Source organism: Hypanus sabinus, chromosome 4, assembly GCF_030144855.1.
Source record: "Hypanus sabinus isolate sHypSab1 chromosome 4, sHypSab1.hap1, whole genome shotgun sequence".
In the NCBI taxonomy this organism is placed as follows: domain Eukaryota; kingdom Metazoa; phylum Chordata; class Chondrichthyes; order Myliobatiformes; family Dasyatidae; genus Hypanus; species Hypanus sabinus.
In genome coordinates this window covers 158,873,813-158,945,901 of record NC_082709.1, presented here as the reverse complement: position 1 = coordinate 158,945,901, position 72,089 = coordinate 158,873,813, and the positions used below count along the sequence as shown (strand labels likewise).

The 72,089-nt window shown below is 41.2% G+C and overlaps 1 protein-coding gene across 2 annotated transcripts; it reads left to right on the top strand.

The window, feature by feature from the left end:
• Positions 1-35,420: 35,420 nt before the first annotated feature.
• On the top strand, positions 35,421-56,469 carry LOC132392382 (NXPE family member 3-like). 2 transcript variants are annotated; one of them, XM_059966203.1, is made up of 6 exons: positions 35,421-35,484; positions 43,146-43,599; positions 46,704-47,491; positions 49,514-49,587; positions 51,304-51,513; positions 54,395-56,469. In XM_059966203.1, the coding sequence occupies exons 2-6, from the start codon at positions 43,465-43,467 to the stop codon at positions 54,946-54,948; spliced, it is 1,761 nt and encodes a 586-aa protein (XP_059822186.1). In that variant the 5' UTR covers positions 35,421-35,484; positions 43,146-43,464; the 3' UTR covers positions 54,949-56,469. The 2 variants fall into 2 exon arrangements, with proteins under 2 accessions (XP_059822186.1, XP_059822187.1); XM_059966204.1 differs by lacking the exon at positions 35,421-35,484 and having other exon boundaries at positions 42,956-43,599; positions 46,727-47,491.
• Positions 56,470-72,089: the final 15,620 nt, after the last annotated feature.

Genomic DNA, 72,089 nt, shown 5'->3' with positions numbered 1-72,089 from the left:
GAAAAAGGGAGGGGGGTGGGACGTCAGAAGGAGATATTAAGCAGATGAGGGGAGACAAAATGAGGATGGAAAAAGGATGAAAGGGCATAGGGTATATCTTACTGTAAGTTAGAGAAATCAGTGTTCATAGCTCAGGTTGGAGGCTACCCAGGTGAACTGAGACATTGCTCCTCCTACCTAGGAGTGACCTCATCATTTCAATAGAGGAGGACAGGGACCAACATTTTGAAATGGGAGTGTGCAGTGCAGTTAAAATAGTTGGCCACCATGAAATCCTGTTTGTTGCAGATGGAGTGAAGGTGTTACAATATTCCAAGTGTGGTCTAACCAGGGTTTTATAGAGCTGCATCATTCCCTTGCAGTCTTTCCCTTTACCCAGTGGAAAAATAACTATGGTGTAATATACATTGGACTAGTAATGCAACCATAATTGGTTAGTCACAGTTTCAATGGCAGTGACATCTTCCAAGAAGATCTCAATAAACTGATGCAAAGTTTATTCATTTACTGGAGATGATCATTACTAAGGATGCTTAGTAAAATCAGCACTTCCACAGTTAAAACAAAAACTGGAAGAAATGGTAAAGGTGGTAACTGACAGAGAACAGTGTCTGTACTTCTGTTCACTTTATTCTTAGCTGCAGTTCCTGGTAAATGTGTCCGGGGAAAACCAATGATATCACCATCTGGCTTTTATTACAAGAACCAGTGGATGTCATCAAGCTGCAAAATCCGTCTTTTTGACACTGCTGTAAACACTACGGACTGTCTCCGAGGGAAGAAGATGTATCTGATTGGAGATTCCACAATGCACCAGTGGTTTACGTACTTGACTTGATTTCTTCCAGGTTAATCAGTCTGGTGGATAATACATTAAATTCATATGTTATATTTGAGATTGGTCTCTGATATGGCAGATTATATAGGAAATGCTAGAGATACAGGCCATTCAGCCCAACAGTCCACTGTGGTGATAATACTCATACTTGCGTCCTCTCACAAAAATCCATCAACAGAAACTTCTGCACCCTTCACCCTCATTTGTTTGTTCAGTCTCTTGTTAAACACATCTTCTACCTTCTTGAGCCATTCCCTGTTCTATTTTCTCACAACTCTAATGGCAAAGAAGTTCCTTTTGAATTCCCTTTGGTATACCAGGTGACTACATTGGATTGAGGCTGTCTTTCTCCAAAGGGAAAAGTTCCCTCTGTACTCTATCAAATAAATTCCATCATAATTTTAAAACCTTTTGTAAGCTCACTCTATAGCCTTTTATTCCCAGGGGAAACATAACTCATCCTGTTCATCCTTTCCTGGTACATAATCCTTATATTTCAACTGTAATCCATCATCGCATCTCCTTCTTTTAATGATCAGAATACTAAGTGTGATCTAGGCAAGGTTTAATACAGATTTAGCACTATTTCCCAACACCTCTCTTCTGCTTTTCTAACCCTGGCTTGCTTCATCAATGTCAATCATGGTATAATAGTGTTATTGGTCTGTGGGATCCCTCTGCTCTTATAAACACACTCTCCATCACTGTGTATGAATGGTGGGGACATGATCATGACATAAACTAAAATTTTTTTTAACTTCTTATACTGTATTCTACATTGTATCTTACAATACTAACAGCAGTATATGTTCTTTTACTAACATAGACTAATAAACCTTTTATTTCATACCTTGGAATTTATAACATGTGTGACTTTGCCTCAAACTGTGCGAGACTGTAGGTAGATCTAGTCTCTGTATCTAGCTGGAAATTTGACTTGTCTCCCAGACCGTGTGTGATACAATTGTGACTGTGCTTGTCCTTCATCAGTGTCAGTCTCTCGAGTGACCTCTGTGTCTTTGCGGTCTGCATTTCCACCTCGGTCTGTCTGCGCCGAACCTTCACCTTCATTGTGTCGTGGGGTTTCGTCGGGCCCCTCACTTTTGGTGTCGTTTGTTTCCATGTCTGTATCTGTGGAAATGTCCTGTGCATCTGTACGTGGAAACTCCCTCTCGCCTGTCTTCAGCAGATGCTTCCTGTTCCTCCTGTTGACTCTTCCGTCCGGGATGTGAACTATGAAGGATCTTGGTTGCTGATGCCTGTTCACAACCACAGCTGGCTGCCAAGTGTCTCCTCTCTGTATTCTGACATTTTCACCTGTATGCAGATCTGGCAACTGTCTTGTATGTCTGTCATAGTAGCTCTTTTGCTTTATTTGCTTGTACTTTTGCTTGTCATGTACTTGAGCATAACTTTCAGGAGTCAGTAGAGTTGTGGATGTTGGCAGTTTGGATTTCAGATGACGTCCCATCAACAGCTGCGCAGGAGAGAACCCCACACCCTCAATCAGTGTGTTGCGGTATTCAAGCAGAGCAATGTATGGGTCACCATTGCTGCTTTGTGCCTTCTTGAGCATGTTCTTCACAGTTTGTACAGTTCTCTCTGCTTGTCCATTAGACTGAGCATGCTGTGGACTGGAAGTATCATGTTGAAATTCCCAGCTTTCTGAGAACCCTCTATACTCACCACTGGCATATTGTGGACCATTGTCACTAACAACAATATCTGGAATACCGTGTCTTGCAAATGTCGACTTCATTGTGGTAATGACACCTTGACTGGACGTGTCACTTAACTTGGTGATTTCTGGATATTTTGAATAGTAGTCCAAACAAAGCAGATAATCTGCACCATTATAGCAAAAGAGATCTGTGCCAAGCTTCTCCCATGGTCTTCCTGGTAGTGGATGGGGAAGCAAAGGCTCTCTTGGATTGCTGTTTTTATTTTCATTACAGACAGTGCACTGAGACACAATGTCCTCTATCTGAGTTGACATACCTGGCCAATAGGGAATGTCCCTTGCTCTTTCTTTACATTTCACTATCCCCAGGTGTGACTCATGAATTCTGTTGAGCATTTCCTGTCTCATTTGGTTTGGTACGATGAGCTTTGCTGCTTTGAACATTAGTCCTGATGCATATCTAATTTCCTCTTTAAATGTCCAGTATTTCTGCTTTTCCTTTGGAACATCTTTTCTTTCTGTTGGCCATCCATTCATTGTAATGTTTCTGAGCATTTGCATTTCAGGATTACCTGCAGTCACTTTCCTGAACATGTTCAACTTCTCCTCAGAGATGGGTAGCTGAGGTGTAACCCAATTGACCTCCAGCTCTCTTCCTAACAATTCTTCCTTTTGCTCTTTGAGGTAAGCACGGCTCAAAGCATCAGCGATGTCTTATAGGTGACTGTGAGAGTGTACCTCTGTAGCCTGAGAAGCATCCTTTGCAGCCTCATAGGAGCTTGATGAAGTGGCTTTTTGAAGATGCTCTCAAGTGGTTTGTGATCACTCTCAACCTGGATTTCTTTGCCATATACATATTGGTGGAACTTCTCACACCCATAAACGAGTAACCCATAAGCGAGTAATTCCTTTTCAATTTAAGCATATTGGCATTGACAGTCTGTAAGTGCTCATGATCCATACGTCAAAGGCCTCCCATCCTGAAGTATAACAGCTCCTACTCCCTCTGAACTGGCATCCACAGTCATCGTCACCGGTTTATTGACATCATAGAACTTGAGTGCTGGTGCATTGGTAACCAACTGCTTCAATGTGTTAAGACTTTTCTTTTGTTCGTCTTCCCAATGCCATTCAGTGTTGCTCTCTAGTAGCTTTCAAAGTGGAGTGTTGACCTCTGATAAGTTGGGAATGAACTTGGCAAGATACTGTATCATGCCCATGAACCTCAATAGTTCTTGCTTGTCTTCAGGTGGTGGTAGCTGTACCACAGCCCTGACCTTTTCATTATCTGGTTTTAGCCCATCAGTGCTAAGTACGTGACCTATGTATTTGACCTCTATAGTTCTGATCTTACATTAGGTTGTACTCACGTGCTCTCTCCTGGAGCTTCCTCAGTCTCTGATCATGCTCCTCAATTGTGTCACCCCATATCAGCAAGTTATCAATAATGTTGACCACTCCGTCCAGGCCTTCAATCATTTGTGCCACTGACCTGTGGAATACCTCTGATGCAGAAGAAATCCCAAAGGGTAGTCGCAGGAAATGATATCTCCCTATGGGCATGTTGAAAGTGCATAATTTGGAACCTTCCTCATCCAGCTAGGTCTGCCAGAAACCTTGATTTGCATTTAACACTGAAAAGTATTTTGCATTAGGCATGTAGGAGACAACCTCTTCAACCGTGAGCAGCGGATAGTGCTCTCTTTTGATGGCTCGGTTGAGATCTTGTGGATCCATGCAAATCCTCATCTTTTTTTCTGTGACCACTGTCACCATACTATTCATCTAGTCTGTCAGTTCTATTTGTTTCATTATAACTCCCATTCTGTGTAGCTCCTCCACTACTTGATCCCTGCGAGCTACTGGAATCTTTCTCAGGGCATGCAGGACTGGTGCAATTGTTGGATCAATCTGGATATGGTGTTTCTCTGGTATGCATCCTAATTCAGAAAACAAGTCAGCAAAGTCTTTGAGAATGTCATTTTCTTTTTCCACACTATAGATTCGCTTCATCAGGCCTAGCTTTGTGCATGTTGGTTTGCCCAATATTGCTGGAACATGTTGCTGTACTATCTCAAACTCTATCTTGTGTTTTTGTCCTTTGTACACACATTTGAGTGTTTTCTTGCCCAATGGTGCTGTCTTGTGACCAAAATATGCAACAAGCTTGCAGGTGGATTTTGTCAGTCTTCCTCTGATGTTTCTGCTGACATTACATTGCACTTTGCCCAGTGTCAAGATTAAATGTCACGTTCCTCCTGTTTATTATCAGAGCTTGAGTCCAATCATCTTCATCCTCCATCTCTGCATTGTCAATATTCTTGATGCATACCTCCTGTTCCACTTCAACTGTTTCAATGAACATGTCACTGTGGCACTCACTCTGTTCCACAGCATGCATTTTCCTTGCTTGCTCCTGCAATTTGCACATCTTTGCAAAGTGATTATTTTTCTGCATAATTTGCATGTTTTACCAAAGGCTGGACATTTTCTATATCCATGTTTATAACCACATCTGTTGCAGTTACCTTCCTTTTGATCATCCTGTGGAGCTGGCTTTGTCCTATTGTCAGCTTTCACAGTTTTTATTTTGTGCACATCAATCTCTTCATTAAGCACTTTAACCTGACTTGACGTGATCTCGCTGGCACAGCAAACATCTAATATAAGCTCCACCTCTCTCAATAGCCTGCCTCTCACTTAACCCTCTCGTATGCCGCATACAATCCTGTCGTGTATTAAAGAATCATGCAATTGTCCAAGCTCACAGTTCTTCAAATCTGTTACGTAGGTGTCTATGGTCTCTGTCGGTCCTTGAGCCCTCGTGAAAAATATGTGTCAGATATACGGTAGGTTATTTTCTTGGTTTGCAGTAACCTTGAAACTTTTTTTTCAACACTCCAATTTTATCTTGCTCATCATCTTGGAAGACAAACGTGTGGCAAACCTTTATTGCCTCCGCCCCTGCCTCATGCAGAAATGTAGCACATTGCACTTTCTCTGTCTTTTCAGCTATGCTGCTAGCAGTGCAAAACAGCTCAAACCGCTGGATCCATATTTTCCAGTTCTCAGCAAGATTACCTCGTAGGCTTAAACTTGACAGTAGCTGTAACTGTGATATCTTTCACTCCTTTTTTATCTTGCAATTACTTCTGACACCATGTAGACTTGATGTGACTCGGACACCGCTGTAGATTGAACAACCACGTTTATTCAACAGACCTTCATTTTCTTTAACCCCCGTTCTGACGTCATATGCACTCTGAGCTACGAATACTCACACAGTATATTACACCCTTCACTTGGGCTCACTTATTACCTGCCAGCTGGTACTCTTCCTCCTCCTTCCCTCCCCCCATTTTGTTTTTCTGACTTATGTCCCCTAACTTTCCAGTCCTGTTGAAGGGTCTCAGCCCAAAATGTTTCCCCCAAAAAATGCTGCCTGTCTGGTTGAGTTTCTCCAGCATTTTGTGTGTTTCGCTCAAGATTTGCTGCACCTGCAGAATCTATTCCTAGATTAGTTCCTGGTTAAACCCCAAAGTCATTTTGTTCCTTTCAACTGTATTCAATACGATGGAATGCAGAGTGCTTGATTTGTAGTAGTGATCAGGTAGAGTCAATAGTAGTGACACTCAAGCCTGGTGTTTAATACAGAGATGGTCTGTTTCCATCCATTTCTCATCCTCTTCATAGCTGCAGCAAAGGTTGGCAAAATCTGACTCTAAATACACAGAGGGTAATGTTACATTCTGGACTCCAATGAGAAATCAAATCATAAATACTACTTTTCAAGCCACTAGTTAAAATTCTTAAAATACAATCCTAACAACCATGTCTTTAGTATTATTCATGTTGTTGAATGGTTTGTATGGAATTCAAATTACACATCAGTATAAATCCTATGTGAATTCATGAATATATTTGGCTGGATAATTTTTAAATGCCTTAATATGCTTAACAGAAAATGCTAATCTAATGTAATTCATGGACCACTATATTTTGTTTGAATGAGTTCTTGAAGGACAAACTAGCTGAAAAGTAAATTTATAGATTACCTGTTCAATTCCACTTCTCCTCCCTCTACTTCTAAATCTCCTTTTCCATCTACTTCTCTTCCTTATCCATCGTGTTCAAGACCTTGCCTTTGTCAATTACTTGTTTTTTTTTTATTTAGAAAGGGAGAGACAAAAAGCAAAACATTGCAGGATTGTTAATTTAACAATAGTAAGAGGGAAATTGTTTGAAATAATAATTAATAATGTCATAGCTCAAAGGTCAAGAGTAAACATATTGGCATGGATAGAAAACAGAGTGAAGATAAATGGGTTTTTCTCTCATTGGCAAGATGTACCGAAGCATCAACTTTGCAACACTCTGGATAACTGAGTGTGAAGAGTGTGAAGGAATGGTTGCTATATTTGGTAGGAATGTAACCTGTGAAGAGAACACTGGAGATTGCAAAGATATGGATAGGCTAGTTGAGCAAAGATGTGGGGTATAATTGAGAACTTATGAATTTATCCATTTTGGAAGAAAAATAAACTAGAACATTAACAAAATGCTGAGAGATTACAGGACTCTGAGACACAGAGGAACCTGGGCGTCTTTGTACAAGTATAGGGAGTGGACGGGAATTTGGCATTGAGGTTACAATTACATCCATGATATGCAAGACCGAGTGGCTAATTCCTGCTATGAACTGAATGTTTGTCTGTTTTAATATAGGCTGTACAGCTGACAAGAAACAACTGGAAATATTTTGGAAAAACCAAAACTGGAAAAACCTGTTTTTCAGAGTTCTGTAGTCCTAAACCAGTACAATTTTGTCATGCAATCTGTAGGAGTCTGTTCTCTAGCTACACTGTAATCTGTACTGCATGTTTATTATGCTTATTATGGTAACTAATCACATGAGTGGGTATGTGGTAAAAGTGAAGGGAATAGATTATATATTCTTGCTTATTTCATTGCAGTTTTTAGGTCAAAAACCTTTGCTGCAAGAAGGTAACAGTAGGTTTGTTTTGGTTTGGTTTGACTGTTATACCAAATGAACATAAGCATTCAAATGTGTCCATGCAGTTAGGAGCAGCTTGTGGCAAGTAACAACCTTTTGATGATACATGCTGTGTGTTTAGGTTTGAAACATAGCTTTGAATGGTCATCATTGCTGTGTCCACTGAAAAGCTGTAAAGTGGTGTTTGCCTGAAGTGTTCGGGCCAGGTGGTTCTGTTGAAAAGCTGGAGAATAGAGTTGCTTCCATTGTTGACAAGCTGAGTTGGATTTGTTGTTGTTTTATCTGGTTTGTGTGCTTGGAAAGCAACATGAGCCCAGCTGGAAGCAGTGACCTTGAGGTTAAGCGTAAAAGTGAAATTAAACAAGTACATGATCAAGGTCAGTTTTTTGGAGGACGTGAAAATATTTACAAAGACAAAAAACATGATGATATATGTCTAACATACATGCAGCATGTTCTATTGCTTGCAGAACAACTTGTGCATTTGATATCTTGGCTGATTTAGCTGAGTTATATGCATGACAACAAATATTGAGGAACAAGCACACATTGGAAGAAAAGGAGGAGTAGCTTTGAGAAAAACAGGAAGAAAAGATGAAACAACTTTGGAGAAACCAGAATGAACTTTGGAGAGAGAAGAACCAAGTTAAAATTGCAAGAAGAAATTGCAGCCAAGATAGCCAAAGTTAACGTGCTAAGGGCTTCAAGTGCCATGGATGCTAAATATGATCCAGCAGAGCAGTTCTCTGGTGAGAGTTCCTATGATGACATGCAACAGAGAAAATCCAGTATACTTGATGTCATTGTGGATACATTTGAGGAATAAATGTCCATAAGCCATGAGTTTGAACCCCAAAGGGCAGTTCAGGGTCTTTGCACTCAGCCTGCACCAAGAGGCACTCTGAACCAATGCCATATCCAATAGCACAAGATGCTTCTGAGGACATTGAGTTAAAATATGAAGGTTCTAGTGTTTCAGATGATAAAGATCTAAGTGCCTTGTTGGAAGCCATAGGGACATGAAAGGAAATTACAAGGATAGTGATGCAACAGCAACACATTGCATCTCTGCTTAAAAGAGAGATTGAATCTTAAATGGAATGCATTAGACACATTCACCCCTTTCAGCAGCTCAATTTCCAGCAAATGAGTATGCTTCAGGTGAGACCATTCCTGAAGATCTCTCTGATGAGGAATGTTGTCTTCGTAGACAGGCATACATTTCTGTGTATTGATGATTTTCCAATGGCTGGTGGACTCTGAAGCACTAAATTTTCTGTGGCATAGCCTTAGAAAGCATGTGCGTAATTAGACTGCAGTCTGTGTGGAGTGCCAGCAAGCCAAAATTAACCGTCATGTCCAGACACCATTGGCACCTTTTGAGGTCTCTGAGCAACAGTTTTACCATGTCAATGTTGACCTTTTTGGTCCTCTTTCCCCCGCGATTTCATGCACCTCCTTACCATGGTGGACCATACCACCAGGTGGCTGGAAGTCAGTCCTCTAGCATCGACAATGGCCACAGACGTTGATTGAATTGGCACCCCAGTTGACACTTCCTCTGACCATGGTCCCCAATTCATATCAGACCTCTGGGTTGTGATGGCTCAGAACCTCAGTGTTAGGCTACATCACACCACAGCGTATCACCCGCATCTCCAAAAGAGGACCTGCAGTCATCTGCGGCTGAACTGGTATACAGGCAGCTGTTACGGGTGCCAGGTGATTTTATTCCTGATGCCACGACTGCCTGGCCAGCCACTCAACGGTGTTCCACCCTCCTTGGTAAATTCAATTCCTTTTCACCTATTCCTTCCTCCCATCATGGTGCAGACCACTCTTCGGTTCCTGTTGACCTACATTGTGCCTCATTTGTTTTCGTCCACCGTGATGCACACCAACATCCCCTTAGACCCCCTTACGATGGCCTGTTCTGCATTTTGGAATGAACGGAAAAGCCTTTTATCATAGATGAGAGGAGTAAACCTGAATGTGATTTGGTAGATCGCCTTAAGCCAACCCAAGAAAATTCAGAGTATTCCGCTGCCATGCCTCTGCCATCACATTACATGAGCATGCCGACACACCTCTGGTTGAGCCAAAGGCATCTGCTGTTCCTCCACTCATGGAACATATGACCCAAGCTAGGCGTATCGTCTGATCTCCAAGCAGGCGCACAGTGCCAGTTTTAGTGAATTCAGGGGGCGCTCTGTAGTGTAATGTAATTGGTGGAAATGTACAGAATTCACAACCACTGACATTGGATTGGGAATCGTTGTAAGGGACTGGTCTGATGTGATGAGGTAATAATTTAAAGGACTTTCACTACGCTTTGTGTTCAGTTTTTGGTGTTCAATAAATGAGTTGTTATGGTTTATCTTAAACATAAAATGCCTGCGCTGCTCTATTTGTGAAAACCTACAGTAAGTAGTCACATTAGTTGGGAATAAGTTCTGTATTCTTGCAGTTTTGGGTGGTTTGTAGCTTGGGAGCAGTGCTGATCATATCCTTTGCTGACTGCTGAGATAATGCTGAATAATGTTTAGCTTACATATGAGGATGCTTAAGTTTCTTTGCTTCAAGTTTGTATGTTTGCAAATTGCTAATAAAAGATCAATTATAGGATTCAACTTTTGGAGCATTTATTGGAGCTGGGTTAAGTTAAGTTAAGGTTAAGTTTAACAGTCTGTAGCAGTCACAGTCTAGTGGCAAATGTTTTGATTTGGTATTGCTGCTGTACAGTTGTTATCAGTATTCTGCTCTGTCACATTTGATGTGGCAGCACTGTTTTAGTTTTGTACGCGATGGCCCATCAGGAGCAGGAACGTGTGCGGCTGCAGTAGTTGGGGAAGGAATGAAACTCAGGCATGTTGCCAGCTGGCATTTTTGAATGTCCTGACCTGAGACATTAAATAATGGTCTTTATAGTCAGAGCATACAAAATGTATTACCCTGTACTTTCTCAATATATTTCAGAATTCTAGTATATCCTAGTTACTGTCATGAAAGTTTAATTGCATGTGGCAACTGAAAGTGTATCACTCAGCATCCTAGGAATGTGATCATGTTACATTTTAGGTGCTATTGGAATCAGTTGTACTTTATGTTTTTAATAAGGTATTAATTGAATTAATGAGTATTTAGTCTTGCTTTACTAACATATAACTTGTATAAAAGGATCTAGTGCTTTCCTGGTGAATAATCTCTTCTTGGGCTTCCAGCTGGGTACAATGTGGATTTTAACCAATATTTGTCCATCCCTTGGTTAGTGCACATCAATCAAGTTGTTGCAGCCTCACATTGTTCACAATCAAATTCCAGTTCTTACTTAGAGTGAGACCTTCATCTTTGATAAAATTCTTTTTCCTCTAGTTTTATTTCAATGGCTTCCTTTACCAGGTGGTCCCAAAAGCCATTGGTGCAGCACAGTAGCTTTGTGCCATCAAAGACTATAAAGACCACTATTTAATGTCGCAGTTCAGGACATTCAAAAATGCCAGCTGGCAACATGCCATCAAAGTTAATCCTATGGCTATTGTGAATGCAATGTTCTGCTACCACCGATTTCTCCGGATAACCCAAGTGGATACACCTCCTGTGCTCCTTGATGGAGCCTCCCACCGTGCATCCCGTCTGTCCGTATACACTGCTCTGCGTTCACAGGGAATGGCTACAAGGTGAAGGAAATCAACTGGGCCCATAAAAGGGCCAACGGAAAAACCAAGAAATCTAACAATGAGGCAGAAACCCGTTGCTACCACCTGTCTTCCCTTTATTTCCATGGTATTTGGAAGGATCGCCAGGATTGTGAAGAAATATTGGATTAATACCATCCATAAACCCTTAAGAAAGCTCAAATTGATTTTGTGTAACATCTGAGCAGCCCCAAACAAGAAAAGAAAACTGGGTTCATTTAAAGTGGTAAGAAGGCGAACTATCTCACTGCCGGGAGCCTTTGATCTCAGAGGCTGGTGTACACACACCATGGCAGATAGTTTAGTGATTATTGCGTGAAATGAACCCAAGCTGTTCGGTCTACTTCTCAGCAGGTTTTTGCTGCTTGGTGTCATCTATTGGGAGGAGGACACACCTTGATTCCTGGTGAGTGGGTCCTAGAAACCACATAAGGAGCCATTGGGAGCTCGGTGAGAAGATCCTTACCTAGTACTGTTAATTACTAGTTCAGCAGTCAAGGTAGAAGGTAGGTGGATACACGCCAGCCATTGCAAGTGAGCTAAAATGACACCAGATTTAGACAAGTACTGTGAAAAGACTTCAAGCAAGTTGATAATTATTGGATATTATGGATTTTATTTGGATGTTTGTTGTTATATGTTACCTACTTCCCCTTCCCATTATATGCCAGTTGAAATGACTTATAATGTATATTTATGGGTATCGCATGAATATGCAGATACTGTACATGATTCAAATTGTTGGCCATGTCAGTGTATACCACACACTTTTGACCATTGCTGGGCATTCCTGCAGATCCATAGCAAGTATGTATCCTTTCCATTAAACACTTCAGTGACGGCCATGTAGCTACTTTGCCTGTGGTTCACCATTCTGACAAGGGACACGAATACACAAAGGTCTTTAACCCCCCACATATTGTCTCAAATGGAGTCGTTTATGTGACAATGATCAGCATGATTTGAGAAACAACACATCTGAGACCTATCCATATCATAGCTGCACTCATAACCATCTCTGGTAATGCAAAGCAATCCAATAGTGTGGAATGTTGCGGATAGAGTAGTGGAGCGATATTCATGTATTTACCATAAAGGATGCTTTTTGCCCGAGTTCAGAAGCTACCATTCCAGCAGGACACAGCTCATGTAATTGTACTTTCTTTAATTGAAGTAATTTCAGTCTTTGAAGCTGGGTTACCCAATATTAAAGGTCAATACTCACCTTAGTAAGCATGAACTTAATCTACAGTTTTTGTGTTTAAAAGCAATCATCACCAGAGTAATCCAAACTTGTTTAAGTATGCTTGAAGTGTCCAATGCTATAAATGCTTTGAAGAACATCTATATGTTCTGTGATATTATACAACGGAAGTTTTTTTGATTACTCTGTAACACAGATACTTTAAGTTTTTCTATCTCTGAAGTTTCAGACTTAATGACCCAATGTGTGATTTAGAATCAAAGGGATTGGATGGAATTGGTTGTTATTTATGTTTTAATAAGGTATTAATTGAAATATGAATTTTTAGCAAGATTTAGTTTGTAGTTTCACTAACATAAAACTTGTATTTTTCACAATATGTGGTGTTAGACTCTACCTACTAGTGGCAAAATTATATAATAGTTATGTAATGGTTTATCACCTTTCATGTTTTATTGGCTAAGTGTTAAACATGCTATACCTGTGTGACTTCCAGTAGGTTCCCCCTTATCATAGGAATTTGCCTCACCTAGGTATAAAGGTTCAAAGGTTCAATTTAATGTCAAAGAAATGTATACAATATACATCCTGAAATGCTTTTTCTTCACAAACATCCATGAAAACAGAGAAGTGCCCCAAAGAATGAATGATAGTTAAATGTGAGAACCCCAAAGTACCCCCACCTGCACGTAAGTGGTGGTGAGCAACCATCCGCCCTCACCCCACTGGCAAAGCAAAAAGCGTACCTGTGACCAAGCCCAAGTGTGAGCTAAGCAATAGCAAAGACACAGACCAAAGTTACCCCAAAGGCTTCGCACTTCATCCAACATTCGACAAACCACAGGTTCTCTCTCTCCCTAATAAGGGAGAGGGAGGAGTCCTTCATTTTCACAGTGAGTGGGAGACATAACAACAACCTGCTGGTTTATGATGTTAAAGTCTGCTTCATCATTTTTTTCAAGCTCTGTATCCAAGGATAGCAAGGACCTCATGTCTTCGGGCCCACAGCAAGAGATTTTCCTCCGAGGACACGAGTTTCCTGCCGTGACACTGACCCTCGATCCGCCCATCTCCGGAGCCCTGAGATCCTGGGCTTCTGAACACAATCGAGACTTCCAGGCCAAACGCTTGGCATGTCAAATAATGGCCAGACATGGAACCCCAAGGACTGGCCCCATTCCCACAAAGAACCAAAGCCTGCGTGTAACTCCAGGTCAGGGTCTTCAAAAGAACTCTGAAAGGGAAAAATGAAGATATTAAAGATGGAAACAGAGCTGTTTCCAAAGATGCAAGCAAAGGGGTTGCCGTTAGGCGTCATTATCCCTCCTAAGCTCCTAAAGGTGTCTTTTCTGCATAGATCGCCATATTAGTTCTTTGTTCTAGTTTCTGCTCATCTCCCTAGTAGTAAAACTATTGCCCTGTGCTCTGTGCCTATTTCTTTGTTCTACCCTTTCAATAAGTAATTATGAAGCAACAAATTTTCGACTCATTCTTGGACTCCCATAAGAACCTGATGATCGGAAATCACCAAATCCAACAGTGCATAATGTGCAGAATTGCATTTGACCCAGGTAGACTAAAAAACAATTCTGGGTGAAACTCTTCTAGCCAACTCTTTGTCCACTCCAGGTTTATGTGCCCTGCTTTTTCCTGACCAGACATTTTCAAAATTCACAGGCCAAACACTTTATAAAGGTTAATGAGTGTGTTACAACCATTTGCCTGCTGAGATTCCTTTCCAATCGGTGCATCCATAGTGACATCACTTGAGGCTTTATCACAGCAATGGCTGACCACTCAAATGGGTCAGGCCCTTTGCGGCAGAAGGCAAAGACGTGCTCATTGAGAAAGAGCTCATCTCAGAATCTTCAAAGACATTGCATCTATCTGCGCCTCAGATGAACAATGTTTTTATGAGGCTTAATTTTTCCAAGACACTTATCACTGAGGCGTGAAATCCTGTGGAAAAACCTTCAGCTATGGTCCTGTACCTGGGCTACTCTATCAGTAGCGGTCAATGTCATAATAGTTCTCAATTTCCTCATCTCTGGAACAATTTCAAGCCGACCTTTGCCCATATTTCCAAATTTTCTGCTCATGGCTGCTTGAGAGATGTTTCCCAGACTCTCTATTTACAAAGAAATAACTTCAACTACTTTAATTTCACTGAGGAGCAGCAGGGTTCTCCTGCACTGGGATGTGCCAGGCTGTCCTCAAACTTGTACCACCAACTTCTACATCAATGGGAAATAGTTCCACTTCTTTAAGATGCAGGTTGTTGTAAATCATGAGATTCTCCTATGGTCAATGTCAAATGGCCATTAGTATATCCTCAGAGAAACTGCACTGGTGAACATTTTCAGTGTCTGGAGAGACTTGAGGGCACAAGATCTACTTTCTACTTTCTTTCAGCTCACACAGTGCACTCTCCAACCACAAAACTGAGTTACACTTGAACCTGGATCACACACAAATAAAGATAAAGCAACCTTACCTATATAATGTTTGATAGGCTACTTTGGTCGAGGGGCACATAGCAGCAGATGTCTTGCAAATGTAGAAACTTTATCACCATAGCCTCTGTACTGAGCAATTTTGCAGAGTGCAGGGTCTTGAAGTACAGCCTGACACAAGGAAGGAGCAGGAAGAGGGTTGTCGGGGTGCTGCTCTGGCCAGTATAAACAGCCTTATTTTCCATTGAAGAAGATGAGTTGACCATTGTTGGTACAGGTTGCAAGGGACTTTCTTGTAGGGAGATATTTTTTCAAATTAGTTGCAGGATCATAAACCCAGTGAAAGCCAAGTAACCTTCTCCTGTCTCCATTGGTTAATACCAGCATTTGGACACCATTTGCGCCTCCCACTTTATCTCAGGAACTGGTTGTAGACTTCAGGAGAGAGAAACCAGAGGTCCATTAACCAATTTACATAGAAGGATCAAAGGTGGAGACCTCCAGTTCCTGGGGGTTATTATTTCAGAGGATTTTTTTCTGCACTCTGCACGTAAGTGCAATTACAAAGAAAGCACAAGCAGGGCCTCTACTTCCTTAGGAGTCTGCGGAGATTTGGCATGACATCTAAAACTTTGACAAACTTCTATAGATGTTCAATGGAGAGTGTATTGACTAGCTGCAACACAGCCAGGTATGGAAACATTAAAGGTACTGGATTCGGCCCAATACATTACAGGTAAAGCCTTTCCAATCATTGAGCACATTTACATGAAATGCCATTGTAGGAAAGCAGTATCCATCATCAAAGATCCCTGCCATCCAGGGAATGCCCTTTTCTCACTGCTGCCACTGGGTAGAAGGTATAGGAGCCTCAGGACTCACACCACCAGGTTTAAGAACATTTAGGACCATCAGGCTCTTGAACAAAGGGAATAACTACACTCATTTGTTTATCCATTGAGTTATTCCCACAACCAATGATCTCACCCTAAGTACTCCTTACCTTGTTGCCTCATGTTCTCATTATTTATTACTATGTATTTCAATTTGTATTTGTAGTTTGTTGTCTTCTGCACACTAGTTGATCTTCCATTGATTCTGTTATAATTACGATTCTATATATTAGCTGATGATGCCCACAGTATATGAATCTCAGTATTGAATATGAAGACATGCTGTATTTGTTCTTTGGTAATAAAATTTACTTTGAAATTTGAACTTCATCTATGAATGTAACATTTCCCTTTGAATGCATCTTTGAGAGAAAGCGGTAGCTGACTTCAGCTGTTCCGCAATGTCTTCTCCAACTGGTCATCTGCTGCTAACTGTCCACTATGGTGAGAGTGCTTTTAAACTCTAAAGCTCTTCTTTAGCCCTAACATCAATGATGTTCAGAGAAGTGCAAAATTGCTTATTTGAGCAATTGAGCAACACCTGTGAGAATAGAACAATCTTTCCGTGTGTTCTGTTTAGATCAGTGACACTAATGGGTGGATACAGATTATTTGTCCTAAAGGGCAGACAAACATCAGATGGACTTTAATCAGGGCAAGCTGCACTTTGGCAGGGTAAATGCAGGGGGAAAGTATACAATTATTGGCAGGATCCTTAATGGCATTGATGTACAGGGGATCTTGGCGTCTCTGAATGTAGCAATTCAAGCAGATTGAGGTCTGCATTGGTTGGGGTACTAAGAATAAGGGTCAGGAATCGTGAGTCTTTGATCTGTAGGTACAGATACAGGGGTTTACCGTAGACTGGGGAGGGATGTCATAGATTATGAGATATTTAATCAAAGACACATGAACCTGCACTTGCACAATTAAAGCGTGTTCTGCAGGCTCTTTTACTGCAAGTGGGACAGCCCATGAGGGCTTGAAAAGCTGGAAGGACTAAGGTAAATCGATGAGGGAAAAGCAAAGTCAAATAGAGGTCCAGGAGGCAGTGAAATGACACAGATAACCCTTTGGCTAACACACTGAGAGATGTCTATGGGTCTGTAGTCGGCGGGAGTGGAAATAGCACAGACTGATAATATCACCACAGGAACCATGTACACATTGTGGAAACATCCCCATGATATAAAGAAAGTTGAACCTAGTGCCTGTCCCATGATCCAGGCTGGGGTAGGAAGAATCATGGGAAGAATACAGGTGTTCCCTGCTTTACGAATGTTTGCTTTACGCTACTTCGCTTTTACAAAAGACCTATATTAGTAACCTGTTTTCGCATTACAAAGAGGATTTTCGCTTTTAAGAAAAATTTTCACATATAAATTAATGGTTCTTCACTTTACGCCATTTCGGCTTAAGAAAGGTTTCCTAGGAATGCTCTACCTTTGTAAAGTGGGGGGGGGGCACCTGTAATTGACAAAAGGGGTATGGAGATTGGGTTTCCTCGCACAGTCCAAAGACGCAGTGGGTAGTTTAATTGCTCATTTTAGGTTGTCCTGTTATTCACCTAGGATTAATTGGGTTTGTTGAGGGATTGCTGGTGTGGTGTGATTCGAAGAGCTGGAATGGCATGTGGTTAAAGTAAAATAAGTAAAAACAGATTGATCCAGAATGACAGAGCCTGTTGCCTAAGGCTTCGGTCAGGGTCCCCAGAGAGTCAGAATGATGAAGTCTCCCCACCGGGGGAGTAAAACCTTGTGTAGTTATGATGGAAGGATGAGAACAAGCAAAGGGTCGATGTTCTGTCCGATCAGCCTTTCTCAAACTTTTTGCCCAGGAGGAACCTTTGAAATAATTTTCAGATCTCAGTGAATCCCTGCATAAAAATTCTTATATCTACAGCTTATGGAATATTAGCGAGATCAGTAAATTGTAGATATGATAATCCAAAAATAATTGCCAATGCTCCTTTGAGTAGAGAGTGAATTTTTAGCCAATCTTTCTTGAAAAGGAAACAGATAGTTAAGCTTAGCTTACCTTTCATGAAATTAATCTTTTTCTTTCTTTTTCATAAATTTTAATAACTCATAAGGCAAACATGATAAATTTCTGTTGATACTCTTCTTTCACAGAAATCCAGGACTTGTCTAGGGGCAGGTCAGTAAATCTCATTTTGAGTGCACAATCAGACTGCAGCTCACAATGTCCTTCCTCTTCTCTCAAAGTCAAGTTCTCAGGCTGAGCAGAAGGTTCAGAGGAAGGATTGATCCCTCAGCCAGTTATACTCTTGAGCTGAAAGGGAGGAAAAATACTGTTTAATCTTGTTCCGCAGTTCTTCCAGGTGGTTTTCAATAAGACTCGAGACTTTCTGATCTCCTTCCTCACTCTCAAGCCCAAGCAGCAGTGGAAACATTTCAAGATTTCATTTTGCAACATGAGTTTTCCAAAGATTTAATTTTCTTTTAAATCCAAGAAACCTGAGCAGCAGCTAATGGAGGAGTCTTAAGTCCCACACCGACAGTTCCAGAAACAGTTATTGCCCTTGGTCATCAGGCTCCTGAACCAGTGTGGAGAAATTCACTCACCTCAACTCTGAACTGATTCCACAACCCATGGACTGACCCCCCCCCCCAACTCTTGTTCTCAGTATTACTTATTTATTTAGTGTTGTGTTTGTTCAGTTTGTATTCTGTTGCACATTGGTTGCTTGTCAGTCTTTGCTCAAGTATAATTTCTTCATTGATAGTGTAATTCATTGCTCTGTTGTTAATACCTGCAAGTAAATAAACCTTAAGGCAGTTTTTAGTGATGCATACCTACCTTCATAATAAATTCATTTGAATGTTTAACTTTGGAAACTGACTGATTAACTGCAGATTAACCAAAATAAAGCGTGGGTTTGGAGATCAAACATTCAAATTCTCCCCTCATTTATGATTTTTTCACATATTGCCATAATAGTACCTTAATGCTTAGTGGATAGTCCAGTTTATAAAACAATAAGACATAGGAGCAGAATTAGGCCATTCAGCTCATTGAGTCTGCTCCACCATTTCATCAAGGCTGATCCTGGATCCCACTCAACCACATACACCTGTCTCTCACCATATCCCTTGATGCCCCAAACAATCAAGAACCTATTAACTTCTGCTTTGAATATACCCATGAACTTGGCCTCCACTGCAGTCTGTAGTAGAGTATTCCACAGATTTACCACTCTTTGGCTAAAAAAAAATCCTCCTTACTTCTGTTATAAAAGGTCGCCCCTCAATTTTGAGGCTGTGCCCTCCAGTCCCAGCTACCTCCACCAGAGGAAACATCCTCTTCACGTCTACCTTATCCAGTCCTTTCAACAGATGCCCACTCATGTTTCTAAATTCCAGTGAGTACAGGCCCAAAGCTGCCAAACACATATGGAAACCCCTTCATTCCCAGAATCATCCTTGTGAACCTCATCTGGACTCTCTTCAATGAGAACACATACTTTCTGAGTGAGGGGCCCAAAACTGTCAATAATGCTCCAAGTGCAGCCTCACTAGTGTCTTCTAAAGCTTCAGCATTATCTGCTTATTTTTATATTATATTCCCCTTGAAAAAAATGCCGACATTGCATTTGCCTCCTTTACCATAGGTTCAACCTGTGAATTAACCTTCTGGGAGTTTTGCATGAGGACTCCTGTCCCTCTGCACCTCTGATGTTTGAATTTCCTCCCCATTCAGATAATAGTCCGCACTATTGTTCCTTTTACCAAAATGTGTTGTCATACATTGCCCAACACTGTATTCCATCTGCCACACTTTTGCCCATTCTTCCAATTTATCTAAGTCCTGCTGCAATCACATTGGTTCTCAGCACTACATACCCCTCCACCTATCTTCATTCATCCTCAAACTTTGCCACAAAGCCATCAATTCCATTATCTAAATCATCGACAAGCAATGTCAAAAGTAGCAGTCCCAATAGTGAACCTTGAGGAACATCACTAATCACTGGCAGTCAACTAGAAAAGGTCCCCTTTACTCCCACTTGTTGCCTCAGCCTGTCAACCATTCCCCTATCCATGCCAGTGTCTTTCTTGTAAAGCCATAAGATTTTATCTTGTTAAGCAGCCTCATGTGAGGCTCCTTTTCAAATGCCTTCTGGAAATCCAAGCAAATGACACTCACTGCCTCTCCTTTTTCCACCCTGCTTGTTACTTCCTTGAAGAATTCTAAGAGATTTGCCAGGCAAGATTTCCCTTCACAGAAACCATGCTGACTTTGACTTATTTTATCATTAGTCTCCAAGTACCCCAAAACATCATCCTTAATAATGGACTTCAACACTTACCCAACCACTGAGGTTAGGCTAACTGGCCTATAATTTCCTCTCTTTTGTCTTCCTCCCTTCTTAAAGAGTGGAGTAACATTTGCAATTTTCCAGTCCTCTGGGACAATGCCAGAATAATGTGATTCTTGAACGATCATGACCAATGCATTCATTATCTCTTCAGTAACCTCTTTAAGAACTCTGGAATCTCATCCATCTGGTCCAGGTGGCTTATCCACCTTAAGCCCTTTTGGTTTGCCTAACACTGTTATAGCAATGGCACTCACTCCTGCTCCCTGACACTCATGGACCTTCAACACACTGTTGGAGTCTTCCACGGTTTAGACTGAAGCAAAATACTTACTAAGTTCACCTGCCATTTCTTTGTCCTCTATTACCACCTCACCAGCATAATTTTCCAGTGGTCTAATATCAACTCCAGTTGGCCCTCATATTTCATCCCTTCCCTTCTAATAGTTTTTTTAGTTGCCTTTTGTTGGATTTTAAAAGCTTCTCAATCATCCAACTTCCCACTCACTTTTGCTACCTTATATGTCCTTCCCTTGGCTTTCATACATTCCATATCTTCCCTTATCAGCCACGGTTGCCGACCCCTGCCTTTTAAGAACCTCTTCTTCTGTGGGACACATCTATCCTGGGCCTTGTGAATCAGTGATCCCCAACCACTGGGCTGTGAGGAAGCGATATGATTTGGCGATATGAAACGATATGAGTCAGCTGCACTTTTCTTCATTCCCTGTCACGCCAAACCGTTGGACTTGAACGCATGCAAGGTCATTACACATGCGAAGTCATTACCCACGCGTGGTCATCAGTCGCCTAAACGCAGTGAGACCCTCGCGGCAGGGATCACTGGTTGGCCTTGGGTAACTGGCCGCCTCATGTGGCTGGCGGGAAGTGCTGATGCTACTGGCCTGGAGCACAGACAGATGGGCGGCGCCTCTAAACCTGTTTAGCACACCAAATGCTTGTGGGGAACCCGGTGCTAAAATATTCGCAGATGACCTAACTTGGGCTCAGGGTTCCAGAAGTAGCCGAGCAGCTACCTCGCTGCGATCTACTGAAATTCATCCCTTGAACCAAACTTTTGCCAGCCGATAGATCCTACCTACCGACAAGTGGGGTGGGCACGCGCCCTGTCGCACTCCTCCTCACTCTCTCCAGACTGCGACTGCCGCGGCCCCGGTACGGGGACCTCCGGCCCTTACCTTGACCTCTCACCCCACCCATGACCAGCTGCACCTGGCCAAGGTATCTGGCGGCAGGCGGGCGGGAGGCTGTCTAATGAGGCAATGAAGCCCTCAAAGCTGCTTCGGTACCCTGAGTCCAAGCACCCTGCACTTAAAGACAAACCTGCTAGTTTGGATGGAAAAACTTGATAAGATATTTTATTACACCCTCTCAGAAATCCCATTATGATAGTAACATCCCTGTTTGCTGGAGAAATTGTGGAAATCAAAATGCAAATCATTATCATATTTTTTGGGACTGCCCTGTTATCAAAAACTATTGGAGGGGGATACACAATGCCCTACAAGACATCTTTAAATGTGAAATACACTTGGAGAGTAAGACCATATATTTTGGATATATACCTCAAGAATGGTTGAAAAGAGATAAATATTTAATGAATATACTGTTGGTGGCTGGTAAAAAGACTCTTACTAGGAAATGGTTATCACAGGAGAGCCCAACTTTAAATGCATGGATGGAAATTACAATGGACATTTACAAAATGGAGAAGATAACAGCACCTGCTAATCATAAACGGGAACAATTTGATTCATACTGGGAAAAATGGTTTAAATACATAATGCCTCATAGGCCTGATTTTATTCTCAGAAATCAATGAATCTGTTGTAAAAAAAAAGATCACTCCCTACTTGTACATAGTTCTTTCCTTTTGCTTGTTTTTTTCTTTCCACACTTTTCTATAAGTGTATACCCCAGATAAATACTTCGTGGAGATTTTGTGATATATATGATTATATGATATATATGTACAATGTCTGAAATACATCTTATGGAAATGTTTGTTTGATGAACTTCAATAAAAAATAAATTACAAAAAAAAAGAAAAACCCGCTGAGTCTTTTGAGCGAAGAAACGTGAGCAAGTGGGACAGAAGCAAGTGCTGAGAGCCACAAAAACTAAATTGCAGAATAGACTGGAGTATCCGAGTATTGCTGTCTCCCATCAGCACACGATGGGACTGTCTCGTTGCAGGGAAACAAGGCCAGGGCTTCCACTGATTCAGCGATATCGGTGTGTTGCAATGATTTTATATGTTCATACAAGGAAAATATGCGCTGTGTGTTTAATATCCAAACGTTAGTTAAAATGTTATGATGCTATTGACTTTTAAGTAATTTATAATTGACTTATCACTACATTCACGAGGAAAATATGCGCTGTGTGTTTTAGAAACGAAATTGAGTGTATTAGCCACTTATAAGTGACTTATAGTTGACTTATCACCTATATTCTGGTCGTGATTAACACTCCCCCAACTCCCCCCCCCCCTCCCCGGCCCCACTGTCGGCCGGTCCGCAAGAATATTGTCAATATTAAACCGGTTCGCGGTGCACAAAAGTTTGGTGTCCTCTACTGTGAACTATTCCCTGAAACTTCAGCCATCTTTGCTCTGCCATCATCCCTGCCAGTATCCCCCTCCAATCTACCTGGGAAGCTCTGCTCTCATGCCTCTGTAATTCCCTTTATTCTGTTGTGATACTGATACATGTGACTTATGCTTCTCCCTCTCAAATTGCAGTATGAATTTATTCATATTATGATCACTGACTCCTAAGGGTTCCTTTACATTGAGTTCCCTAATACCTTCTGGGTTGTTGCACAACACCCAATCCAAGACAGCATTTCCCCGAGTGGGCTCAAGCACAAACTGCTCTAAAAAGCCATCTTGTAGGCATTCAAGAAATTTCCTCTCTTGCGATTCAACACCAACCTGATTTTCCCAATCCCCTTGCATACTGAAGTTCCCCATTACAATTGTGACATTATCTTTATTACAAGCCCTTTCCAGCTCTCTTTGCAATCTCAACCCCATAGCTTGGCTACTATTAGGAGGCCTATATATGGTTCCCATAATGGTTTTTTACCCTTGCAGTTTCTTAATTCCACCCACGAAGATTAGACGTTCTCTGACCCTATGTCACCTCTTTCTAAAGCTGTAATTCCATCTCTTACCAATAGCGCCACACCACCGCCTATGCATTCCTGCCTGTCCTTTCACTACAAAGTATATCCTTTGATGTTAAACTCCCAACTATGATCTTCTTTCAGCCATGACTCTGTGATGCCCACGACATTATACCCACCAATCTCAAATCGCACCATGAGTTTGTCCACCTTATTCCAAATGCAATGCGCAAATGCAAATGCAATATGAATTTTGCCTCTGTGGTACAATTTAACTCTTTGCTCTGTCTGTAGTTCTTCCCAATAATTTGCCTGTTCTTCCATACGTTCATAATACATATTACATCATCTGTTTGTAAACCTGCTGGCTCGTCCTCAGCTCTGTCGTACTAGTTTGAACCACTTCCAACAGCTCTAGATAATCTGCCTGCAAGGATCTTGGTTCTCCTTGGATTCAAGTGCAATCTGTCCCTTTTGTATAGGTCACACCTGCTGCAGAAGAGGTCCCACTTATCCAGGAATCTGAACCCTTGCCCCCTGCTTCAATTCTTCAGCCACGCATTTATCCTCACTCAGTAATCCTGAGATTACTATCCTTGATGTCCTACCTCTCAGCTTCCTTCTTAACTTCCTGTATTCTGTTTTCCAGACCTACTCCCTTTTCCTACCCGTATCGTTGGTACCAATATGTACCATGATTTCTAGTTGCTCACTCTCCCTTTTCGGGATATTGTGGATGTATTCAGAAACACCGCGGTCCCGGGCACTTGGGAGGAAAACTACCACCTGTGTTTCCTTTTCGCATCCACGGAATCGCATATCTGCCCCCTCACTATAGCAGCCCCTATTACTACTGCCATCCTGTTCAGTTTCCTGCCCTTCTGAACCACAGGACCAGACTCAGTACTGGAGGCACAGCCGCTGTTGCTTCTCCCAGGTAGGTCGTCTCCCCCAACAGTACTCAAAACGGAGTGCTTATTGTTGGGGGGTGGCCACAAGGGTGCTCTCCACTCTGATGTTCTCCCTTGCCTCACCTGACAGTCTTCTGTGTCATTAATTTTATTTTAGCTTATTGTCTTAAGGGAGAGCTTCTAGATAACTGCAGTATCAGGCCTCTCCCATGTTAAGTGATTTATTACTCATATGGAATTCATATTACATTAATCTCACTGCTTCAACTGTAAGCATGATTAATATAGTCACCTTCAGCATTGTATTTAATCCAGTACTTTTTCATAAAGTGCCAATGAGGAAAAAAGGGAGCAGTTCAATTTGATTCATTCTTTGTGTACCGAAAATGTGTAATACAAAATGGAAGTTTAAATATGGGAACGTTTTGAGAAAGAGCAGGGGAACCAGCCCACAGCAGTGTTTTGAGAACTTAGTGTGAGTACCAGTCCACAGCCTTGAGAAAAGGCAATGGCTTGGGATGGATTAGAGTAAAGGGTCTTGAAGGGTTTTAAAAGGGGCACTTTCTCTGCGCAAGTGGGAATCTTCTCTTAAGCTGGGTCACAGCTAGTGCTGAGAGCTGGAGACAGGGACAAAGACATGGAGAGAGAACATAGAACATAGAATAGTACAGCACATTACAGGCCCTTCGGCCCACAATGTTGTGCTGACCCTCAAACTATGCCTCCCATATAAACACCCACCTTAAATTCCTCCATATACCTGTCTAATAGTCTCTTAAATTTCACTAGTGTATCTGCCTCCACCACTGACTCAGGCAGTGCATTCCACGCACCAACCACTATCTGAGTAAAAAACCTCCCTCTGATATCCCCCTTGAACTTCCCTCCCCTTACCTTAAAGCCATGTCCTCTTGTACTGAGCAGTGGTGCCCTGGGGAAGAGGCGCTGGCTGTCCACTCTGTCTATTCCTCTTAATAGAGGAGAGTGAGAGGGAGAGCGAGTGACTGGAAAAGCTGTTGGACACTTTGGTTCCCTCCTGCTGTGCACTGTGTTATAGTTTAATAAGTATTACTTTGTCTCTTTTAGAAATTCATTAATCATTTTCCTTCTGTTTTTATTCTGCATTATATTAATTTGATAAAGAAATTTCTTATAACCTTTAAAATGTTTATAGTGCCTCTGTTGTTTGTGGATACCTCTAGCTGCTAAGTCTAGAAAGCAGACCATAAGATATAGGAGAAGAATGAGGTAATTTGGCCCATCATGTCTGATTTATTATCCATCAGAATCCTATTCTCAAAGCCAACATTCCATCTAATTTTTTTTAGAGATGCACAGACCAACCATTGCTCTGAGCAGGAAATTTTTACACGGTCTGAAAACTGCACAGCACTTTAAATATTCTTGTGTAATATGCCTAATATGAATACTTAGAATGAAAATTGAAAAATCACATACTTTTCATTTTATTTATTAAAGGGTACAATTAAATACAACACGGAGAAAATCTTTCACACTTTAGAAAATTTTTCCTCATCTGGCTTTACAAATCCATTGTCCATAAGCACTATCTAGATACATTAGATCATCCAAATTTTCCACCTCTTGTCTGTTTCTGGGTTTATATTTGTTGGCAGTCAGCATTAGAAGCTTGAAATGTTTCAACAAGAACATTTGTTGAAATGACAGCTCTTCACATGCTTAATTTCCAAGCAAGTAGTTCAAAATATCAGTGAATGTCTTAACTGAACAAGTCTTAACTTGCTCAGAAACAACAAGTTTGAAAGTCACAATATTTCTGTGATAGGTTTGAGGAAACACTTTCTTTGTAGTTTGTAAAAGTTTTGCCAATCGTACAACATTCTCTTTTCCAAATTCAAAATTGGTTGCGTTAGCAATAGCAATGGAGTCAAAAGCTAACTATTTTCTTCGTTCATCGTCAGGAAATCTATTTTCCAGGTGATTACACACATATTGAAGGAACCAATAATAGGCACAGTTATCGAAGTTAAAGGTTATAGGTGCAAACAGGTTGTTCACTTTGTCATTCTAATAAAAGGTATCGCTGATACTGTAAGCATGATTTGTTAATTTTTGCTTTTGCATACCGCAGTGCTTCAATTGTATTCAAACAGATTTTCTGAAGGAGTTTACAAAGAAATGCCAGATCTTTGTCAAAGACTGTTAATCTACTCAATATTGTGGATTGGTCAAAAGCTTCAGACCGTAGTTGCTGATTGGATCGTTACATTCATTCATCCGTTCCTTGCAATACTAGATGGAAATTTTGTAATACTTCATTAAGGCGGTAACAGCAAAATTCCTTGATTATCATCTTAACTCTTTTAGTGGTCTAAATGACGTGATACCACATTCCACAGCATTATCTAATTATAGTAGATAATTCTTAGCTGACAACTTGTTGAAAATTGTATACACTGTTCATAGCAGTGTTTCTATATCCTGCATAATTGATCATTTTTTCCCATGCATCTTCTAATCCCAGGTCTTTGCTCTGTGCAAATCAATGTTGCTTAGACACAGAAGGGAACGATTTCATGTTTCAAGCCTATGCCAGTTCTTGGAGCAATTCCACTTCCTCTCTTATTGTCCTTTCACCTGTTCTTTTTCAGATACTTATCAACTCTGAAAAAAAGAGGTTTGCTGGTAAAGAACAGCATCAAATCAATAGGAATCCTTGTGGGTTGATTTAAGAAACTGCAAGGGTGAAAGGACCCTGTATATACAGGCCTCCCAACAGTAGCTGGGATGTCGATCACAGATTACAACAGGAAATAGAAAAGGCATTTCAAAGGAGCAATGTTATGATAGTCATGGGAGATTTCAATATGCAGGTCGATTGGGAAAATCAGGTTGGAAATGGATCTCAAGAGAGTGAGATGGTTTGATGCCTACGAGATGGCTTTTAAGGACAGTTTGTTGTTGAGCCTGCTAGGCGCTCAGCTATACTGAAATGGATGTTATATAATGAACTGGAGGTGACCAGGGAGCTTAAGGTAAAAGAAAGGTAAATGATTGTGTTTAACTTGAAATTTGATTGGGAGAAAGTAAAGCCTGATATAGCAGTATTTCAGAGGAGTAAAGGAAATTACAGTGGTATGAGAGAGGAGATGGGCAAAGTAAATTGGAAGAAGGTGCTGGCAGGGATGACAGCAGAGCAGCAATGGCTTGAGTTTCTGGAAAAAATGAGGGGGTGCAGGATAGATGCAGTCTAAAAAATGAAGAACTGCACAAATGGCAAAATAGTACAACCATGGCTGACAAAGGAAGTCAAAGCTAATGTAAAAGCAAAAGACAGGGCATACAACAAAGCAAAAATTAGTGGGAAGACAGGATTGGGAAGCTTTTAAAACCCTACGGAGAGCAACCAAAAGAATCATTAGGAGGGAAAAGATGAAATATGAAATCAAACTAGCAAACAATATCAAAGTGGATAGTGAAAGCTTTTTCAAGTATGTAAAAATAAAAGAGAGATGAGAGTGGATATAGGACCACTAGAAAATGAGGCCAGAGAAATATTGGCAGAGGACAATGAGATGGCTGTTGAACTAAATGAGTATTTTGCATTGGCCTTATCTGTGGAAGACAATAACCGTGTGCCAGGTGCTGAAGGGTGTGAGGGAATAGAAGTGAGTATAGTTACTATTACAAGGGAGAAGGTGCTCAAAAAGCTGAAAGAGTTAAAGGTACATAAGTCACTTGGACCAGGTGAACTACACCCTAGGGATCTGAAAGAGGTAGCGATAGAGATTGTGGCAGCATTAGCAATGTTCCAAAGATCATAGGACTCTGGCATTGAGCCAGAGGACTGAAAAATTGCAAATGTCACTCCACTCTTTAAGAAAGGAGGAAGGCAGCAGAAGGGAAATTACAGACCAGTTAGCCTGACCTCAGTGGTTGGGAAGACGTTGGAGTCAATTGTTAAGGATGAGGTGATGGAGTACTTGGTGACACCGGACAAGAGAAGACAAAATCAGCGTGGTTTCTTTAAGGGAAAATCCTGCCTGATGTATCTGTTGGAATTTTCTTGAGGTGATTACATGTAGGATAAACAAAAGTGATACAGTGAATGTTGTATATTTGGAATTTCAGAAGACCTTTGACGAAGGTGCTACACAAGGCTGCTTACCAAGTTAACAGCCCATGGAATTGCAGGAAAGTTACTGGCATGGTTAGAGCATTGACTGATGGTAGGAGGCAGTCAGTGGGAATAAAAGGACCCTTTTCTGGTTGGCTGCCGGTGACCAGTGATGTTCTGTACAGGTTGTATTTGGGATTACTTCTTTTTATGCTGTATATCAATGTTTTAGTTGATGGAATAGATGATTTTGTTGCTAGGTTTGCAGATGATACAAAGATTGGTGGAGGGTCAGGTAGTGTTGAGGAAACAGGTGGGCTAAATAAGGATAGACAGATTAGGAGAATGGGCAAGTAAGTGGCAAATGAAATACAATGTTAGAAAATGCATGGTCATGCACTTTGGTAGTAAAATCAATGTGTAGACTATTTTCTAAATGGGGAGAAAATCCAAAAACCTGAGACGCAAGGTGTTAGCATTCATTTCAAAAGATCTAGAATATAAGAGCAAGGATGTGATGCTAAGGTTTTATGAAGTATGGTGAGGCCTCACCTTGAGTATTGTGAACAGTTTTGTGCTCTTCATCTAAGAAAAGATGTGCTGGCATTAGAGAGGCTCTAGAGGAGGTTCACAAGGATGATTCTGGGAATGCAAGGGTTATCATACGAGGAATGTTTGATGGCTCTGGGTCTGTACTCACCGGAATTTTGGAGGATGAGGGGTTATCTCATTGAAACCTTTAAAGTTCTGGTGATGTCATTGTCCAGAATGGCAGCCTAAAATAATAGCTCCTCTGGAAAAACACTTATTTTGCTCCATTAATCTGCCAAGTACAAGATCTCTTGAAAATATCTGATCTGTTAAGGGGGACAAGAATGGGGAGAAGGAATGGAGATTTAAAAAAAGCATCACTGCGGAGTCTGTGGGCGAGGGGGGTGCAATTAGTGGCTCTCCTACACGAGCGTGTGGTAGCGAGGCTGACACTGGGCCTCATTCAGGCGAAGCGGCAAATTTAATAAAAATTCTGGAAGAAATATGGGAATTCCAAAAAGACATAAAACAGCAACTAACTGATATCAAGTCAGAGCTCACTAATGTTAATCAAAAAATAGCGGTGGCAGAGACATGAATTGAAAAGGTGGAAGATCGCATTCAAAACATGGAACGGATGCTAAGTAAGATGATAAAAGTGTTAAATCAACAAGAAAATAAACTACTCGACCAAGAAGGAAGGTCTCGAAGGAAGAATATCAGGATATATAATGTTCCCGAAGGAGCGGAGGGGTTGTCTATGGTGGAGTTTGTAGAAAAAGTTACTATGGGACACGCTGAGGATTCCCCCGACTACAGAACTTGACATTGAGAGAGCATTCCACGCACTCAGCCCGAGTCCTTATGGAGACAGGGAAAATAAGCCACGGTCAATAGTAATCAGATTCTTTCGGTACAATTACAAGGGAGAAGGTGCTCTCCCTTCAGAGATTCTGTGCAGGGCCTGGGGAAAGAAGAAGGTATTTTTGAATGGGAAATTAATATATTTTGATCAAGATTACCCCCCAGAGGTCCTGCAGAAACATAAGGAATATTCTGAGGTGAAGCGAGTATTAAGGCAAAGAAAGATTAGCTTCCAGACTCCGTACCATGCAAAACTGCAAGTATTTTATGAAGACGGGATGCGGCTGTACCAGACAGTGGAAGAGGCGACTGCAGACATGAAGGCCAGAGGGTTACCCGTCAGCGTGATCAAATTGAGGGAAAGCCTGGCTGTGCAGCTATCCCGCTCTCTTGGGAAATAGTGAAAGAATCGAGAAAGCAGGGGATGGGAGGAGGGCGAGAGGAGACTTTCAGGAAAAGACTGTGAGTTTTCAGAAGACAGACCTCACCCCCTCCAGAAGAGCCATAAGGTCTAACTAATTTCAAAAGTGTTGATAAGCTAAACAGAAGCAAAAATAGACGGTGCTATACTTATTTCAAGAAGGACATATTGCGATGTGGATTTTATATTGCTCAGTTATTTTATTTTTTATTCATTCATTCACTCCTTTTCCCCCACCTAAATGTGAATATATACATGGGAGGAATAGACAGGGAAGTCTTTTCTGTGTAATGGACATAGATTTTTTCAGTTACTTTCTTGGGTACTGTAGAGGGGGTCCTGAACTCACAGGTAGGAGGGGCTATCCCCCACGGCTAGGTGTTTCCTCTAGCTCAACCCAGGGTCATCTACTAGAGACCTCAGCCTTGGAATCCGTTACCTTTTTTTCCATTCACGTTTCTTGGTTCTTATTTGTTCAGGGAGTAGATCGATTAAGCTCTACTCCGCTAATTTCAATGATATACTGACAGGTAAATACACATGGCAAAGGACAAGGTAAAATTCATTTCTTTTAATGTCAATGGGCTGTTAAATCCAATTCAACGCAGTAAAATTATATCAAAAATGAAGAAAGAACAAGCCCATGTAGTATATTTACAGGAAACATTCCATGAGCATGGAAAATTAAAGAGAATGGGCTTCACTAATTTGTTTTTCTCCTCATATAAATCAGGAGAGGAGTTATTATTCTCATTTCAAGCAAGCTAAATTTTTAAAGAGTATTCAAAATGGGAGATAAGGAGGGCAGATATATTCTGGTAAGGGGGAATATAGACAGAAATATAGTTTCTCTATTGACTATATATGCACCCCCAGGAAGTGATGTTAGTTTCTTCCAGAAAATTACTAATATTATGGTAACAGAAACAGAAGGTCTCTTGATATGTGGGGGAGACTTAATTTTACAATTACAACCAAAGTTAGACTCTTCCAATAGAAAACCTATGAAGCAAATTCCTTACATAAGAAAGTTAATACACCTTTTGAGGATGTTGGTCTAATTGATATATGGAGGGACCTTTTCCCCTACAGAAGGGATTACACTCATTAATCTGCCCCCCTTTCTTTATATACAAGAATAGATTTTTTCATAACATTTGGAAAAGACAAAGACAAGATAAACACCCGTGGAATTGGAACAATAGATGTAAGTGACTATGCACCTATATATTTATCTGTTGATTTTGACCTACAACCAAAGAATAATATTCGGAAGCTAAATTCAAGTCTACTCAATGATCCCTATTTTAAGGAACAAATTAAAAAAGAAATTGGTCTTTACTTAGAACTCAATGATAATGGAGAGGTTTCACCTCCCATTCTATGAGATAATCTGAAGGGTGTCTTAAGAGGGAAAATTATAGCAATGTCTTCATATAAGAAAAAAATAAGGAAAAAAAAACTAATCCTGATGAAGGGTCTCAGCCCGAAACGTTGACAGTGCTTCTTCCTATAGACGCTGCCTGGCTTGCTGCGTTCCACCAGCATTTTGTGTGTGTTGCAGGAATAAAGCATTAGAGGAAGTACAAAATAAGCTGAAGGATCTAGAAAAAACACACAAATCGAGTTTGGCACAGGAGACATTAGAGGAAATTTAGAAAAATAGGAATGAAATTAATAGTTTGGCTACACAAGAAATCAGGAAAAAATTATTGTTTCTGAAAGAAAGTCACTATGAAAGTGGATCTAAATCTATGAAAATACTGGCGTGGAAACTGAGAAAAAAAATAGCAGAAAATACAATTCATAGAATTAGGGATCCAAGACAAAAGTGATAAAAATAAGCTAAGTGAAATTCAAGAAGCTTTTGAAATGTTTTCCAAATCTCTATATTCCAAAGTCCCAGGGGAAAGCATAACTCAAATTGACATCTTCCTGAATTCTCCAGAGTTACCCACTTTAAGCGAAGAACAAAATAGAACAATGACTGCTGACATAACTGAAGTTGAACAAAAAGCTGCAATTACTAGGCTTAAATTAAGCAAGTCACCAGTATCTGATGGATATATGGCAGAGTGGTACAAAGAATTTAAAAATGAGTTAATTCCTGTTTTACTCCTCACACTGAACTGGGCTCTAAAATAGGCACAAATGCCACCCAGCTGGAAGGAGGCGATAACCTCAGCTACACCTAAAGAAGACAAGGATAAAATGGAATGTGGGTCATTTAGACCAATATCTGTTCTTTATGTAGATACAGACAGACAGACATACTTTATTGATCCCGAGGGAAATTGGGTTTTGTTACAGTCGCACCAAACAAAAATCGTGTAGAAATATAACAATATAAAACCATAAATAATTAAATAATAATATGTAAATTATGCCAAGTGGAAATAAGTCCAGGACCAGCCTATTGGTTCAGGGTGTCTAACACTCCAAGGGAGGAATTGTAAAGTTTGATGGCCACAGGCAGGAATTACTTCCTATGACGCTCTGTGTTGCATCTCGGTGGAATGAGTCTCCGGCTGAATGTACTCCTGTGCCTAACCAGTACATTATGGAGTGGATGGGAAACATTGTCCAAGATGGCATGCAATTTGGACAGCATCCTCTTTTCAGACACCACCATCAGAGAGTCCAGTTCCACCCCCACAACATCACTGGCCTTATGAATGAGTTTGTTGATTCTGTTGGTGTCTGCTACCCTCAGCCTGCTGCCCCAGCACACAACAGCAAACATGATAGCACTGGCCACCACAGACTCGTAGAACATCCTCAGCATTGTCTGGCAGATGTTAAAGGACCTCAGTCTCCTCAGGAAATAGAGATGGCTCTGACCCTTCTTGTAGACAGCCTCAGTGTTCTTTGACCAGTCCAGTTTATTGTCAATTCATATCCCCAGGTATTTGTAATCCTCCACCATGTCCACAATGACCCCTTGGATGGAAACAGTGGTCACCAGTGCCTTAGCCCTCCTCAGGTCCACCACCAGATCAGTCTTTTTCACATGATAAAATAAATTATTTACCTCCATCATGGCCAAATGATTAGAAGAGTTTCTACCCACAGTGATACATAATGATCAGACAGGTTTTATATAACAGCGCCAAACACAAGGCAATATACGAAGGACACTTCACATTATGGAACATATACAAAAAAATAAAATCAAAGCAATAGTGATTGGTGTGGACACTGCAAGGGCATTCAATTTGGTTAATTGTAATTTTCTTTACAGAGTTTTACATAGATTTGGTTTACATGACACAATTATTAAAACTATACAGGCACTATATGACAATCGTACTGCTAGGATTAAAATCAATGGATATTTATCAAATAGTTTTACCCTAGAAAGGGGCATAAGACAGGGTTGTGCATGGTCACCACTACTCTTCCCATTATATCTGGAGCCAATAGCTCAATACATCAGACAAAATGAAGATATCAGGGGAACTACTATTAAAGGGACAGAGCATAAATTAGACTGTTAAGTGGATGACATTTTGATGTATCTAGGGCAACCAACATACTCTTTACCTAAATTGATGCAATCCTTTGAACAATATGGTCAATTATCAGGATACAAGATGATCATAGATAAAATCCAAATACTTTCATATAACTATAGCCCACCAAGAGAAATTGAAAGTCGATACCCTTGGGCATGGCACGCAGAGTCTTTCAAATATTTGGGCATCATTATGCCAAAAGATTTGTCAAAATTGTCAGAGTGCAATTATCCTCCTATATATAAAAAAATTAAGGAAGATATAACAAGATGGAACCTAATTCCTTTTCTTAGTCTCAATTCAAGGATTGAATCCATTAAAATAAATATATTGCCCAGACTATTATATCTCTTTCAGATCCTACCAACAGAGATGAACCAAAATCAGTTCAATGAATGGAACTAAATGTTATAAAGATATATATGGCAAGGAAAAAGGCCTACAATTCATCTCAAATTTTGCAATTAGCCAAAGAAAAGGGGGGATGGGGCCTACCTTCTCTTAGAGATTATTATTTTGCAGTAGAGTTGAGAGCTGGGATATGGTGGTGTAACCCATCATTAGAGGCTCAATGGAAAAATATTGAAGAGAGGATACTTTCCATTCCCATACAGGCAATTTTGGCTGATAGCAACCTACAAAGTTGCATAAATACTATTGATAACCCATGGGTGAAATGGACTCTTACAATATGGAAAACTATTATAAAAGAATATAAACTAGAAGGAGATATTGCAATTCTTAAATGGTGTGCATATGACTTGGATTTTACACCGAATAAATTGGTTGCTAGATTTAAGGACTGGACAGCTAAAGGAATAACAGTTCTTTGCAATATAATGAAAGAAGGAACACTGTTCAGTTTTGAAATGCTTAAAGAGAAACACTTACTAGAAAAATAAGACTTTTATCGGTATTTACAGATGCGACAATATGTTAATAGGAGGGTTAAAAATGTAACCAAGGCAAGTACATGTTTGATAGAGCTCTTTAGAAAAGCATATCATTCAGATAATGGTAGTAGAATAATTTCAAGTGTGTAATATGGAGGTATCAATGGAAGTGTACCAGTTCACAGAAATAGAGGGTGTTTGGATGGAAAAACTTGATAAGATATTTTATTACACCCTTTCAGAAATCCCATTATGATAGCAACCTTTCTGTTTGCTGGAGAAATTGTGGAAATCAAAATGCAACCATTATCATATTTTCTGGGAGTGGGATACACTATGCCCTACAAGACATTTTAAATGTGAAATACCCTTAGAAAGTAAGACCATATATTCTGGGTATATACCTCAAGAATGGTTGAAAAGAGATAAATATTTATATGATGGAGCAGACTCGATGGGCCCAATGGCCTAATTCTGCTCCTATGTGTAAAACAAAGTTTTTCACTGTACTTCTGTACTTGGGGTAATGGTGTGGATTTCCGTCTCAGAAGTGCACAATAATTTGGGTTATTGAATTTCTTAGCTACAAGCTTACCACCTGTCAGATTGTGCAAATAATCAAACTAACGTACCTATGAAGATTCTTACTTAGTAACTTGGTTGTGGGTTAATGATTGGCTAGAATGCAGGATTGTGGACATCGATAGGGTGTATGTTCAGAGTTGTTTTTTCCTGGATTGGGTAATGGTGAACTGGAAGTGAGAGCAGAGAGATGTGCTTGCCTGGCATACAGTGTAGCCAGATGACTAACTTGAATGCCTTTCCCTAATAAACGACAGGCAAACTACCACACAGAAAGCAGCCGATTTGCTGTAAACAACAGCGGAAAGTTATTGAACAATCTGCTGGAGGAGCTGGGCGGGGAAGGAATTGTCAATGTTCCGAGCAACATACACAAAACGCTGGAGGAACTCACCAAGTTAGTAAGTGATAGGTGAAACTGAGTGGTGGGTAGGGTGAAGTAGAGAATTGGGAAGTCAATTGGTGAAAGAGATAGAGGGCTGGAGAAGGGGGGATCTGACAGAAGGACATGGGAAAAAGGGAAAGAGGAGCACCAGAGGGAGCTGATAGGTGAGTGAAGGAAATGGGAATGGGTAATCGTGAGGAGTGGGGGAGAGACAATTACTGGAAGTTCATGAAATCGATGTTCATGTCATCAGGTTGGAGGCTACCCAGATGAAATACAGGTGTTCCCCCCCTTTACAAAGGTAGAGTGTTCCTATGAAACCTTTCTTAAGCTGAAATGGTGTAAAGCGAAGAACCATTAATTTATATGGGAAAATTTTTCTTCAAAGCGAAAATCCTCTTTGTAATGCGAAAACAGGATCCTAATGTAGGTCTTTTGTAAAAACGAAGTAGCATAAAGCAAACATTTGTAGAGCGGGGAACACCTGTATAAGATGTTGCTCCTCCAATCTGAGCATGGCCTCATCGTGACAATAGAGGAGGCCATGGACTGACATGGCGGAAGGGGAATGGGAAGGAGAATTAAGTGGGTGGCCACATGGTGACCTCTCTTTTTCTGTAGGTGCTCGGCGAAGTGGTCTCCCAATGTATGTCGGGTCTCACCAATGTACAGGAAGCCACACTGGGAGCAATGGATACAGTAGATGACCCCAACAGACTCACAGGTGAAGTGTCGCCTCACCTGGACGGACTGTTTGCGGCCTTGAATGGTAGTGATGGAGGAGGTGTAGGGGTAGGTGTGGCACTTGTTCAACTTGCAAGGATAAGTACCAGGATGGAGATCAGTGGGGAGAACAAGGGAATTGCGTTGGGAGCGATCCCTACAATCCCTACGTAAATTGGGGGTGGGGGAGGGGGAAGGAAAGATGTACTTGGCGGTGGCATCCTGATGGAGAAGGCGGAAGTTCTGGAGAATTATGTGCTGGACGTGCAGGCTGATAGGTGAGGACAAAAGGAACCGTATCCCTGGAGAGGTAGTGGAAGGATGGGTGTGAGGGTAGTGTTACGTACCCCGTAACTGGGTCACTTACCAGCAAAGATAGAGAGGTCCGTTGAAGTCTGATGGTACTATTTTTAACAGTATTTATTGATAAAAATACACAAAAATCATATCAATGCAAACATACAGATAATATACGTCATCAATACCAAATCTAAAAGCACAGGTATAATAATAATCAATAAGAAATAGCTCTATCGTTGTCTAGGGGTTAATGTATTGTCCGATGGAAATATAAAAGTCACTTTAGTTCATTCAAGCTGCAGGCTGCAGCCTTTGGTTGGAGTCAAGAGAGAGTGTTTAAACTTGCCCATTCCTTTTATGATGTCAATCCTTCGAGAGTCGGTGGGGGCTGAGTGCTCCTTTGTGTTAGCTAAAGCCGTTCTTCCGTGGCAAGACCCACCAATTCCGAGGCAAATGGAAAAGGACGCACGTGGGCTTTCCACCGGCTTTCACTATTACGCTGTTACAGGAGTTCTAGCATTTCTTCTGGTGCATCTGAGGGACTGTTACCCAGACCCTCTTTTATCCTGACTCACAGGGTCTCAGATGTCAATCAGGGTGGAATGATGCAATCCCCCAACCAGCCCACGTTGCCTGAGGGCTTCCATGAAGTACAGTTTTCAATACACAATTCTGTCTCCAAGAGACAATGACCTGTTCCGTGGCTTTGTATCTCTGGGGCCAGGACATTCCAAATGTCTCTCTCTCATTTCCTGGGTCTCCTGACCTGACTTAATAGTGATCTTGCGATTCTCAAAAAGGAGGGGGGGGGGCCACGGGTGTAACAGTAGAAATGCATGAAATGGAAGAGATGTGGCTGAGGGCAGCATTGATAGTGGAAGAAGAGAAGCCCCTTTCTTTGAAAAAGGAAGACGGCTCCTTCGTCCTGGAATGAAAAGTGTCATCTTGAGAGCAGATGCGGCGGAGTTGGAGAAATCGAGAGAAGGGTTTGACATTTTTACAAGTAACAGGGAGGGAAGGGTCCAGGTAGTATAAAGATATCAGTCGATAAGCTGTCTCCAGAGACTAATACAGAGAGACTGAGAAAGGGGAGGAAGGTGTCAATGTTTTGAGTTGAAGCCAAAAGGTCCACGCGATTCCAATAGGAACCAAGGGTGGCTGAAATAACAGACTTCACCATTAAGCTTATGAAGCATCTTCAGAATAGAGGGCTTACGCAGTCCAGTGTACCACAGCGGCCCTTTACAGCAGGATGAAGAGAGAATGTGGGCAGGTGGTTCATATATGCCACTATGTAGGCCGAATAAAAACTACCCTCCATGACTTTGGTTCAGGCCGAATATCCGTTTTTAAAAAGGTAACCCTGGGAGCCAATGGTAGTTCTGGCAGCCACACACTCAACAGGTAGCTTTAATAGGATTCAGAGGGTCACTAGAGGTGTAAACGTCGCACGTGCTGTTACCTAATATTGCTGTTACTTTGATGCACACCTCAAGACATACAAGAACACGCTGGCCACGAAAGCTAGCCATCCCCCCACAGGTGAGCAGCCACTGTCTGTAACAGCAGCAGATGTGAGCAGGAGTCTGCAGAAGAGTCAACCCCCATCGGGCAGCTGGGCGAGACAACACCCCAGGCCGAGTGCTCGGGGAGTGTGAACACCAGCTCACTGGCACGTTCAACACTTCACTCAGCCAGGCTACTGTCCCGACAAGTTTCAAATCAGCTACCATCCTCCCTGTATCAAAGAACTCTACATGTGCAGAAGCAAATGACCAGTGTCCAGTGGCACTGATGCCAATAATCATGAAGTGCTTTGAATAGCTGATAATGGCACATATCAAAAACACCATTCCTGTTACACTGGACACTCACCAATATACTTACTAACAGAAATGCTGCACGACAGATGTTCTAGCATCTGTCAATCATCTGGCCCTGACACTCCTGGGAAACAAGGTCACTGATGTCAGAATACTGTTTTTGGATTTCAGTTCAGCGTTCAATACTACTGTCCCACAGACCGCGGTGAACGAACCCCTTCTCAGTCGAACCACAGCACTGTGCAAATGGGTGTTGGACTTCCTCACAAAAAGACCTCAGAAAATCAGGATGCACAACCACTCCTCCCTCCCAATCTTCCTCAACATGGGTGCCCCCAGGGATGTGTGTGCACAAGATTGCATAACCAAACACCCGAGCAATCACATCAAGCTTACTGATGATACGCCACTGGTGGGGTTCATCACCAACAACAATGAGATGGCCTACAGAGAGAAGATGGAAGAACTCAAGGCCTGGTGCCAGACAGATAACATCTTTCTTAATGTCAATAAGGCAAAGGAGATGCTTAGCAATTTCAGGAGAACTCACAGAACTCACTGTGAAATTTATGTTGGCGGCACAACAGTGGAAACTGTGAGCAGTTTCAAACTCTTTGAGACTGCTTCGGACGGAAACTGCATTGCAGCAGACAGGAAGACTCAACATGTAATCAAAACTGTCCAACACATCACTGGCACCAGCCTACCCAACACCAAGAACATATGAGAGGTGCCAGAAAAGGGCCAGGAACATCATGAAGGATCCCACCCATGAACTATTTGTCCCATTCCCATCAGGGAGGAGACGAATTTGCATCCACGCTTAGGGCCACCAGAGTCAAAAACAGTTATTTTCCCCAAGCAGTAGGACTGAACAACACCTTCACCCACTATCCCCACCACTACTTTATTTGCCTCAGTCACTGGACAATTGATGTATATAAGCTATCATATGTATTTATATTTACGGTGAGGTTTTAAGTTATTACTATTATGTTCTTTATGTTTTGTGTGGTTTTTTTTGTGCTGCATTAGATCTGGAGTAACAATTATTTCGTTCTCCTTACGCTTGTTTATGGGAAATGATGTTAAACAATCCTCAATCTTGAATCTAATGGTGGTTGAAATAATAGACCACTGTTTCGCTTATGAGGCAGCTTTAGATCAGAAGGCTTATGCAGTCCATTGTAAGAAGGTTAATACTATCCTTTAACACAGTTGTATTGGCAAGAGTAACTTCCATGGACAGTGTAGTCGTGTGCTCCCTTCGCAGCTCCTGTAATTCACTGTGATTCAAGGGTGTAGTCTGCATTGCTAAACCACTTTCTGAATATATGGACCCTTCAGAACACACCCAATGACATGACCGGTTAGTACACAACACGTATTTATAACTAAGATGAAGTGTTAGGACAGTTAGTGTCAGGAGGTAGTTTTGTACTTGGGCAGTAAACAGATGCACAGGCTATTCGAAGCTTATTGTCATGGTCTGGATTGGTTCCCCTTTAAATTTAGTTAAATTTAAATTTAATTTTAAATTTAATTTTAAATTTAAATTTAAAAAGCATCCTATCCAGATGCATTGAGGCCTGGTACAACAACTGCTGTGACTGACACTGCAAGAAACTGCAAGGAGTTGTGGATCAGCTGAACATATCAGGAAAACCATTCTCCCCTCCATGGGCTTCTTTACAATCCTTGCTGCCTTATAATCAACAAGCACCCGACATGATCAAAGGCCCCATCCACCTAGACATTCTCTCTCCTCTGACATAGATACAATAGTCTGAAAGCATGTACAACAAGACTGAAGGACAACTTTCATCCTGCTGTTATAAACTAATTGAATGTCTCACTAGTACAATAAGATGGACTCTTGAACTCATAACTAAAGACTTTCACCTTATCGTCTGTTTGCACAGCACTTCATCTGTAACAATAGGCAATAGACAATAGGTACAGAAGTAGACCATTTGGCCCTTCGAGCCTGCACCGCCATTTTGAGATCAAGGCTGATCAACTACTATCAATACCCGGTTCCTGCCTTGTCCCCATATCCCTTGATTCCAGAGCATCCAGAGAATTGGCCTCCACTGCCTTCCGAGGCAGTGCATTCCAGACCCCCACAACTCTCTGTGAGAAGAAGTTTTTCCTTAACTCTGTCCTAAATGGCCAACTCCTTATTCTCAAACCATGCCCTCTGGTACTGGACTCTCCCAGCATCTGGAACATATTTCCTGCCTCTATCTTGTCCAATCCCTTAATAATCTTCTATGTTGCAATCAGATCCCCTCTCAATCTCCTTAATTCCAGCGTGTACAAGCCCAGTCTCTCTAACCTCTCTGCGTAAGACAGACCGGACATCCCAGGAATTAACCTTGTGAATCTACGCTGCACTTCCTCTACAGCTTTGATGTTACCCACCAATCTCCTATGTGGGACCGTATCAAATGCCTTCTGAAAATCAAGGTACAATTGAGAAATGAGCATGTACAAAAGAAAATCTGCAGATGCTGGGAATCCAAGCAACAAACACAAATGCTGGAGGAACTCAGCAGGCCAGGCAGCATCTGTGGGAAAATGTACAGTCGATATTTTGGGTGGAATCCCTTTTGGCAGGACTGGAGAAAAAAAAGCTGAGGAGTAGATTTTAAAGATGGGGGAGGGGAGAGAGAAACGCCAGGTGGTAGGTGAAACCTGGAGGGGGAGGGATAAAGTAAAGAGATGGGGTTGATTGGTGAAGGAGACAGAAGGCCATGGAAGAAAGAGAAAGGGGGAAGGTCCCAGGGGAGACGATGAGTGGGCATGGAAACAAGGTGAGAGAGGGAAAAGGGGGTGGGAAATGGAGAAGGGAGTGGGGAGGCATTATCAGAAGTTTGAGAAATCGATGTTCATGCCATCAAGTTGGAGGCTACCCAAACGGAACACAATGTATTGTTCCTCCAACCTCAGTGTGGCCTCATCCCGACAGTGGAGGAGGCCATGGATGGACATATCGGAATGGGAATGGGAAGTGGAATCAAAATGAGTGGCAACTGAGGAGATTCCGCTTGTTCAGGTGGACGGAGTGTAGATGCTCGGCGAAACGGTCTCTCAATCTACGTCGAGTCTCACCGATGTACAGGAGGCGGCACCGGGAGCCCCAAACACGGTAAATGACCCCAGCAGACTCACAGGTGAAGTGCCGCCTCACCCGGAATGACTGTTCAGGGCCCTGGATGGTAGTAAAGGAGGAGGTGTAGAGGCAGGTGTAGCACTTGTTCCGCTTGCAAGAGTAACTGCCAGGAGGGAAAGGAGTGTGCTTGGCTTTGGCCATGCTCGTACCTCATGCTCCTACAACAATGATAATAATAATAACAACATGGAACTTAACCGATTTCCATCCCAGAAGTCTACAATACTTTGGGTTATTGAACTTCCTAGTGACTAGTCACAGTGCAAACTTTGCAAAATGAATGACTATAACTATGGAGATGCTGACTAATACATCTGTAACATACAAAAAAGGCTGGTGGAAAGCAGCAGGCCAGGCAGCATCTATAGGAAGAAGCACAGTCGACGTTTCGGGCCGAGACTCTTCGTCAGGACTAACTGATAGAAAACATAGTAAAAGATTTGAAAGTGGGTGGGAGAGGGGGAAATCCGAAATGATAGGAGAAGACCGGAGGGGGAGAGGTGAAGCTAAGAGCTGGAAAGGTGATTGGCAAAAGGGACTCAGAGCTGGAGAAGGGAAAGGATCATGGGATGGAGGCCTAGGGTGAAAGAAAGAGGGAGGGGAGCACCAGAGGGAGATGGGGAACAGGCAAAGAGTGATTGTGAGAGGGGCAGAGAGAGGAGAAAAAGGAGGGGGGGGGGAGGAGAAATAAATAAATAAGGGATGGTGTAAGAAGGGGACGAGGGGCATTAACGGAAGTTAGAGAAATCAATTTTCATGCCATAAGGTTGGAGGCTACCCAGACAGTATATAAGGTGTTGTTCCTCTAACCTGAGTGTGGTTTCATCTTGACAGTGGAGGAGGACATGGATAGACATATTGGAACGGGAATGGAAGGTGGAATTAAAATGTGTGGCCACTGGGAGATCCTGCTTTTTCTGGCAAAAAGAGCGCAGGTGCGTCAGTAACATGGTTTCAATGATGTTCGTTGTGGGTTATTGTGCAACATTGTGTATGAAGTTATGAAGGCAGAGGTGGGGTGAATGTGCAGGTGCATTTCCCGGAGCTGCAGAACTAAGAACTAGAGGGCGGACGTTTAGGGTTCTGTAGAAAGAGGAACGATTAAAGTGTGAGTACCTTTAAAGCAAGAAGGATGGGATTTAATGGGAATCTGGGGGAGGGGGCACATTTTTCAGCCAGTGAGTGATGAGTGTTTGAAATGAGCTGCTAGAGGATGTGGTTGTGGCACATTACAACATTTAGAGTACGTAGTCGGAAACATGTTTTTTAACGGGCCAATCAGGGGCAAGTGGGACCAGCGTAGATGAGAATCTTGCTCCGCATTAACCAGCTGGGCCGAAGGATATCTTTATACCATGACTCAAAGTAACAATTGTGTCGCTCCCCACTGATGCAAAGTGACGCTCGTATCTCACAGTGCTGGCGGCTGCACAGTCGCGCCATATTCAGGCAAAATAAAACTTCGAAGGACTATTGTTTGAAATATTTATGCGTTGCTTGTCTTGGGCAAGGAGGTTCACTCGGCGAGTTTTACAATTATTAATAGGTAGATTCATAAAGAATAATACAAAATAAGTTTTGTTGGCAAAAACGACGTTTTCGGGGAACCATAGTCCAACAAAAGGTGAACATTTTTAACCGTTCCTCCTTCTACAGATGCCTCTTGATGAGAATTTCAAACAGGATTACAAACACCCAGATTTAGATCGCCCATCCGGATGAAAATAAAGTGAGAAAACCAGGAAACAGCGCGCTCCCTCACCTTTCGATGCAGCCAGGAAACCATCAGAGTATCTTTCTCTTAGACAAAAGCAGCGAACTATAAACACGACAAACTCTAGAGATGCTGGAATCTAACGCAACACGCAAAATATCGGAGAAACTCTGCATGTCAGCAACATCAATGGAAATAAACGGACAGTCGACCTCTCGGACCGAGGAAACGGGCATGCGCGTTACAACTGGAAGCCCGTAAATGCCCGGGAGTTCTAGACTTGCCGATATGGACGAACAACCTAAATTTAAAAAGGGTTATATCCAGCGTTCGCTATTCGTGTTTTTGATGTTGTTAACTCTGACACTGGTCTGTCTAACCCTGCAGAATACAAAGGTGTGTATGATGGTAAAAGTAAAATACTCGGTGAAAAGCAGTTGCGACCATCGTTTGAAGTGATTGTGTTTAAGCGAGTGCGCGTCTCCTGTTGAACACCCGTTTTACAGGGAAATTATTAAAATAATCCCAATCTGTTGCTCATCGCTCCTCTTCTCCTTCTACTGGCAACTCAAGACTTTGACCCATACTCTCTTTCACTTTCTTCCCTTCAACTGTATGTATGTAGGCCTTCGTTAGTCTTGATAGACCATGGATTTGCGCCTTGGAAAGTTTCCAGGTTGCAAGCCTGGGCAAGGTTTTGTTTAAGGAAGACCGGCAGTTGCCCAAGCTGCAAGTCTCCCCTCTCCACGCCACCGAGTCCCTTCAACTGTGGATCTGCACACAGAGCAACGGAGAAATGAGTAAGCTGCGCCTTCATAGCATTGAAACGGCTATTTTAAATCACTTTTTACTAAACTGTAAAAGTTTATTTACATCATCAGGTACAGACATTCAGTATTTACAAGACAGTAAGTATACTCAGATCAAAATATGGTTACTACCGTCTATAAAACCGTCAATACCCCGTGCCGTGGGGGGCACCGTTCCCGGAAGTCTCTCATTGTACCGCGTGCTCCCTCCCCAAGAACAGCCGGAAGCGAACAAATCCTCAGAAGAGGGGCACGGGGCGGGCAATCTGCCTGGGTAGCGTCTTCCATTTTCAGCCGCTTCGACACATAAATGGCCAACTTGGCCAGGCCCACGAGCATTCCCACCCCCTTCCGAACTGGGTGCCAGTAGATGAGGAACGCGGAACTAGAGGGCAACGAGAACCTCAGCAGCAGCCCCTTGAGAAACTAACAGAGAGGCTGCAATCTCCCCCGTTCCGTGTACGCGTGGTTCACTGACTGTTCCCGTCTACAGAGTGGACAGGTGAACCTGCTCAGAAACCTGTTGTGCGGTACTGCCCGATACAACACCTTCCACCCCAGCTCCCCAATGTACAGTCCTTGTGACTGGTGTCCTCGGGTGTATTTAAATAGCAAACGACCAGAATTTGAAATATAATCTGTTCCTTCTGATTTTTTGTTGTTACGTTCAGCCAGTAATGGAATTGAGAACAATGGTGAAGTATAATTGTACCAACGAATCGATGTCCACAGATCTCCCGCTGCCCAGTTTTCTGCAGAAATGGAGTTTAGCAATCTCTACGGTTGGAAATTGTTACTTTAATTAGAGCCATTATGGATACAAATCGTACTGCTGTCCACGGGTGCTCTGCATGCCCTGACAAAGCGTTCTGTTCAGCACTGACAGTGAGCATTAACAGCTCACCTGACCTGTAGTGGGGCACAGCGGACAATCCCACTTTGCTGCATAGGCTGATCTAACAGAATCTTTGAACAATGTTCAGCAGTGAGAATGACTCTATGTTTTCACTTCATTAGTCAGGGGAACAGACAGGAGATTCTGTGAGCCTGATAGAGATAACTGCATGGCGTTGCCTCCCAGGTGCCAGGGTATGGGATGTCTTGGATCTGGTCCAGGATATTCTGACAAGAGATGGTGAGCAGTCAGCTGTCTTGGTACATGTTGGTACCAATGGCATAGATAGGAAAAGGGAGGAGGTCCTGAAGAGAGATTTTCAGGAGTTAGGAAGGAAGCTGAGAAGCAGGACCTTCAGGGTAGTAATCTTAGGATTGCTACCTGTGCCATGTGCTAGCGAAGGTGAGAATAGAAGTATCAGGCAGATGAATCATTGGATCATTGGGATCTCTTCTGGGGGAAGTATGACCTGTTCAAAAAGGGCAGGTTACACCTGAACCCGAGGGGGACCAATATCCTGGTGGGAAGGTTTAATAGAGCTGTTAGGGAGGGTTTAAACTAATTTGACAGGGGGATGGGAACCGGAATGATAGAGCGGAGGAGAGGGAAAACAGAAATAAATCTAAGATAGAGAGCAGTAAAGATTTCAGGAAGGACAGGCAGGTGATAGGGCAAATTTGCAGCCATGGGGATGAGTTGCAGGGCAATAAAGTTGCAGCGCAATCAAAGCAAAAAGTACCAAATACTGGACTTAAGGTGTTATACTTAAATGCACGCAGCATAAGGAATAAGGTGGATGATCTTGTCATAGAGCTACAGATTGGCAGGAATGATATTGTGGCCATCACTGAGACGTGGCTAAACATTGCATGTCTCTGGGAGCTGAACGTCCAAGGATACATGGTGTATCAGAAGGGTAGGCAGAGGGGGTGGCATAGTTTTATTGGTAAGAAATGATATTAAATCATTAGAAAAAGGTGGCATAGGATCAGAAGGTGCAGAATCTTTATGGGTTGGATAAACTCACTGTATAGGAGTTAATTGTAAGCATTTTTATCAATTTAGTTTATCTCTTGGTTTTAGATATCATGCTAGAAAGTGTCACTGAAGTATACACTCAGTGGCCATTTTATTAGGTATGAGAAGTGTGAGTGTATTTTCATAATCTTCTGCTGCTGCAGCCCATACACTTTAAGGCTCGATGTGTTTTTCACACAGAGATGCTCTTTTGCACACCACTGTTGTAATGCACTGGTATTAGAATTACTGTCACCTTCCTGTCAGCTTGAACCAAACTGGCCATTCTCCTCTGACCTCTCTCATTAACAAGGTGTGTTCGCCCACAGAATTGCCACTCACTGGATTTGTTTGGTTGCCTTTTACACCATTCTCTGTAAACTCCAGAGAGCATTCTGTATGAAAATCCAAGGAGATCAGCAGTTTCGGAGACACTCAAGCAATCCTGTCTCACACCAACTGTCAAAGTCACTTAGATCGTATTTCTTCTCCATTCCAATGTTTGGTCTGAACCCTGGATCTCTGAACTCTGTTAAGATGTTATTATGTATTGAACTGCTGCCACAGGCTTGGCTGATTCGATATCAGCATTAACAAGGTGTACATGTGTACCTAATGAGGTGGCTTCTGAGGGCGTTTATAATGCTGTGAACACTAGATGATAATTCTGTGATTAGAACTATGTTTTCTAATGATTCTTGACTCGATAATGAACATGAAAAAAATGAGGGTGTGATGATATTAAAAAGTATATTCATTAATGTTGTTGCTTTTCATAGTTCGATCTATTTCCAACTTTCAGAGGAAAGCCTGAAAGGAGCAAATATCCAGCTCCAAAAAGTAATTCCACAACACAGCAGGAAGGGACAACGGAGGAGATCGATTGGGTACATGGGCTGGTGAAGATTGGCTATCAGTATCACAGCTTCACTCCTGAAGAAAGATTGGAGGGTTCAGCCCTGATGAAACTGATTGAATGGCCAAAGCCTCCCAATGCTGAAGTTCCCTTTCAGAAAAGCAGTGACCCATCACATACTTGCTTTGTTATTTTAAATTCTAGCAAGACTTTCTATGTGGGAGATCAGTTACAGGTGATGGTGCGTATGTACAATTTTGAAGGCAAACCAAAGCAATATGGGGGTGACTATCTCCAAGCCCGGATCCACACTCCAGAGTTGAAAGCTGGTTCAGCAGGAACGGTTATAGATCACCAAAACGGATTTTACTATATAAATTTTAATTTATTCTGGGCAGGAAAAGTCCAAGTGTCTGTTTCATTGGTTCATCCCAGTGAAGGGATCCAAGTACTTTGGAGACTTCGTGAAGAACAGCCATTTAGAATATATTTGACAAGTACCTTCAAATATGGGGCTTCTTCAGAGGATACGATATGCAATGTATTTTTACCTCAAACTAAACCACTTTGTAACTTTACTTATCATAACACTGGGGAGCCGTGGATTTGCTACAAACCAAAGAATCTTCCCTGCTCTTCTGATGTCAGCTATGGAAAAGCAGGATATGTGAAGCTACTTTTGGCGGGGGAAGACCTCAGATATTTCCAAATGTACGTTATTGACATTATTTCTATTACATTAAACTTTGTTTCTTTATTTAGCAAGACTGCAGCAAGATTGTTGTATGTTTGTGAGGTATGAAGCAGTATGGACTTGCAGCTATTTCATGTAGTAGTTTCCAGTTGATATTCCAATGCTGAAATGTCAGCTGTAAACAACACCATGACATGCCTGCAAACCGTTTTGGCACAGTGACTTGCTTTAGAGTTCAAATGCTTCAAAATGCCAGGTAGTGCATTATTGATGTTCCCTAAAGACATTCAATTACATATACCAGAGTGGTTTATGCTAGAACCAACATATATCTGTTGAATAGAAGGTATAACTGTATAGTTTTCTTATTCTGTTGATAACTTTGTAATTGAATGTCTACAAATTGGATTGTGCTGGAGCTACATTTAGCACTAATGTCAAATCAAATAAGCACCAAAAAATCATAAATTTGGTATAAGACCATTTGAAGGAGTGTTAGGGTGGTTCATCCGAGAGAAGAAATCCAAATACTGAAACATAGCCAGTTAGACTGTATTTGAAAAGTATTTTCAAAACTGGGGATGTTTCTGAGACTACAGTCCTGTTCTTCTCGTATCAATCATGTTATAGGAGGATATGTAAAGGATGTTTTAATTGGAGAAGAGAGGCAGTGTGTTTCATACATTTTCATTTATACATTATGTTATTGGTATTCACAGTATTTTCTGGTTTCACTTCCAACATTGGCCATGATTTCAAAATGGCGGTGCAGGCTTGAAGGGCCGAATGGTCTACTTCTGCACCTGTTGTCTATTGTCTATTGTCTATTTGTAGCTTGTTGCTTCTCAATTTCAATTTATTTTGTTTCTTTATTTTGGAGTTGTAATTAATTTAAGATGTTTCAAGAGTTTCATCGAAGTTTCCTCCTACATTCCAAAAAGGTGCTGGTCAGTAGGTTTAATTACATACTATAAGTTATCCCTATGTTGGTAGGAAAATTGGGGGAGAGTTGATAAATATCTGAAAAAGAACAGGTGAAAGGACAATAAGAGAGGAAGTGGGATTTCTCCAAGCACACCCAGTCCTAGAAGAGGAAATTATGTTAGAACACAGAACGTAGAACAATACAGCATATTGTTATACAGTCCTTCGACCTATGATGTTGTGCCGATCTTTTAACCTTTTAACCTACCCCAAGATCAACCTAACCCTACCCTCATACCTCATATATAAGCCCTCCATACACTTACCACTCTCTGCATATAAAAACTACTTTTCACAATGTTTCAGATCGAAAGCCTGCATTAGGACTGAGGTGGGAGAGGAAAGATGGCCAGTGGTTAAAGGGAGTGGAGAGAAAGGATTCTGAGGCGATTGGTTGAATGGAAGGTGATAAGCATCCCGTTCCATCCCGTTCATCTCCACTACTTGACCCTAGCTGCCCATCATTTTTCACCCATCCTCAGTCCACCAATTTCCAATGGGGTCATCTACAAAGTGTAGATCACTTTGGAGCTGTGCTAAGGTATAGAGTGAAGAAAAGGGGCTAAGCATGAAGCAGTTGAGGAGAGCCTGTGTTGATTGTCAGTGAGGGGGAGATGAGATTCCTCTAATAATAGTGGTCTCTCAAGTAAAGAACTGAAGAGTCCAGTTGCAGAGGGAGTTATAAATTTCACAACATGCTGGTGATGTTAGGGAGTTCCTTTGATTGCTATCAACCAAATGGATGTGAATAATCTGCTCGGAACAATGCCACGGCACTGACCATCCTCAAGCCGAAAGTATTGGTTGTTAGTTACAGAGTTTGATACTGTGAGAAGCTTCATTAGAAATATCATTCAATGTTGGGGAAGCTGGGTTTGCTGAGTTCAATCAATCATACTATTAAAAAGATTATATTCAATGCCAAAGTTCTGGAAGCTATATTATTTGTATTGGGCTAGGTTGGAGAAATGGAATAGTTAAGGACCTTCTTTGAACTATCTCCTGAATGTTTTACATTGAGCATGTGACTTAATTTATGGTATTGTTGTTTGCAGTGGAGTCAATATCAAGAGATCCATATTACCCTGTGGCATTGGTCATGTAATCGTGAAGCCGTCCCCACGACAAAGTAAGATCATTTATAATCAAAACTAATAAACTGTATTTAGAGGAAATATAAATAGAATAGTGGAGCAGTTGTTGACATAAATATTGCAGATTTTTCAAATAAAATATAATTTAATGCACATAGTTCTTTCTTGAATTAGATGAACATCAACTATGCATTCTTTTAAAATTAGAATTTATTCAGCAAAATGTACAGTTTTGTTGGGTTAATATTGATCCAGAATTTTACTCTGAATGTATTTATTAATTTCCACCCAATTAGTGATTGTTTGTTATACAGGAGATATCTTGACCAAGGTGTATTTTTGTTATTTTAATAGATGTTTTAAAATATAAAGTCAAATTGCCTCTCTGGGACTAACCGCTCACTCCTAGTCTAGTGTATCAATTGCTGGCGTTGGACCATCATCAAACATTAGCCTAGCCTGAGCATCTCTGCCAGATTCCACAGAGACAGCAGCAATAAATAAAATTGGTGACTTTTTTAGTGGAAAAGCTGTGAGTTAAAAACAATGGTCAACTAGCTACTAATCACAGTTATGATGTGGAAATTATAGGTGAGATAATTACTGACAATCTTAAGCATCTTCATATTCTCATTATTCAGAAAGTAAAATTTCATAAATAAATGCTGGTGTTGGTCTGTGAAGTGGTATACAATCTCCTTTAATGCAGATATTGTATTGCAGTTAATAGAGAATTAGTGTTATTGATTGAGACATCTGGGGACAGTTTTTGAATAAACAACTCTTCAAGTTTCTATTCGATTCCTTAAAAACAGTCAGGAATTCTACTATCAAACTATGGGCAGCATCTCTGTATGCAAAAGAGTTTTGGATTGAGGCTCTACAGGGCTGAAAGTAGAGGGTCGATAGCCAGTATAAAAAAGAAAGAGGGAGTGGTGAGATAGAGGTTAACAGGCATTTGATAGGGCTAGGTGATGAGTGGCTGAGGTAATCATTAGCAATCTTAAACATCTGGGCAAACAGAATCAAGTAGGGGTTAGAAATGTTGAGACCGGTGCTGATTGGAGATAGGTGGAAAAATAAGAAAAAGGAAAATATAGCAGGTGGGGCCAGGTGGGAGAGGGGAGGGTAGAGACCGAGGCTGGTAGGTCGTAGATGGAACCAGATAAGGGACGGGTAATGAGCAGATGGAACCATTTGGGGGAAGGGATATGAAAGGTGAAAAAGGGGGGAAGGAATCCAGGTGGACAGGTATGTGCAGAATGGGCAGATGGAGTGATGGGGCAGGATAATGAGTTTAGGTAACAAAGGCTGTAGGAATGGAAAAGGCGAACAAACCAAGGGAGTGAGTGGATTGGTGGTAGTGCGAAAGGAACACAGGGGGCACGGGTTACCTAAAATTGGTAACTTCCTTTCCTTCCACCCTCTCTGAAGAAGTGAAATTGACATGGACAAAAAGCTGAACTCATTTGGATATGAAACAATAGATGGATCATAAGCCACAGAGATCTTTCATGCCACCACTCTCCCAGGATACTCCAGCCCTGACAAGAATCTTAAGAGGGTCTTAATTATCCAGATGACCTATTGCTGAATTTATTGACACAATTATTATCTTGCTTGGATTATAATACTCTTTCCCTCAGTGTAACTCCTTTTTTATGGAATTTCCAGCTCATCATTCAAGAATATACTGATAGCCTAAGATACAGTGTTTCCCGCCGCATGTTTCTTTCTGTCTTTACGTTCAGCTACAGATCTCGGTGAATGTGTTCGGGGGAAGCCAATGGTATCACCGTCTGGCTTTTATTTTAAGAACCAGTGGACATCAACGACCTGTAATATTCATCAGTTTGACACTCCTGCAATAATTACAAAGTGCCTTCGTGGGAAAAAAGTGTATCTGCTTGGAGATTCTACAGTACGCCAGTGGTTTGAATACCTGACTGCTTTCCTTCCAGGTTAGTATAATTCATCTGGCTTTTTAAAATATGAAACTGAAATAAGCACTACTCTTTTACATCTTAGAAACAAAAAATGTGGATCACTCGAGTGGGGGCATGTTATATATCTCCCAATAGTCACTGGGCACTTGAGCAGCTGGCTGGAGAAATTGCTAGTAGTTGTAAGAATAAGTGGTTGCACTAGTGGGACATCTGAATTTTCCCAATGTTCACTGAACTACCCAAAGTGTTAAAGGCCTGGATGGGGTGGAATTCATGAAAAGAATCGAAGAAAGATTTCTAAGTCAATATGTAGAGGGCCCTAATTGGGTGGGTGCAGTGCTGGAAGTACACTTAAGGAACGAGGCAGAGCAAGTAACTGAAGTGTTAGTCAGGGGGCAGTTTGGCTTTGTTCACCATAATTCCTATTGTCTTCAGATAGTGATGGAAAAGGATAGGACAGGTCCACAGGTTAGGGTCCTAAACTGGAGCAGGGCTAATTTTGGGGGAATCAGTTAAGATCAGAATTATTTGTATTGTTGAGACATCTTGTGAACTTAGTAGTTTTATGCAGCAGCATGTTAGTAGTATCAGTCCTGCTTAGTAAAAATTAAGGAGTGCCAAATGGATTTCAATACAGGTAAATGTGAAGTGATGCAGCTTTGAAGGTCAAACAAGCATTGAACTTATACTATGAATGGTGGGGCACTAGTGAGTGTAATGGAACGGAGGAGCCTTAGAGCATGAGTCCTTAGTTGTTTGAAAACAGCAACTCAAATAGGCAGTGTGGTGAAAAGGGCATTGAGCACACTGACATTCATCAGTCAGGGCACTGAGCACAGGAGTTGGGACTCAATGTATAAGTTGTTGGTGAGACTGCACTTGGAGTTTTGTGTAGAATATTGGCCACCCTGTATGTAAAATCATGTTGCACTAAACATCGGAATTTACTTCATTGGTAGATAAAAGGGTAAAATAACTGGCTGCTGTGAACTGCCCCTAGTGTGGATGAGCGATGACAGGAAAATGCCAGGTTGGTGTGAAGGAGTGAACAGTCACGAGGGAGAATGTTACCGGAAAATAAGTGGGGGAATGTGATTGACAGGAATGCTGTAAAAGCTGGCACAGTCAAAAAGCCAAATTCTGTGTCGTTAAAGAATATGAAATACGAGGGGTGATTGATAAGTTCATGGCCTAAGATAGAAAGAGTCAATTTTGGAAAACCTAGCACATTTATTTTTCAACATGGTTCCCTCCTACATTTACACACTTCGTCCAGCGGTTGTGGAGGATACCTCCAGAAAGTGTCCACAGCAGGGGTGATTGATAAGTTAATGGCCTAAGGTAGAAGGCGATGAGTTATACAGCTCTCGTTACATGCACATGCAGTTGAATTCTTTGAGTGATTATGTAGAAAGTTGGAAGTTAATAACTCATCGGGGTGATTGATAAGTTCTTGGCCTAAGGTAGAAGGAGATGAGTTATTAACTTAAAATTATTCAATGGATGTTGGATATTCTGATCCTGTACCACTGTAGCCACACAGGGGAAGATTTTAAAAAAAGTTCATGCTTGAAGTTTACAATAAATTCTTGCGTGACGTGCACTGCCAATGTCAGAACCCAAGTGCGGAGGAAAGATAGATTCTGATGTAGGGACGGTGACCAGAGGTTATACGTAAGAATTCCAACAGAACACCAGTGGCTCAGCTGAGTGACACTGTGAGATGTAAGATTCTCAAAACTAGGACCCTGTGATTAGCACTAATCAGGTGTCCATTTATATAACACAAGTAATACGGAATCCCTGAACCTGTTAAAGTAAACTTAAGAAGATAAGCAGGAAGCACCAGGACACAGCATTCCAAAGAGCAAGACCCTCAAGAAAAAGAACACAAGGAACTCTAAATGATTTATGATTCTCATTAAACACCAAATAACCAATTCAGTTGCTTTTAAAATCCTCGAAGCCCAATGTTCTCTGGCTCCCAGCGCAAGCCCAAAGTGCTCATACAAAGTTATTTATCAAAGAATGTACTGTAAATGTCAGGATATACTAAGTGGAGATTAATTTTCTTGTGGGCATTCACAGTAGACACAAAGAAATACAATGGAATCAATGAAAAACTACACCCAAACAAAGATGGAGAACATAGCCATCATGTTTATCAACCCTGAGTGAAATTATTAATTTTTTGACTTAAGGAAAAATTGGCTTATGGACAATTCACAGGAACAGAACCCTAATGTAAACTGGGGTGGGCCTGTATATGGAAATGAGCCAGACGCTGAATGAGATAATGTTTGCCATACTTCCTTCTGACCAAGGCCCTGTTTCAAATTATTGGGAAATTGACCACAATATAGGGTAACATACACAGTACATAAAAGTGTGCAACATACAGTTGTCCAGAAAGTTTGTTAATGGTAGAACACCGAAGTACCAGGTGTGCTGAATTATTGGGGTTTTTGCTGCAATGTGAGAATTGTTAGAGCTTGGAATCTTCGGAGCAGCAGCTGACTTATTTACCTCAGCATACCCAACCTCAGTGCTCACGTGACCATAGTAGTTCTGTGGCTGCTCTAGACAAAAGTAAAAGGATCCAACAATAGTAATATAACTGAATGTCAAAGGGGAGGTAATTAGATTCTCTCCCCTTGGAAACAGTCATCGGTTGGCACTGTGTAGTTGGAAGGGTGCCAAATTGTTTCCAATTTGCCAGTCTCTATTTGCTCTTTGATTCTGCTATGAGAAATACCTCTCTTCATTCAGCTCTATCCTTGAGGTAGGTAAATCAATGGCTCCCTTTGGTGTTATGTTCTTTGTATTTTCAGTTTCAAAAACATTAATATCTTCAATATCATAATTTAATGAGTTAAATATAATATTTTCTGTTTAGATCTTAGAAAGTTCAATCTTGGCAATCGTACTAAGGTTGGCCTTTTATGTGCTTTGGACAAAGAAAACAATATCCTGCTGGAACATCATGCTCATGGCCCACCAATGCAATTCAGAAGTCTTTCAAGTCATCATCTGTACTATATTTCAAAAACATTGGATGAAATTGAAGAAAGGAAAAATATAGTTATTGCCATCACCTTATGTGCCCATTTCAACACTTTTCCGGTGGATGTCTACATCAGAAGGCTGCAGTATATCCGGAGATCGATTCTGCAGCTGCTCAGCAGGAATCCAGATACAGTGATTGTTATAAAGACTGGGAACGTACGGGAACCTAAAGCAGGTTATATACTTAACTACAATGACTGGTTCTCTTATCAACTCGATGTATTGATGAGAAGAATATTTGCACACATGAATGTTGCATTTGTGAATGCATGGGAAATGACCGTAGCCCATTACCTGCCCCACAACATACACCCTCAACGAATTATTATAAAGAATGAAATAGATGTGTTTCTTTCATATGTGTGCCCTTCTGATAAGGAATAAAGGTATTTGTTTACCATGCAAAGCAAAATCTACACAATGACACTGGAAATAGACCTAGGACATAAACACAGAAATCTACAGCCCATTACAGGCCCTTCAGCCCACAATGTTGTACTGACCATGTAACTACACTAGAAACTGTCAAGAATTTCCCTACCGCATAGCCCTCTATTTTTCTGAGCTCCATGTATCTATCTAAGAATCTCTTAAGACCTTATTGTATCTGCATCTGCCACCATTGCTAGCAGTGCATTCCATCAACCCACCACTCTTTGTGTGAAAAGCTTACCTCTGACATCCCATTATACTTACTTCCATGCACCTTAACACTATGCCCCCTCGTATTCGCCATTTCAGCCCTGGGAAAAAGTTTCTGGCTATCCACACGATCAATGTCTCTCATCATCTTACACACCTCTATCAGGTCACCTCTGTCACGCTAAGGAGTAAAGGCCAAGTTCACCTAGCCTATTCTCATAAGGCATGCTTCCCAGGCAACATCCTTGTAAATCTCTTCTGCACTCTCTCTACAGTATCCACATTCTTCTTGTAGTGAGGTGATCGGAACTGAACTCTGTGGGGTCTGACTAAGGTCTTGTGTAGACATAACATTGCCTCACAATCCCATGGGTTTGCCAATGCATCATATGCCTTAACAACACTGTCAATCTGCCCAGACCACAAGATGTCTCTGATCCTCCACACTGCCAAGAGACTTACCATTAATATTACATTCTGTCTTCAAATTGACCTACCAAAATGAACCACTTTACACTTTTCTGGATTGAACTCCATCTGCCACTTCTCAGCCCAGTTCTGCATTTTATTGATGTCTCACTATAGCCTCTGACAGCCCTCCAGATGATTCACAACACTCCCAACTTTTGTGTTGTCAGAAAACTTGTTAATCCACCCTTCTATTTCCTCATCCAGGTCAATTATAAAAATCACAAAGAGGAGGGGTCCCAGAACAAATCCCTGTGGGACACCACTGGTCACCGTCCTCCATGAAGAATACAAACACACTGCATTCTGTGGGAAAGATCCACAAACAAGGTCTCCTTGGATCCCATGCCTCCGTACTTTCTGAATGAGCCTTGGATGGGTAACCTTATCAAATGCCTTGTTGAAATTCATATATCCGGCATCCATTGCTCTGCCTTCATCAATGTGTTTTGTTAGATCCTCAAAAAATTCAATCAGGCTCCAAAGGCACAACCTGCTGACTATCCCTAATCAGATTATGTCTCTCCAAATGCTCATAAATCCTGCCTGTTAGGATCTTCTCCAACAACTTGCCCATCACTTAAGTAAGACTGATTGATCTTTAGTTTCCTGGGTTATCTCTACTCCCCTTCTCAAACAAGGGAACAACATTTGCAACCCTTCAATCCTCTGGTACTTCTCCTGTTCCTATAGACAGATCATCACCAGACGCTCAGCAATCTCCTCCCTCACTTCCCACAGTAGCCTTGGGTATATATAAACAAGCTGGATGGACTCAGCAGGTCGGGCAGCATCCGTTGAAATGAGCAGTCAATGTTTTGGGCCGAGACCCTTCGTCCTGATGAGGGGTCTTGGCCCGAAACATTGACTGCTCATTTCAACAGATGCTGCATGACCTGCTGAGTTCATCCAGCTTGTTTGTATGTGTTGATTTGACCACAGCATCTGTAATATACTTTGTGTTAGCCTTGGGTATACTTTGTCCAAACCCGGTAACTTATCTAACTTAATGCTTTTCTAAAGCTCCAGCACATCCTCTTTCTTAATGTCTGTATGTTCAAGTGTTTCAGTCCACTGCAAGTCAACCCCACAATTGCCAAGGTCCTTTTCCCTACTGAACACTGAAGCAAAGTATTCAGTAAGTACCTCCACTACCTCCATGCACATTTGGTCCTATTCTCACACAGTTCATCCACTTTTACTTCACAAAGTTGTAGAATGCCTTGGGGTTTTCCTTAATCCTGCTCACCAAGGCCTTCTCGTGACCCCTTTTAGCTCTCCTAATTTTATTCTTAAGTTCCTTCCTGGCAACCTTGTAATTTTCTAGAATTCTAACGTTACCTAATTACTTGAACTTTTTGTAAGCTTTTCTTTTCTGCTTAACTGGTTTTTCCACATCCTTTGTACAACATAGTTCTTTTACCCTACCATCCTTTCCCTGCCTCAATGGAACATATCATGCAGAATGCCATGCAAATGTTCCTTGAACATTTGCCATGTTTCTGCCATGCTTTCTGCCCTGAGAATAGCTGCTCCCAAGTTTCTGCCTAATTGCATCATATTTCCCCCTACCGCAATTAAATGTTTTCCCAAATTGTCTGCTCATATCCCTCTCCTTCCCCATAGCGCTGGAGATAGAGTTGTGATCACTACCTCCAAAATGCTCTCCCACCCAGAGACCTGACACCTGACCAGGTTCACTTCCCAATGCCAGATCAAGTACAGTCTCTCATCCAGTTGGCTTATCTACATGTTGCATCAGGAAACCTTGCTGAATACACCTAACAAACTCCAGCCCATCTAAATCCCTGGCTCGAAGGAGATGCCAGTCAATATTAGGAAAGTTAAATCTCCAATTACAACAATCCTATTATTAATGCACCATTCCAGAATCTGCCTCCCTATTGGCTCCCTGATGTCTCTGTTACTGTTGGGGGGCAGGGTCGATAAAAGACATCCAGTAGAGTTATTGCTCCCTTCCTGTTTCTGACTTCCACCCGCACTGACTCAGTAGACAACCCCTCCATGAATTCCTCTTTTTCTGCAGCTGTGATACTATCCCTGATTAGCAATGCCTCTTTTGCCTCTGTCCTTGTCCTTTTTGAAACATCAAAAGCTTGGCACACTCAGAAGTTATTCCTGCCCCAGGTGTCCATGTCTCTGTAATGGCCACAACGTCAGAGTTCCACATATTGATCTATGCTCTAAGTTCATCCACCTTATTTATGATGCACCTTGCATTAAAATAGACACATCTCAAACCATCTGGCTTGGTTAAGCTTTACTCTACAATCTACTTATCCTTTCTCACGAACCCCCACCAGCTGTCTCTACTTGAGCACCAACCACCTCATCCTCTGCCTCTTCACTTCTGTTCCCAGACCCCTGCAAATCTAGTTTAAACCCTCCCCAATAACATTAGCAAACCTCCCTTCCAGGACATTCATTCCCCTTCAGTTCAGATGCCATCTGTCCCACTTGTACGGGTCACCCCTTCCCTCCAAAAAGGTTCCAGTGATCCAAGAACTTGAAATCATCTCCTCAGCCCCTCATTCGTCTGCGCTATTTTCCTGTTCTGACCTTCCCTAGCTCATTACACTGGGAGAAATCCTAAGATTATCACCTTGGAGGTCCTGCTCTTCAGCCTCCTTCCTAACTCCCTAAACATACTGTGCAGGACCTCTACCCCTCTCCTGCATATGTCGTTGGCACCAACATGTACCATGACCTCTGACTACTCACTCTCCCCTTCAAGAATATTCTGCAACTACTCAGAGACATCCTGGACCCTTGCACCTGGGAGGCCATGCACTATCCTGCTTTCTCTTTTGCTGCCGCAGAATCTCCGATCTGTTCCTTAACTACTGAGTCTGTTATGACTATTAGTCTGCCTGACTTCACCCTACCCTTCTGAGGCTCAGAACTGGCCACAGTACTATTGGTCTGGCTGCTACTGCCTTGCCCTGATAGGACAACCCCCTCAGCAGTATCCAAAGGGATATACCTGTGGCTGAGGGGAATGGCCACAGGGGGACCCTGCACTGACTTCTTTCTCCCTTTACCTCTCTCGGTGTTCACCCATCTACTCCCTGAATTCTGCACTCTGAGTGTAACCACCTGCTCAAAAGTCTTATCTATCCAAATAAAAACCAATAAAATTGATAGATGTAAAAATGGAGAAGCTTCACTAATTCATATGTTTTGGACATGTCTGAGTCTTGAAAAGTACTGGAAGGAAGTATTTCAAACTTTCTCTGTACTTTTCAAAGTAAATTTTAAGCCGAACCCTTTGACTGCTTTGTTCGGTATTGTTGGAGGAAAAGATATTATTTTGGAGATATTTGATTTTCACATTTTGGCTTTTATTTCTCTTATAGTTAGGAGGGCACTCTTGCTTAAATGGAAGGATGTTGTTCCACCTACTCATACTCAATGGTTACATGATGTTATGTCATGCTTAAATTTAGAGAAGATTTCAATTTCTGAATCTAACCAAGACTTTCAAACATTGTGGGGACCATTTTTGAACTTTTTGCAAAACCTTTGATTTGCTCTTAAAGTACAGATGTTGGCTAATAATGTATTTCACTATATGATAAGAATTTTGTTTCCTCTTTTCTTTCTTTACCAAACATCTTTCAGTCTTGGTAGTGGGATTAGATTCTTCTTTTTTGTATAATGAAATTATTACATTTCAATATTATGATTTAATTTACATGAATATAGGGTAATGAAATTCCAAGTGTGATTCAAATATAATGTATTTGATAATATTTAATCCTTTTTTTGACATATATCTTACTGTACTCTGTATTCTTCTATGTAGAAAATTAATAAAAATATTGAAGAAAGAAAAGTCTTATCTATCAATTGCTCGGCCTCCCGGATGATCTTTAGTTCATCCAACTCCAGCTCCAGCTCCTTAATGCGGTCTTTCAGGAACTGGAGTTGGCTTCACTTCCTGCAGGTGTAGTCATCGGGGAGACCATCAGGTTTCATGAATTCCCACATCCTACAGGAGGAGCATTCCACTGCCATGTCTGCCATCCTGTTCTGCACTGTACAATGGGCAACCAACCAAATCAACAATAACGAAAGGAAAATCTACTCTTCTTACTGGTTTATTTGGCCTCAGCCTCTTCTTGTCGAAACCTCTATGTTCAAACTCTGACCCTAGCCCCCATTTTGAAGATGGCCGCTTCGCTAGACCCCATTTCTCTTTTATGGTTTAAAAAATAAGAAAACAAAACAGGCAAGGAGAAAGAACTCGCCATGTTTTGTGGTGCTCTGCCTGCCCTCCACTGCCTCCAATGCCTCTGATGCTTCCCACGCCTGAGCACTGGCCACTGTTTTTAAGAAAAACATCAAGAACTAATCATCTAACAACATTTAAAATAATCTAAAATATCTAATTCTAATTCTGTGGAGGCCAAGTCCTTATATATACCTATGGCAAAGGGTGATAGATTCTTGAACGGTTCAGGCATGAAGGGATACATGGAGAAGGCAGGAGATTGGGGCTGAGAAGAAAATTGGATTAGTCATGATGAAATGGTGGAGCAAACTCAATGGTCCAAATGGCTTAATTCTGCTCCTATATCTTGTGGTCTTATGACATTGCCATGTATGATCTCTAACATACAACGTGTATGTTAGTGGTCCAGTTCTTGTAGCTATCCCACTGGGTGTCCACTTGTCTTCTTGGCAATCACACGCTAGGACTTCCTGTCCAGCCTCGAAGCTCCTTGCTGATTTACTTGCAACTGGCTGAACTGTTGATTCTGCACTTCCCTCCTTAGGTCTGGCTTCAGGTCTCAGGTTCCTGCTCATGAACAGCATTGCAGGTGTTTCGTTTGTCATCGCATGATCAGAGTTCCGATACACAAAAATGGGAGTTGTCCACTTATGTGCTTTAAAGAAATGTCCTCCTTGTCCATAGCTTTAATGGACTTCTTGAAGGTGTGGATAATCCTTTCAGCCAACCCATTCGTTGCTGGGTGGTGAGGAGCTGACTTGAAATGTCTGATGCCATTTTTATTCATGAACAGTCTGAACTCTTCTGATGTGTATTATGGTCTGGTGTCACTCACAATTTGTTCTGGTAAGCCACTTTTGGAGAAGATAGTACTCAGAGCAGAAGCTGTCTTTTCTGAGGTGGTTGACTTCATTGGTGTGACCTCAGACCACCTTGAATGAAAATCCACAGCAATCAGAAACATGGAATCCATAACTGGCCCAGCAAAGTCAATAAGTACTCTTTGCCATGGTGAAGATGGTCACTCCCAAGAGTGTAATGGTGCCTGAAGGGGTGCATTTTGAACTTTGGGTGGCATCCCAAACAGCATTCGGTAAGTCTTCAATCTGTTGATCTACTTCCAGCCACCACATGTAGCTCTGGGTGAGACTCTCCAGGTGTCCTTCATGCAGATTTTCTAATACACTGGTGTGCAGTTTAGACAGAACCACAACATGAGATCAATACATCAGGGTTCTTTGACATAGAGACAGTTGGTCTCATCTCACCGAGAACTCTGGAAACATAGGATTACCATGAGCTGGCCATCCTTGCAGGGTGATGCCATAGACTTTTGACAAGACGGGTCAATCCTTGTTTCTTTTTGTATTTCAGAATTTGTTACCAGCAGCTGGTCCACCAATGCAGTGTAGACCACTTCTGCTGGGTCACAGAATGAAGACTTTTCTTCTTCAGTTGCCAACAGTGGAAGACGTGACAAGCTGTCAGCATTGCTGTGTTGTTTGGTACCCTTGAACTCTATGTCATGAGAGCGGGCTCCCAGGAGTAGTGCCCAACGTTGTAACCTGGTAGCAGACGTCACTATGATTCTCTCCCTGTGAGTGAAAATTGACACAAGAAGCTGGTGGTCTGTCTTTAGAGTAAATGTTTGTCCATAGGAGTCAATCTGTGCGTAATTGTGTTCTGCCTTGTCAGTGATCTTGAAGCAAATACAATCGGATGTTCAAATTCATCTTTCATAAGGTGTGACAGAATGGCACCAATGCCTCAAGGGGACACACTGCATGCTGATCTGATGAGCAGAGATGGGTCATAATGAATGAGCAGTTTGTTTGATGTTATTAGTCTCATTGTTTCCTTGAATGCTATTTCACATCTTTCTGACCATTCCCACTTTTCTCCTGCCTGCAACAATGTGTTCAATGGGTGACACACTGTAGCAATGTTTGGGAGAAAGCAGTGGTAGTGGTTTACAAGACCCAAGTACAACCTGAGTTGTGACATATTTTCTGGTTTGGGTGTAGCACTGCATTAGTCTTCTCTTGTGACTTATGTAAGCCATGCTTGTCAATGACCTATCCACAGTAGGGGATTTCATTCTTGAACAACTCACATTTCTCTCTCTTTGCACGTAGACCCTGGTAAGCACTTTACCAAAGTTCTGGAGGTGCTTTTCATCATCTTTTGCCAGTCACAATGATGTCGACAAGGTAATATTCTGTTCCTGGGTTACCTCGGAGAACTTGGTCATTGCTCTTCGCCAATCTGCTGGAGCCGATGCAACACCAAAGATGAGATGAGTATACTGGAAAAGTTCCTTGTGAGTGTCGATTGTAAGGAACTTCCTTTTTGACTCCTCACTCTCCATTTGTAGATAGGCTATTGAAAAGTCAATCTTTCAAAACCTCTCCCTGCTTGCCAAAGATGCAAAATGTCTTCTATTCGTGATGAGGATACTGCACAGTACACAGCATAGGGTTGATGCTCACTTTGCAGTTCCCACATATGCTAATAGCTTGGGCTTTCCCTTTCTTGATTACTGGGACAATGGGCTTGGCCCAATTAATCCGCTCAGCTTTGGAGAGACTGCCAGATGCCTCTAAGCTCTGAAGTTCAGTACTGTATCCACTTTATGATGTAGTGAGTAAGGCACTAATGCACTTTATGGAAATTTGATGTTGCTGCTTCATCCAGTTCAATTCTGGCTTCCATGCCTTTGAGTTTACCAATACCTTCCTCAGACATCTTTTCATTAGCATTACATAGTTGTGACAGTCTCTGGTTAGTGCTACTGTTTGGGCTGCAGCTGCTTATTGATGACACATTGAGAGCTTTGATTGTGTGCCAGTCCATTTGGATTTTTCTCAACAATTCATGTCCAAAAAATGCTGGCCCTCCAGTTTTCAATACATAAAACTCTAATGGCTCTGTTGTGCCTCTGTACATCACCTTTGCTTTCAGTTTGCCTTTAGGAGATAATTTTTCATCTGTGTAAGTCTTTAGCATCACTGAGTTCTCTCTTATGGTGGCTTAGAAAACAGTCTGTTGAAGTTGGCTTCTAAAATTCGAGACAAATCTGACCTGTATCCAAGTCCACTTTCAGTTTTACACCAGACACATTTGTTTGATTTTGTGTTTGACATTTTTCCCTGTGTGGTTTTTCTCTTTGGTTATGCTTTTTTTCTGACTTGCACTCTCTTTATGGGACCGTGTCTGTGATACTTCCTGTAGACTTCTTTGAACTAACAGTCATTTGTATCATGGGAGGATTTGCCACATCAATAAACTTTTTGTCTTTTTGCACAATTCAGGGATATTTTGTACATTTCACATTCTAAGCTCTTTTCCTGTAGTGTGCCACATCTTCTGCTACAGTTTCTAACAATATTGCAATGGTCAATGCTGTTCGAAGGTTAAGTCTCTTTCTGACAGTAGCCTCTTTAGAGTGCTTTGACTATGCATGCCACATACAAGCTTGTTCCTTAATGCATCAGAAAGACCATCTCTAAAGACACAGTATTGTGAGAGTCTGTGAAGTTTTCCAATATATTCAGAAAAGCTTTCATCCTTTGGCTGCTTCCTTTTGTGAAATCTAAATCTCACAACTATTACTAGTGGTTTCCTCTTGCTGTCTTTCTCCCTTCTTCTGAATTCTGTCATCTCATAACTATCGGTACAGTTAGTGATATTCTTTGACCTTCTGGTTTGTCCTCATCGCCAATTTGTAGTGCCTATATAAATACTTATCAAATAAATAAAGACACACAGTTGGACGTGAAGTTAACATCTATATTCACTTTGTGGAGAGACCAATAAATTAATGCACCAGCATATGTTATCAGTAAATAATTAATGGTAAGGGATATCATTGCACTAAAAGAAATAAATCAATACATTACTGTTGGGTATTTCACGTAAAGATAAAATATCATCTACAACACGAGCTGCTGTCAGGAATGGTGCAGTGAAGAAGAAATAGACACTCACCTCTTTGCAAACTGTGGATATGCCAAGGGGTTTTGGAGACAGTTACTAGGGGCAGTGTCTCGACTTGTTTTATGGAAAACTCTGACCTACGGAATATTCCCGGAGGCACAGACCAAGATAATTGTCAAGTGCTGCTTGAAGTTCATTAATTTGGTGAAGAACTCTCTTTTGACTGCCTGAAATTTATTGCTCTTCCAGCACAGCAAGAAGTCTGTAAGGCAATGCTGCAGATCGACACAGTCGAGGCCGCATGGCCACTCAGTATAGCCAACATTATGGTGTCATGTGGGAGAGCAGGTTAGAGGATCAAAAGAGCAGAACTGATTTAACAATAGGTGTGTGAGATTAGTTATTTAAGAAATGAACAGTGAGGCACCAAATCTGGCATCTGGCTAAACAAGTATTGATCTTAACTACCCAAAACCACAACACTGTATGCTCAGATACCCTTTAAATGGACAGATACTTTACTAAACCTCTCCGATTTATAAAACCCAGGAAGTAAGCATGTTACAAGCAGATATGTAACTAAACAAACTGTGGGGCAGTTGGAGGCCTTTTGGGGCACAGGGAATTTGATGGATTACAGTAATACACTGAGGTGTAACTATTGGACTTATAATACAGGGTATTATACTTTTGCCTTGTGTTTGTAGTTTAATGGGCAACTGCGAGAGTTTTACTAACCTGAGGACTGAATTACATGATATAGTGACTTCCACTGTAGGGCGCAGTTTATTCTGTTTAAAACCGCTTCCATCATGCTGACTGGTTTGTTTAAACATTGTGATACTTTTTGGTTGACATTTGGGTGTAATGGAGCCTATCTCTGGTTCCGGGCACCCTGGGAGTATAAAAGATAGAGCGAACCCTCTGCACGTACACTTTCTTTCCTGCCACCCATGGGGCATGCCTTCGGGCTGAATTCCCAACCAGTCCTGAAGGACCACTGAGAGGAATTTTGTGGAAATGAGAAAGGATCTAGGAAGAGTCGATTGGGGTAAGTTGTTTTCTGGCAAGGGTGTGTTCAGTAAGTGGAAGGCCTTCAAAGGTGAAATTTTGAGAGTGCAGAGTTTGCATGTTCCTGTCAGGATTAAAGGCAAAGTTAACAGGAATAAGGAACCTTGATTTTCAAAGGATATTGGCAATCTGGGTAAGAAAAAGTGAGAGGTGTATAGCAGGGATAGGCAACAAGGAACAAATGAGGTACTTGAACAGTATAGAAAATGTAAGGAAATACTAAAGAAGAAAATCAGGAAGGCAAAAAGAAGACATGAGGTTGCTTTGGCAGATAATGTGACGGTAAACCCGAAGGGTTTCTACAAGTATATTAAGAGTAAAAGGATAGTAAGGGACAAAATTGGTCTCCTAGAAGATCAGAGTGGTCGTTTATGTGTGGAGCCTCATGAGATGGGGTAGATCTTAAACAGTTTTTTGCATCACTATTTACTCAGGAAACTGGCATAGTGTATATGGAAGGAAGGGAAACAAGCAATAGTGTCATGGAACATACAGAGATTAAAGAGGAGGAGGTGCTTGCTGCCTTACAGCAAATAAAGGTAGACAAATTCGCTGGGCCTGACATGATATTTCCTCAGACCTTGACAGAGACAAGTGTAGAAATTGCAGGGGCGCTGGCAGAAATATTTAAAATGTCCTTAGCCACTGGTGCAGTGCCGGAGGATTGGAGGGTAGCTTATGTTGTTCCGTTGTTTAAAAAATGACCCAAAAGTAAACCAGATAATTACAGGCCAGTGAGCCTAACATCAGTAGTAGGTAAGTTATTGGAAGATGTTCTGAGAGATCGGATATACAAGTATTTGGACAGCCAAGGGCTGATTAAGGATAGTCAGCATGGCTTTGTGTGTTCTAGATCATGTTTAACGAATCTTGTAGAGTTTTTCAAGGAGGTTACCAAGAAAGTAGATGAAGGAAAGGCTGTGGATGTTGTCTACATGGACTTTAATAAGGCCTTTGACAAGGTCTCACATGGGAGGTTAATTCAGAAGGTTCAGACACTAGGTACCCATGGAGAGGTTGTAAACTGGATTTGAAATTGAGGTAGTGGAGGATTGCTTCTCAGACTGGAGGCCTGCGACTAGTGGTGTGCCTCAGGGATCTGTGCTGGGACTATTGTTGTTTGTTGTCTATATCAGTGATCTGGATGATAATATGGTAAATTGGATCAGCAAGTTTACTGATGACTCTAAGATTGGAAGCGTTGTGGACAGCGAGGAAGGCTTCCAAAGCTTGCAGTGGGATCTGGATCAAATGGAAAAATGGGCCAGAAAATGGCAGATGGAATACTTCTTGTAATTTATTTTTTTATTGAAGTTCATCAAACAAACATTTCCATAAGATGTATTTCAGACATTGTACATATATATCATATAATCATATATATCACAAATCTCCACAAAGTATTTATCTGGGATATACACTTATAGAAAAGAGTGGAAAAAAAAACAACAAAAGGAAAGAACTATGTACAAGTAGGGAACGATTTTTTTTAAACTACAGATTCATTGGTTTGTGAGAATAAAATCGGGCCTATGAGGCATTATGTAGTTAAGCCGGTTTTTCCAATATGAATCAAATTGTTCCAGCTTATGATTAACAGATGCTGTTATCTTCTCCATTTTGTAAATGTCCATTGTAATTTCCATCCATGCATTTAAAGTTGGGCTCCCCTGTGATAATCATTTCCTAGTAAGAGTCTTTTTACCAGCCACCAACAGTATATTCATTAACTACTTATCTCATTTCAACCATTCTTGACGTCTATATCCAAAATATATGGTCTTACTCTCCAAGGGTATTTCACATTTAGAGATGTCTTGTAAGGCATTGTGTATCCCCCTCCAATAGTTTTTGATAACAGGGCAGTCCCAAAAAATAGGATATTGATTTGCATTTTGATTTCTACAATTTCTCCAGCAAACAGGGAGGTTACTATCTTAATGGGATTTCTGAGAGGGTGCAATAAAATATCTTATTAAGTTTTTCCATCCAAACTCCCTCCATTTCTGTGAACTGGTACACTTCCATTGATATCTCCATATTGTTGTCTATTCTTCCCCAGATATAATTACCCCTCCTTCCTTCTCCCATTTTGTTTTACTGTATGAAGTCGAATGTGTTTTAAGATTTGACAACCCCTTATACATACTTGAAATGATTCTGCTACCATTATCTGAATTATATACTTTTCTAAAGAGCTCTATCAAGCATGTATTTGCCTTAGTTACATCTCTAAATGTCTTATTAACATATTGTCACATCTGTAAATAGCTATAAAAATCTTGTTTTTCTAATAAGTGTTTCTCTTTAAGCATTTCAAAACTGAACAGTGTTCCTTCTTTCATTATGTTGCAAAGAGCTGTTATTCCTTAAATCTAGCATCCAATTTATTTGGTGTAAAATCCGAGTCATATTAACGCCATTTAAGAATTGCAATATCTCCCTCTAGATAAAATTCTTTTATAGTAGTTTTCCAAATTTTAAGAGTCAATTTCACCCAGGGGTTATCAATAGTATTTATGTACCTTTGCAGGTTGTTATCAGCCAAAATTGCTTGTATGGGGATGGGAAGTACCCACTCCTCAATGTTTTTCCATTGAGCGTCATATGATGGGTTGCACCAACATATCACAGCTCTCAACTGTGCTGCAAAATAATAATCTCTAAGAGAAGGAAAGTCCATCCCCACTTTTCCTTTGTTAATTGCAAAGTTTTGAGACAAACTCTAGGCCTTTTACCCTGCCAAATATACCTTGATAGCATCTTGTTCCATTCATTGAATTGATTTTGATTAATCTCTATTGGTAAGGTCTGAAAGAGATATAACAGTCTGGGCAGTATATTCATTTTAATAGACTCAATCCTTGAACTGAGACTGAAAAAAGGAATCAGGTTCCATCTTGTCACATCTTCCTTAATTTTTTTATATAAAGGCTGATAATTACATCCTGATAATTTTACCAAATCTTTTGGCATAATGATGCCCAAATATTTGAAAGACTCTGCGTGCCATGCCCAAGGGTATCGACTCTCAATTTCTCTTGGTGGGCTATAGTAATATGAAAGTAATTGGGTTTTATCTATGTTGATCTTGTATCCCAATAATTGACCATATTGTTCAAAGGATTGCATCAATTTAGGCAAAGAGTATGTTGGTTGCCCTAGATAGATCAAAATGTCATCCGCATAACAAGCCAATTTATGCTCTGTCCCTTTAATAGTAATTCCCCTGATATCTTCATTTTGTCTGATGTATTGAGCTAATGGTTCCAGATATAACACGAAGAGTAGTGGTGATCATGCACAACCCTGTCTCATGCCCCTTTCTAGGGTAAGACTATTTGATAAATATCCATTGATTTTAATCCTAGCAGTAGGATTGTCATGTAGTGTCCGTATAGTTTTAATAATTGTGTCATGTAAAACAAATCTATGTAAAACTCTGTGAAGAAAATTCCAATTAACCAAATCAAATGCTTTTTCAGCGTCTATGCTTATCACTATTGCTTCAATTTTATATTTTTGTATATGATCCATAATGTGAAGTGTCCTTCGTATATTGTCTTGAGTCTGGTGTTGTTGTATAAAACCTGTCTGATTATTATGTATCGGTATGGGTAGAAACTCTTCTAATCGTTTGGCCATGATGGAGGTAAATTACCCATAATCTACATTAAGAATGGATATTGGCCTAAATGACCTGCATTCCATTTTTATCCTTGCCTTCTTTCGGTATAGCTGAGATGATCATTTCCTTCCAACTGGGTGGCATTTGTGCCTTTTTTGGAGCCCAGTTCAGTGTGGGGAGTAAAACAAGAATTAACTCATTTTTAAATTCTTTGTACAACTCTGCCATATACCCATCTGATCCTGGTGACTTGCTTAATTTAAGCCTACTAATTGCAGCTTTTAATTCAACTTCAGTTATGTCAGCAGTTATCCTTCTATTTTGTTCTTCGCTTAAAGTGGGTAATTCTAGACAATTCAAGAATGTGTCAACTTGGGTTATGCTTCCCTCTGGAACTTTGGAATATAGAGTTTTGTAAAACACTTCAAAAGCTTCTTGAATTTCATTTAGCTTATTTTTTTATCATTTTTGTTCTTGGGTACCGAATTCTATGAATTGTATTTTATGCTATCTTTTTTTTCATTTTCCTTGCCAGTATTTTCATAGATTTTGATCCACTCTCATAATGTCTCTGTTTCAGAAACATTAAGTTTTTTCCTGATTTCTTGCGTAGCCAAATTATTTATTTCATTCCTAATTCTTTTAATTTCCCCTAATGCATCCTGTGCCAAATTCAATTTGTTTTTTCTCTAGTTCTGTCAGCCTATATTGTAATTCCTCTAATGTTTTATTCCTTATTTTTTTCTTATTTGAAGATATCACTATAATTTTCCCTCTTAAGACTGCCTTCAGAGTATCCCATAAAATGGGAGGTGAAATCTCTCCATTATCATTAAATTCTAAGTAGAGACCAATTTCTTTTTTAATTTGTTCCTTAAAGTACGGATCATTGAGTAGACTTGAATTTAGTTTCCAAATAGTATTCTTTGGTTGTAGGTCAAAATCAACAGATAAATATATAGGTGCATGGTCACTTACATCTATTGTCCCAATTCCACAGGTTTTCATTTTGACTTTTTCTTTTCCAAATGTTATGAAATAGTCTATTCTTGTATATACAGAATGTGGAGCAGAATAATGAGTGTAATCCCTTCTGTCAGGGAAAAGGTCCCTCCATATATCAATTAAACCAACATCCTTTTTCTTATGTAAAGATTTTGTTTCATAGGTTTTTCTATTGGAAGAGTCTAAGTTTGGCTGTAATTGTAAATTTAAGTCTTCCCCACATATCAGGAGACCTTCTGTTTCCATTACCATAATATCAGTAATTTTCTGAAAGAAACCAATATCACTTCCCGGGGGTGCGTATATATTCAATAGAGTGACTGAATTGCCGTCTATATTCTCCATTACCAGAATATATCTGCCCTCTTTATCTCTCATTTCGAATACTTTTTCAAAACTTAGCTTACTTGCGATAAGAATAGCAACTCCTCTCCTATGTCCTGATTTATATGAGGAGAAAAACAGATTAGTTTTTTCTGCTCATTATCACTTAAATGAGTTTCCTGTAAATATACTACATGGGCTTGTTCTTTTTTCATTTTGGATAAAATTCTCTTATGTTTGATTGGATTTAATAGCCCATTGACATTAAAAGAAATGAATTTTACCTTGTCCTTAGCCATCTGTATTTATCTATCAATGTATCATTGAAATTAGAATAAAACTTAATTGATCTACTCCCTGAACAAATAAGAACCTGAAAATAATAACAAAAATGGCAACAAATGTGTGATTCCAAGGCTGAGTTCTCTAGTAGATGACCCTGCGTTGAGCTAGAGGAAATGTCTAGCTGTGGGGGATAACCCCTCCTACTTGAGAGTTGAGGGCCCCCATTGCAGTATTCATAAAAGTCAGTGAACAAATCCATTACACAGAAAATATTTCCCTGTGTACTGTTATATATACATACACACACACACACACACACATATATATATATACACACATACATTACATACATACACATATATGCACACATATATATATTCTCATTTTGGTGGGGAAAAAGGAGTAAGTGAGCGAATAAAGAATAACAACTAAGTAATATAAAATCCAATTATAATAAGTATTTCTCGAGATAGGTATATCACCGCGTACTTTTGCTACCGTTTTAGCTTCTCAACATTTTTAAAGTTAGCCAAACCTTGTGGCTCTTCCGAAGAGGGTGGGGACTGTCTTTGGGAAAGTCCTGGTCTCTTCCTGATATATTTCTCTCGGCCTCCTCCCATCTCCTGCCTTCTTGTTTCTCTCACTATTTCCCAAGCCGAGCTGGACAATTCCTCAGCCAGACTTTCCTTCATTTTGGTCATGCTGACAGGCAACCCTCTGGCCTTCATGGCTGTAGTTGTCTCTTCCACTGTCTGGTACAACCGCGTCCCATTGTCATAAAACTCTCGAAGTTTAGCAGGATACGGAGTTTGAAATCTAATCTTATTTTGCTTTAATACTCGCTTACTTCAGAGTATTCTTTGCTTTTCTGGAGGACCGCGGGGGGGGGGGGTAATCTTGGTTGAAATATATTAATTAATCCTCTAAAAACACTCTCTTCTTACCCCAGGCCCTTTGCAGAATCTCAGCCTTGGTGCTGCATAATTATTATTGAGCGTGGCTTTCTATCTTTTGTAGGTTTTGGGACTTTTGGTGGGCTCTTTTGACTTGCAGCTCCGTAGCCGGGGGAAGATCCAGCGCATCCCGTAGTAACTTTCCGACAAACTGTGTCATAGACGAACCCTCCACTCCTTTTGGAACATTGTAGATTCTGATATTTTTCCACCGTGATCTTCCCTCCAGGTCAAGCAGTTTACCTTCTTGGTGATTTAATATTTTTATTGTCTTACTCAGTATCTGTTAGACTTTTTGAACGCTATTGTCCTCCTTCTCAATTCGAGTCTCTGCCACCGCTATTTTTTGATTGACACTGGCGAGCTCTGACTTGATATAATAGAGCTGCTGCTTTATATCTTTCTGGACCTCCATTATTTCTTTCAGGATTTCGAAGATATTTGCCGCTTCGCCTGAACGAGGCCCGGCGTCTGCCTCGCTCACACACGGTCGGGGCGGAGAGCCGCTCGCTGCACTCCACTCGGCCGCAGGCTGCGCAGTGTCTCTTATTTTTATTTCCATTTCTTTTCCCCATTCTTGCCCCACTTTTCAGTTCAAATATTTTTCCAAAAATATTATATTTGATGGCTTAAAGGGGCTTAATATGCGTTTTTCCAGAGGAGCTAGTGACTTAAGCTGCCATTCTCAACGATGACTTCACCGGAAACATTGGCAGATGGAATTTAATGCAGACAAGTGTGAGGTGTTGCATTTTGGAGGAACAAATCAAGGTAGCACATACACAGTAAATGGTAGGGCACTGAGGAGTGTGGAGGAACAAAGGGATCTGGGAGTTCAGATACATAATTCCCTGAGAGTGGCATTACAGGTAGACAGGGATGTAAAACAGGCTTTTGGCATCCTGGCATTCATAAGTTAATGTATTGAGAATAGGAGTTGGGATGTTAAGATGAGGTT

Bases quoted from the DNA above. Each gene is read 5' to 3' on its own strand.
- LOC132392382 (XM_059966203.1), top strand. From the start codon at position 43,465: ATGCCCGGGAGTTCTAGACTTGCCGATATGGACGAACAACCTAAATTT. The intron at 43,600-46,703 runs GTGTGTATGATG...TGCTTTTCATAG, and splicing joins TAACCCTGCAGAATACAAAG to TTCGATCTATTTCCAACTTT. The intron at 51,514-54,394 runs GTTAGTATAATT...TTTTCTGTTTAG, and splicing joins CCTGACTGCTTTCCTTCCAG to ATCTTAGAAAGTTCAATCTT.